At 43.6% G+C, this 72,089-nt stretch overlaps 2 protein-coding genes across 2 annotated transcripts; both read left to right on the top strand.

The window, feature by feature from the left end:
* Positions 1-13,238: 13,238 nt before the first annotated feature.
* On the top strand, positions 13,239-22,983 carry LOC105059898 (ent-kaur-16-ene synthase, chloroplastic). Its single transcript, XM_073244145.1, has 14 exons — positions 13,239-13,384; positions 16,695-16,747; positions 16,827-17,112; positions 17,202-17,382; positions 18,515-18,732; positions 18,828-18,948; positions 19,035-19,132; positions 19,235-19,452; positions 19,573-19,685; positions 19,764-19,862; positions 19,954-20,169; positions 20,267-20,408; positions 20,487-20,732; positions 22,550-22,983. Exons 1-14 carry the CDS (start codon positions 13,258-13,260, stop codon positions 22,871-22,873), a joined length of 2,442 nt encoding a protein of 813 aa, XP_073100246.1. The 5' UTR covers positions 13,239-13,257; the 3' UTR covers positions 22,874-22,983.
* Positions 22,984-54,857: 31,874 nt separating this feature from the next.
* Positions 54,858-64,515, top strand: LOC140852068 (ent-kaur-16-ene synthase, chloroplastic-like). The gene is made up of 14 exons (XM_073244801.1): positions 54,858-55,008; positions 58,280-58,332; positions 58,412-58,697; positions 58,785-58,965; positions 60,098-60,315; positions 60,411-60,531; positions 60,618-60,715; positions 60,818-61,035; positions 61,156-61,268; positions 61,347-61,445; positions 61,537-61,752; positions 61,850-61,991; positions 62,070-62,315; positions 64,131-64,515. Exons 1-14 carry the CDS (start codon positions 54,882-54,884, stop codon positions 64,452-64,454), a joined length of 2,442 nt encoding a protein of 813 aa, XP_073100902.1. The 5' UTR covers positions 54,858-54,881; the 3' UTR covers positions 64,455-64,515.
* The last annotated feature ends 7,574 nt before the right edge of the window (positions 64,516-72,089 follow it).

Here is a 72,089-nt window from a genome sequence, read left to right as displayed (position 1 = left end):
CTTCAAGGCCTCCAACAATCAAGCCGAATACGAGGCACTCCTCGCGGGCTTGAGGATGGCGAAGGAGTTGGGCGTCGACAGCCTTCGGGCATTCTCCGACTCTCAGCTGATCGTGGGGCAGGTCAATGGCGACTTCGAGGCGCGAGATCCGACCATGATCAAGTATCTTCAGAAGGTAAAGGATCTCGTGGCCCGCCTCGAGTATTTCGAGATCTCCCACATCCCCAGGACGGAGAACGTCCGTGCCGATGCTCTCTCCAGATTGGCAACATCGGCCTATGATTCTTTGGGTCGGACGTTCGTCGAAAATCTCCAACAGCCGAGCATTGATCGGGTCGAAGAAATGCAGCAGCTAACGTCCGAACCAAGTTGGATGGACCCGATCGTCCGGTACCTGTCCGACGGGACCAGTCCCGAAGATCCCGCGGAGGCCAAGCGACTCCGATGGTCGGCGTCGCAATATGTGATCATGGACGGCCGACTCTACAAGAGGTCGTTCTCCCTCCCTCTGCTCAGGTGCTTGGGACCGACCGACGCTGACTACGCCCTCCGAGAGGTTCACGAAGGAATTTGTGGGAATCACTTGGGGGGCAAGTCCTTAGCCTTCAAGGTCTTGCGACAGGGCTACTACTGGCCGACCATGAGGAAGGATGCGGCAGAGTTGGTCCGAAGGTGCGAGCCATGCCAGAAGTATGCCAATATTCAACGCCAACCGGCCAGCCAAATCGCTCCCATTGTCGCTCCATGGCCCTTCGCTCAGTGGGGAGTCGATATTCTCGGCCCCTTCCCACCGGCGTCGGGCCAAAGGAAGTTCATCGTTGTCGCCATCGACTACTTCACGAAGTGGGTCGAGGACGAGCCCTTGGCGCAGATCACCGAGCGGAAGATGGAGGACTTTGTCCAAAAGTCCATCATCTTCAGGTTCGGATTGCCGCACACCATCATCACCGACAACGGACGGCAATTCGACAACCAAGACTTCAAGGACTTCTGCGCCAGGTTCCACATCCGTCATCGACTAACTTTAGTCGGGCACCCACAATCCAACGGCGAGGTTGAGGTGACGAACCGAACCTTGCTCCATGGACTCAAGACCCGACTGAACGAAGCCAAAGGCCTCTGGGTCGACGAGCTGGGCTCCGTCCTGTGGGCTTACCGAACGACCCCCCGCGTCCCGACCCGGTAGGAGGCGAAGCCCGACTCGAGCATCTCCTCCTTGTACCGGTCGGAGGCCCGGAAGTCTTCAACCGCACGATCGGCCGACTCCCTCGCCGACCGTACTTCATCCTCAGTATGGGCCAGCTCCTCCCTCGCCAACTCCGCCTCGGCCCTGGCAATTTCGGCGTCGATTTGGGCGATGGACAAGTCCTCTTCGGTTTCCGCGAGCTTCCCCAGGCTGGCCCGAAGTTGCTCGCGCTCCCCTTGGAGTTCGGAGGTGGCACCGTCCCGTTCGCGCCGAAGACGACGCACGACCCGACCTTTGTGCTTGGCCTCCTTCTTGGCCGACTTTAGTTCGGCCATGAGCCGGGAGACCTCGTCCGTCAACTTGGCCTCCCGATCGACCGACTCCTGCAGTTGGTCGACCAGTCTCCCTCTCTCGGCCTCGGCCGCTGCCGACCTTTCCTTGAAGGCTGCCCGAACGTCGCCGAACCTTCGGTATCCGGCCTCCAGCTCGGACATGGTGAAGATCAACTGCCGACAGAAAGAAGCCTTGTCAGAATTATGTGGCAAACGAAAATTCTTCTAAGGTAAAAGGTGACGCGAAGCTTACCTCCACCATCGACGGGTAGAACCGCGACAACATTTCGGTCACTTGCCGAGACCGCAACGACTGAACGTCGGTAGGGAGGAGGATCCCCTGGCACAACCTCCTCGCAAGGTTGTGGTCGGCCAAGGCCGACGCACCCTCAGGGTAGTATGCGCTGGGGGGCATTGATCTCTCCTCCTCCGAGGGCTCCATCGGGGCTTTCCCCCGATCAGCTGCCCCGACCGACGGGGCTGGCAGCGATGGGACGCTGGAGTTCGACCCGGCGCCCCCCGTTGCGCCAGCGGACGCCTCCGGACGATGTTCGGCTTCCCGAACGACATCCGGCTCCACCCGCGGCGGCGAAACCGCCGACACCCCTTCGGCCACTTCCTCGGTCGGCCTCTCCTCGACTCGGACGGTCGGAGCCGCAAGGGCTATGATTGGCTCCGACCCCTCGGTCGCCGACGCTTCCACGGTCGGCTGAACTGGAGCTGGTCTCTTGGAAGGATGCGAAGGGCCAGCCCCCGACGCTGGCCTCTTCCTCGCGGCGGCAAAATGACGAATTTCGGCGTCGGTCGGCCTCATCCTCGGCGGTGTCCCTGCAAAACCTACCAATGTCAGAGGCCGGACCAGAACTACCCTAAAGCCGAATAAAAAGAAAAAGCTGGGGAATCGGACGATACCTATTCGGGGGACCAGACTCAGGCCAGCATCATAGAGAGCTTGCTCGGTAACAAGCTCCCTCTGCTTCGGGACCGACATATCTTTGAGTCGGTGGAAGTCCTCCCGGTCGTCCACGTCGACCCGACTGTTGTCGTTGGCCTCAGTTCGGGGTACACCCCAGCGAGAAGGAAAGCCCCAAGAGGAGGAAGAGGAAACAAAGAAAAACTGATTCTTCCATCCATGAATGGACGATGGAAGACCGGTTATGAAAGCAAGACCCTTCCGGGGATTGAAGAGCCACCACCCTCGGGCTTTAGGGTGGGGTCGGAGCACAAAGAAGGCCCGGAAGAGGGAAACGCGAGGGTTGGTCGGCAAGAGCTGACACAACAGCGCGAAAGAAATGATTAGCCGGATAGAGTTCGGCGCCAGTTGCGCCGGACAGAGTTCGTAGTAATCAAGCAGATTCCGGACGAACTCCGGAATCGGAAGTCGAAGACCCGCACGAAGGTCCTCAACATACAGCGCCAGGTCGCCGGGCGGAGGGTTGTTGACCCGACCGCCGGCCCCTGGAGCATAGAGCCGAAACTGCTCCGGGATGCGATAGTGCTCCCGAAGCTGATCGACGTTCGGCCCCGAAAGCGAGGAGGCCTCATCTTCCGGAGCCGATCGGGTGTCGTCGGTCGGGTTCCCCGACCGAGCTCCCTGAGTCGGTTTCCTGGTCATTGTGCAGGAACCGAAAGAAGAGAAAGAAGAGAAGAAAGCAAGAAGGGGAAGGAGGACCACGAACCCGATGGACCCTCCGGAGGTAGAGAAGAGCTCTGCCCGCGACGACCGAGAAATCGCCCGGACAGAGTTTCCCCAGCAAATGGCAAATGTGGGTCAGGGTCCGGGAGGTCCTATATATATATAGGGCCGACCGACGGCCGAGATGCTCCCGCGCCGACCAAAGTCCTCCAGATGCGCGACGCGTGGCGCCCGCCGATTGGCTAAAGATTCGGCGCGCTTCGCCCCGGGACGCCCGCACCGCCCGCATTAAATGCCGGAGCGGGCGCCGGCCAACCACCTTGACACGCGGCGCGCAGGGGTTGGCTCCGCAGTCGGCCGCCCGCGCCGGTCCGCGTTCCCGATGGGACGCCTCACCCAATATCGGCGCCGAATAATCCGATCGACTGACGCCGTATCGTCCGGCACCCGATCTTCTGACACCGACGTGACGGCTGGCGACGACAAGACGCGGCGTCCGGCACCGGACGCCGGCGCGACTTCTGGCATCGACTAGACGTTCGGATCTCTCGGGGTTCGTGAGGTGTCAGACAACGGATCAGCCGACGGTACGGTCGGATCTGCACATGCGACAAATCCACTCCCAGTCGTCCGGTCTTGCTACCCGAATGAAGGCACCGGCCAGCTCTCCACCCGACTTAGGAGTGGAGGGGGGCAACTGTTGGGGGATACCCACCGACCGACCGACCGACTATCGGAGGGCCCGACCTCGGGGCCCCGACCGACCGACCGACCGACTATCGGAGGGCCCGACCGGCTAGCGGCCCGACCGACTAACCGACGGCCCGACGAACGACTCTGACTGGCCGATCGTAAGTCGGGCGGCAGGCCAACGGACGCCATCAGCGGCTAACCACGGCCATTCCACGGTCTATTCCCGACCGACTGAACCCAGAGGTCCGGTAGCCGACCCACTTGAAGCTCGCCGACCGACGGAGGAGCCCGACGCCACTCTGTTGGCCACCGACCTTGGGTCGGCCGACTCCACCAACCGCCGTACGGCCGCCAGACGTTGTCAGCTCTGACACGGACATGCGGCACAGTTACCTAGGGGTATTGTCCCGCCGAGAGCCGGGTCAACCCTGGTGATTAGACGGCTACACGGCGACATGATGTTTTCACGGCGGCTCTGACAGCCTACAGTGAGTTGACAGTTCCTCACTTGTCCGCGCCATTAATGACGGCGCCATACCGTGCTCCACTATATATACCGGGGAAGGCAACAGTGCAAGGGGTCGATCCGCCCGTCTCTCCCACATACGCAGGCTCGCTCCTCTCTCTTTCTCCCTCTCAGAGCTCTCTGTCTGCATTTCACTGTTGCCCAGTCACCTCTCTGACTTGACCGTCGGAGGGTCCCCGCCGGAGCCGCCTCCGGTCAGTGCGGACTTCCTTTTGCAGGTGCACGCTTCCCGGCGATCGGACGACGAGGCGATTGGCCGCAACAGATTGGCGCGCCAGGTAGGGGACAGCATGACAAAGACAAGAGCTCAACGATCGAGAATCACTGGGTCGGCAAGGCGTTCTTCCCGCCGGGAAGAGGCCTCTCCACCATCACCGGCGGCGGAGCCTAGCTCTCCGCGCCCTGCAGTGACTACGGAGGCGCAGATTGCGGCCATTGTACGACAGATGACCGTACTGACCGACGCAGTCAAAAGCCTCCAGCAACAACCGGCGGCCCGACCTATGCCTTCCAGGAGCAGCCGCCGACGGTCGCGCCGACCCCTGCCGCCTCCAGGCGAGCACTCCCAACAGCGCTCCCACGGGGAGGAGGAGGGTCGACCTCGGCGCGACGACCGACGGTCCCAGCGGCCCTCTCCTTCCCCGTTGGAACGGGCGAGGAAGGAAAAGCGGCCGCGCACACCGTCGGCCTCTCCTTCAGAGTCTTCCGGAGGCTCCACTCCTGGGGTCTCCCAGCATCGACGAGCGGACGACTACGAGCGACGGTTCGAGGAGATCGACCGCCGGCTCGCCCAACTGCAAATGGACGGCCAGAAGTCTTCGAACGACGTCGACTTCCAGACCGCCCAGCCTCTCTCTCGACTGGTCCTCGATGAGCCGATTCCCAGTCGGTTCAAAATGCCGAACGTAGAGCCATACGACGGCTCCGCCGACCCAGTCGACCACCTCGAGAGCTACAAAGCTCTCATGACGATTCAAGGGGCAACCGACGCTCTGTTTTGCATCGGCTTCCCCGCCACACTTCGCAAGGCTGCCAGGGCTTGGTACTCCGGTCTTCGATCGGGCAGTATCCATTCCTTCGCGCAGCTCGAGCACTCGTTCGTGGCCCATTTCAGCACTAGCCGAAAGCCGCCGCGAATGTCGGATAGCCTTTTCTCCCTCAAGCAGGGGGAAAACGAGGCGCTCCGGCACTTCGTGGCGCGATTCAACGCGGCCACGCTCAAGGTCCGGGACCTCAACGAAGACATGGCGGTTTCAGCCATGAAGCGGGGCCTGAGGTCGTCCCGATTTACTTATTCTCTGGACAAGACCCTCCCCCGAACATACGCCGAGCTACTGGAGCGCGCATACAAGTATATGCGCGCGGACGAAGGAGCGTCCGACCGACGCCTGGTCGAGCCCAGGGGTCCGAAGGAGAAGCGAAGAAAAGGTCGGGAGCCCGCCGAACCAAGCAGGCCCCCGGTCGGTAGTCGGCTTTCTCCACCCCGACAAATTCAAAAATCACCCCGCCGACAGACTCCGAGGTCGGTGCGTCCCAGGTATGACTCCTACACTCCTCTCTCCGCTCCCCGTGCGCAGATCTTGATGGAGATCGAAGGGAAAGAATACCTGCGACGGCCTCCGCCTCTGAAGGCAAAGGGCCTCGACCATCGGAAGTACTGCCGGTTCCATCGGAGCCACGGCCACGACACCGAGCGATGCATCCAGTTGAAGGATGAGATCGAAAATCTCATCCGCCGAGGGTATCTCGGCAAGTTTCGAAAGGGTCCGCCGACCCGACCGACTGCCGATCGACGCCCCCAGCCGACTGAAGAGGCACCGACTAACCAGCCGACGGCTGGAGTCATCAACATGATCTCCAAGCGGCTGGGCCCGGGGACGTCTGCAGGAGGAGAGCCGACGAAAAAGCCGCGCCCGGACGACGTGATTACCTTCTCGAAAGACGACGTTCAGGGCATCCAGACTCCCCACGACGACGCTGTTGTTGTGTCGGCGACAATAGCCAATTATGATGTAAAACGAATTTTTGTTGATAATGGAAGTTCGACAAATGTTTTGTTTTACTCGACCTTCTCCCGAATGCGACTACCGACTGATCGACTCAGTAGGGTTTCCACGCCCTTGATCGGCTTTGCCGGAGACACCGTCACGACAGAAGGAGAAATCACCCTGCCCGTGACGGTCGGTACCGAACCACGGCAAAGAACGGCCTCCCTCATTTTCGCGGTCGTCCAAGTTCCTTCGGCCTACAACGCCATACTCGGGCGACCCGGACTGAACGCCTTCGGGGCGATCGTCTCGACGTACCATCTCCTTGTTCGATTCCCGACTAAAAACGGAGTCGGGGAGATGCGCGGAGATCAACAGCTCGCCCGACGATGCTTTCAAATCTCCGCCCAAAGCGACGAGACAAAGGATCCCCTGACAATTGACAAACTGGATCAACGGGAGGAGGAAGAGCGGGGTTCGCCGGCCGAGCGGCTCGAGGCGATCCCGGTGGAAGAAAATCCCGACAGAAAAGTTTGGATCGGGTCTCAATTGCCCGACGCCGAACGCCACCGACTGGCGGAGCTGCTGACGGCCAACGCCGACGTATTCGCATGGTCGGCAGCAGATATGTCGGGCATCCCTCCGGAAACAATGACTCACCGACTCAACATCGACCCGACAATGAAGCCGGTGAGGCAGAAGAAAAGGTCCTTCGCCCCAGAGAGGCAGAAGGCCATTGACGAAGAAGTGGACAAACTGCTCGAGGCGGGCTTCATTCGGGAATCCACGTATCCCGATTGGCTCGCCAATGTCGTCATGGTCAAGAAAGCCAACGGGAAATGGAGGATCTGCATCGATTATACCGACCTCAACCGAGCATGCCCGAAGGATAGCTTTCCACTCCCGAAGATCGACCAGCTGGTGGATGCGACGTCCGGATTTCGACTGCTCAGCTTCATGGACGCCTTCGTCGGGTACAATCAGATCCGGATGGCGCCTGAAGACGAGGAGCACACCGCGTTCGTGACCCCCAAGGGCCTCTACTGCTATCGGGTGATGCCCTTTGGATTGAAGAACGCCGGCGCCATCTACCAGCGACTCGTCAACAAGGTCTTCAAAGACCAGATCGGGCGTAACATGGAGGTATACGTGGACGACATGCTGGTAAAGAGCACGCGGATCCCGGACCATGTTCAGGATCTCGAGGAGACCTTCCGCACCCTTCGGCGACACCGAATGAAGCTCAACCCGACCAAATGCGCCTTCGGGGTGACCTCGGGGAGGTTCCTCGGATTCCTCGTTTCTCAGAGAGGGATCGAGGCAAACCCTGAGAAGATAAAGGCGATCCTCGACATGCGTCATCCGAACACCAAGAAGGAGGTCCAACAACTGAACGGGAGAATCGTCGCTCTTAGCCGATTCATTTCCCGATCAGCTGAAAGGTGCCTCCCATTCTTCAAAACCCTGCGCCAGGCGAACGGTTTCTCTTGGTCAGATGAATGCGAACAGGCCTTTGAAGACCTGAAGAGGTACTTGGCTTCCCCGCCGCTGCTCGTAAAGCCGCAGATCGGGGAGACCTTGTATCTCTACTTGGCCACATCTTCTGAGGCGATCAGTTCGGTGCTCGTTCGGGAAAACGAGTGCCGAACCCATCAGCCCATCTACTACATCAGCGAAGTGCTCCACGGCGCCGAAGCCAGATACTCGGAGATGGAAAAGATGGTCTTCGCCCTGACCGTATCCGCGCAACGGCTCCGACCATACTTCCAGGCCCACGCCATCGTGGTACTCACCAACCAGCCCCTGAGGGCCGTACTGCGCCGACCCGACACATCCGGACGGCTCGCTAAGTGGGCAATGAAGCTTAGCGAGTTCGACATTCAGTACCGACCGAGGCCTGCCTTGAAGGCTCAGGTCTTGGCCGACTTCATCGCCGAATGCCCGACGACCGACCAGAGGTCGGGAGCTGAAGGCCCGGGACGAGATTCGGTCTCTGAGCCGGACCCGATCTCCACCTGGGTACTTCACATCGACGGAGCCTCCAACGCTCAGGGAAGCGGGGCCGGGCTCCTGCTCACGAATTCGGATGGGGTAGTCACCGAATACGCCCTCCGGTTCGACTTCAAGGCCTCCAACAATCAAGCCGAATACGAGGCACTCCTCGCGGGCTTGAGGATGGCGAAGGAGTTGGGCGTCGACAGCCTTCGGGCATTCTCCGACTCTCAGCTGATCGTGGGGCAGGTCAATGGCGACTTCGAGGCGCGAGATCCGACCATGATCAAGTATCTTCAGAAGGTAAAGGATCTCGTGGCCCGCCTCGAGTATTTCGAGATCTCCCACATCCCCAGGACGGAGAACGTCCGTGCCGATGCTCTCTCCAGATTGGCAACATCGGCCTATGATTCTTTGGGTCGGACGTTCGTCGAAAATCTCCAACAGCCGAGCATTGATCGGGTCGAAGAAATGCAGCAGCTAACGTCCGAACCAAGTTGGATGGACCCGATCGTCCGGTACCTGTCCGACGGGACCAGTCCCGAAGATCCCGCAGAGGCCAAGCGACTCCGATGGTCGGCGTCGCAATATGTGATCATGGACGGCCGACTCTACAAGAGGTCGTTCTCCCTCCCTCTGCTCAGGTGCTTGGGACCGACCGACGCTGACTACGCCCTCCGAGAGGTTCACGAAGGAATTTGTGGGAATCACTTGGGGGGCAAGTCCTTAGCCTTCAAGGTCTTGCGACAGGGCTACTACTGGCCGACCATGAGGAAGGATGCGGCAGAGTTGGTCCGAAGGTGCGAGCCATGCCAGAAGTATGCCAATATTCAACGCCAACCGGCCAGCCAAATCGCTCCCATTGTCGCTCCATGGCCCTTCGCTCAGTGGGGAGTCGATATTCTCGGCCCCTTCCCACCGGCGTCGGGCCAAAGGAAGTTCATCGTTGTCGCCATCGACTACTTCACGAAGTGGGTCGAGGCCGAGCCCTTGGCGCAGATCACCGAGCGGAAGATGGAGGACTTTGTCCAAAAGTCCATCATCTTCAGGTTCGGATTGCCGCACACCATCATCACCGACAACGGACGGCAATTCGACAACCAAGACTTCAAGGACTTCTGCGCCAGGTTCCACATCCGTCATCGACTAACTTTAGTCGGGCACCCACAATCCAACGGCGAGGTTGAGGTGACGAACCGAACCTTGCTCCATGGACTCAAGACCCGACTGAACGAAGCCAAAGGCCTCTGGGTCGACGAGCTGGGCTCCGTCCTGTGGGCTTACCGAACGACCCCCCGCGTCCCGACCCGGTAGGAGGCGAAGCCCGACTCGAGCATCTCCTCCTTGTACCGGTCGGAGGCCCGGAAGTCTTCAACCGCACGATCGGCCGACTCCCTCGCCGACCGTACTTCATCCTCAGTATGGGCCAGCTCCTCCCTCGCCAACTCCGCCTCGGCCCTGGCAATTTCGGCGTCGATTTGGGCGATGGACAAGTCCTCTTCGGTTTCCGCGAGCTTCCCCAGGCTGGCCCGAAGTTGCTCGCGCTCCCCTTGGAGTTCGGAGGTGGCACCATCCCGTTCGCGCCGAAGACGACGCACGACCCGACCTTTGTGCTTGGCCTCCTTCTTGGCCGACTTTAGTTCGGCCATGAGCCGGGAGACCTCGTCCGTCAACTTGGCCTCCCGATCGACCGACTCCTGCAGTTGGTCGACCAGTCTCCCTCTCTCGGCCTCGGCCGCTGCCGACCTTTCCTTGAAGGCTGCCCGAACGTCGCCGAACCTTCGGTATCCGGCCTCCAGCTCGGACATGGTGAAGATCAACTGCCGACAGAAAGAAGCCTTGTCAGAATTATGTGGCAAACGAAAATTCTTCTAAGGTAAAAGGTGACGCGAAGCTTACCTCCACCATCGACGGGTAGAACCGCGACAACATTTCGGTCACTTGCCGAGACCGCAACGACTGAACGTCGGTAGGGAGGAGGATCCCCTGGCACAACCTCCTCGCAAGGTTGTGGTCGGCCAAGGCCGACGCACCCTCAGGGTAGTATGCGCTGGGGGGCATTGATCTCTCCTCCTCCGAGGGCTCCATCGGGGCTTTCCCCCGATCAGCTGCCCCGACCGACGGGGCTGGCAGCGATGGGACACTGGAGTTCGACCCGGCGCCCCCCGTTGCGCCAGCGGACGCCTCCGGACGATGTTCGGCTTCCCGAACGACATCCGGCTCCACCCGCGGCGGCGAAACCGCCGACACCCCTTCGGCCACTTCCTCGGTCGGCCTCTCCTCGACTCGGACGGTCGGAGCCGCAAGGGCTATGATTGGCTCCGACCCCTCGGTCGCCGACGCTTCCACGGTCGGCTGAACTGGAGCTGGTCTCTTGGAAGGATGCGAAGGGCCAGCCCCCGACGCTGGCCTCTTCCTCGCGGCGGCAAAATGACGAATTTCGGCGTCGGTCGGCCTCATCCTCGGCGGTGTCCCTGCAAAACCTACCAATGTCAGAGGCCGGACCAGAACTACCCTAAAGCCGAATAAAAAGAAAAAGCTGGGGAATCGGACGATACCTATTCGGGGGACCAGACTCAGGCCAGCATCATAGAGAGCTTGCTCGGTAACAAGCTCCCTCTGCTTCGGGACCGACATATCTTTGAGTCGGTGGAAGTCCTCCCGGTCGTCCACGTCGACCCGACTGTTGTCGTTGGCCTCAGTTCGGGGTACACCCCAGCGAGAAGGAAAGCCCCAAGAGGAGGAAGAGGAAACAAAGAAAAACTGATTCTTCCATCCATGAATGGACGATGGAAGACCGGTTATGAAAGCAAGACCCTTCCGGAGATTGAAGAGCCACCACCCTCGGGCTTTAGGGTGGGGTCGGAGCACAAAGAAGGCCCGGAAGAGGGAAACGCGAGGGTTGGTCGGCAAGAGCTGACACAACAGCGCGAAAGAAATGATTAGCCGGATAGAGTTCGGCGCCAGTTGCGCCGGACAGAGTTCGTAGTAATCAAGCAGATTCCGGACGAACTCCGGAATCGGAAGTCGAAGACCCGCACGAAGGTCCTCAACATACAGCGCCAGGTCGCCGGGCGGAGGGTTGTTGACCCGACCGCCGGCCCCTGGAGCATAGAGCCGAAACTGCTCCGGGATGCGATAGTGCTCCCGAAGCTGATCGACGTTCGGCCCCGAAAGCGAGGAGGCCTCATCTTCCGGAGCCGATCGGGTGTCGTCGGTCGGGTTCCCCGACCGAGCTCCCTGAGTCGGTTTCCTGGTCATTGTGCAGGAACCGAAAGAAGAGAAAGAAGAGAAGAAAGCAAGAAGGGGAAGGAGGACCACGAACCCGATGGACCCTCCGGAGGTAGAGAAGAGCTCTGCCCGCGACGACCGAGAAATCGCCCGGACAGAGTTTCCCCAGCAAATGGCAAATGTGGGTCAGGGTCCGGGAGGTCCTATATATATATAGGGCCGACCGACGGCCGAGATGCTCCCGCGCCGACCAAAGTCCTCCAGATGCGCGACGCGTGGCGCCCGCCGATTGGCTAAAGATTCGGCGCGCTTCGCCCCGGGACGCCCGCACCGCCCGCATTAAATGCCGGAGCGGGCGCCGGCCAACCACCTTGACACGCGGCGCGCAGGGGTTGGCTCCGCAGTCGGCCGCCCGCGCCGGTCCGCGTTCCCGATGGGACGCCTCACCCAATATCGGCGCCGAATAATCCGATCGACTGACGCCGTATCGTCCGGCACCCGATCTTCTGACACCGACGTGACGGCTGGCGACGACAAGACGCGGCGTCCGGCACCGGACGCCGGCGCGACTTCTGGCATCGACTAGACGTTCGGATCTCTCGGGGTTCGTGAGGTGTCAGACAACGGATCAGCCGACGGTACGGTCGGATCTGCACATGCGACAAATCCACTCCCAGTCGTCCGGTCTTGCTACCCGAATGAAGGCACCGGCCAGCTCTCCACCCGACTTAGGAGTGGAGGGGGGCAACTGTTGGGGGATACCCACCGACCGACCGACCGACTATCGGAGGGCCCGACCTCGGGGCCCCGACCGACCGACCGACCGACTATCGGAGGGCCCGACCGGCTAGCGGCCCGACCGACTAACCGACGGCCCGACGAACGACTCTGACTGGCCGATCGTAAGTCGGGCGGCAGGCCAACGGACGCCATCAGCGGCTAACCACGGCCATTCCACGGTCTATTCCCGACCGACTGAACCCAGAGGTCCGGTAGCCGACCCACTTGAAGCTCGCCGACCGACGGAGGAGCCCGACGCCACTCTGTTGGCCACCGACCTTGGGTCGGCCGACTCCACCAACCGCCGTACGGCCGCCAGACGTTGTCAGCTCTGACACGGACACGCGGCACAGTTACCTAGGGGTATTGTCCCGCCGAGAGCCGGGTCAACCCTGGTGATTAGACGGCTACACGGCGACATGATGTTTTCACGGCGGCTCTGACAGCCTACAGTGAGTTGACAGTTCCTCACTTGTCCGCGCCATTAATGACGGCGCCATACCGTGCTCCACTATATATACCGGGGAAGGCAACAGTGCAAGGGGTCGATCCGCCCGTCTCTCCCACATACGCAGGCTCGCTCCTCTCTCTTTCTCCCTCTCAGAGCTCTCTGTCTGCATTTCACTGTTGCCCAGTCACCTCTCTGACTTGACCGTCGGAGGGTCCCCGCCGGAGCCGCCTCCGGTCAGTGCGGACTTCCTTTTGCAGGTGCACGCTTCCCGACGATCGGACGACGAGGCGATTGGCCGCAACATATCTAAATCATTACTCACAGCTTATGCTTTGTTTCTCCTCCTTTTTTTGTTCCACTTTTCTCCCATTTATTTTTATCTTTTGATTTTTCTTGTCATGTCTCTCCCTCTTCACAGTCACACATCCCAAACTATAGCTAAATGGCGATGCAGTTTCCGTCTCTTTTTGTCCGTAGTTCCATTTGTGGCATTGGATATCCAAATATTTATATGCCTAGTTTGAGGACCACACATTCCACAAGAGCAGTTTCCAGTAAAGGTCTTGCAGGTACGAAAAGTTCCAAGCAGCTTCTTTATTTCCACTTAGTCAAATAAAATGATATGTACAAGGCCTTGGTTCCATTAGTTCTATTTTTAAAAGATCAGCAAGCTTATGATTCTATGTTTCATGCTATGTTTTTCGGGGTAAGTATCTTCCAAGTAATATTTAGATAAAAAAATAATTTAATCATATTCTTTTATACATTGAAAATAGTTTGAAATTTTGTTATCTATATATTTTTTTTGTATTACTAGTTTTTTTGAAAAATTACTAAAATCTATTCATATTTTTCATAATTTTTTTATTATATAATATTATTATATATAATAGTATAATATGATAGATCATATTATAATATTATGATAATATAATATAATATAATATATTATTATAATATATTTATATAATATATTATTTTATATTATAATAATATAATATATTTTATATACTAATATATACTAATATAATATCATATATTATATTATATTATTATATAACAATATATATTATGTTATATTAATATAAGATATTAATATTATATTATATTATATTATGTTATTATATGTTATGATACATTAATATATAATATTATTATATTATATTATTATTATTATATATTATAGTATAAGATAATATAATATATTATATTACATTAATATCTTATATTAATATAATATAATATAATTATAATATATTATTATTATTGTAAGATTAAGGGTATATTAGAAATGAATCGAAAATATTATTTTTTTGGTTGATGAAAAAATGATTTAGCCATCCTCTATGTGGATAAGATTTTTTTTCATTTGATGGATAAATGCTATCTATAAAAAAGTAACTTATCTATCTTAAAAAGTGTGAGAATATGGGTAAGTTGTTCAATGAAAAGTTGATCAATTTTCTCATCATATTTATCCACAAAAGAATAGGCCTTTAGTTCTTATTGTAACTTTTTATTCGACAAATTATAGTGTTATATGTCATGCCCCAAATCCGGAACTTAATACGGTCATGCTATCGAGAGGTACCATCCTCGATAACACGAAGCCTATCAATCATAATTAGCTAAAATCCATCGTAAATAAAATATAATAAGAGGTTTAATTCTATTATTCATTAAGTAAATAAATCAAGATTGGTTCAGAGCATCTAAATCCAAAATCATATGTCAAACCTATATCTCAAAAATTCATCAATAGTTGATTATAAGTCTATAATTATCTCAAAAATTAAGATTCGGCTATAAAATCTTTAAGCTTATTAGTGTAGACCCCCGAGCCTCAATCATCCTTCATTCCTAACCATATTCATCTGGATGCAAAAAAAGAAAAAGATATGCGCTACACTAACTCAATAAGTAGAATCTATACTTTCTTATCGGATCAAATATAAATTTTTTATAATAATATAATATTTAAAAAATAATAAATATTATAAAATAAAAATTTTATAAATATATAATAAAATAAATCATAAATCAATCATACATGCATAAATTATGAATATTTTATAAATATGATTCGTAAATTATTCTTATCAGCTATTCGTGTCATGTTTTAAAATATTACTTATAGATATTCATAATATGATCACTTTATATCCATGATAGAGCCGTCATCGCAATCGATAAGTTTCATAATTCGTATTCATTATCAACTTTATACCCATTAGTAGAGGGCCATTTGTTGATTGACCTCACTTTCGTAAGTCTGTTATAGCTATTTAAAAGTCTTTAAAATTTTATATTTTTTTCTTAAAATATGTATATACATAGATGACAAAATAATAAAATTTATGTTTCATAAATATGCTATTTTCATAAAATATATTTATGAAATCAATGATCATAATAAAATATATCTTTTTATATCTCATATGCTGGTTTTTATTTTATAAAAAAAATATAATTTCATCAACCACAAATCATTTACATGAAAAATAGTATAATTTAAAAATAAATAAGGTGCATGAGGTCTATTTATCTCATTCACTCTAAATCTTCAGACTTCATTAGATGAATTAAGTAATCCTATTTAAAATATTAAGTTATTATTAATCTTTTTTAATTAATTAAATAATAATAAAAGAAGATGGCTAATCAAGTGATTGCGATAGATCACTCGGACTCTAAATCGATTCGGGATCATTTTGTCAAAGTAACAAGGATCCCTAGAATATGAAAATGAAATTCTATCATAAGATGCATCCTTTTTTAGAGAGATAAAATAGAAAGAATTTTTGTATCTCTCAAAAAAAAAATCTATGATCAAGATAATCAATCAATAGAATTCATCAATAGTAAATTTTAAATATCTAGACATGATCGAGGCGGGGTTGGCATGGATATCAAAGCAAGTCAAGATCTTTTGAAAGGAACACCTTAGATTCATACTGGGGGCCCGGATCAAATAGGGAGAAATTGAGCGGATGGAGCGAGACCAACACCTGAGAGAAGAGGAGAGAGGGACCAGAGAGAAAATTCTCTCTCTGTTTTTCTTCTTTTTTTCTTTTCTTTTCTTTTCTTTTCTTCTTCTTTCTTTCTTTTTGTTCTGCCTTTATCTTTGGCCGAACGGGGGAGAGTGGTGGCTACTGGCTCATGCTCCGGCGAGGTGTGGCGGCACGGCCGGAGGACCGTCAGTCACGGTCGACGATGGGCAGCAGTGGGTGGCCGGCGGCGAGGGCCGAATGGCGGCAAAATCAATGAAAAAAGGTCAAAAACTGGGGACTTCTTTATGGCGGATTTCTGGCTAAGCCGGCGGCCGACGGTGAGGTCTGGGGCCATGGGGAGAAAGGGGAGAGGGAAGGGAAGAAGGGAGAGGCTTACCTCGAGCTCCAACGACGACTTCACTTCGATTTCCAGCGAGCACAAGCAAGGGAGGCTGCGGCATTTATGACTCCTGGCAATGCAGAACAAATTACACATAGAAAGAAAAAAATGAACGAAAAGACTAACCACTTGTATTTCTTAAAATTTTATTAAGATAAAAAATGAAAAAAGAGGTGAAGAGTAAAGAAAAGAGAGACGGGGAGGAAACACCAGTCATGATTGATTAACAACTCAGACACATCAATCGTAATAAAAAAGAAAAAAGGGTAGCATACTTCTTTGATTGCTTGATAAAAGCAACAAGTGTTATACCATACACTGTTAATTGTTTATGCTAATATTTTGTTTGCAAGGCAGCTCTATCAGTAATTATATCTTTTCATTTTTCTCTTTCTCCCCCAGTGATTCAGTTCTATTCATTTTGACCTTTGATTTCTTATTTTCTAACTGATTTCCATATTCTTCTTGATTTTTGTTTTACTTTGGCAGCAAATTTGGGTCATGGATTGAAGAAGAGTAGAAATGTCAATATTCCAATTCTGGTATGATGCCAATTCTGTGTTCTTGTAAATCTGATAAATGCATTTGTGCATGAATTAAAACTTTCAAATCAAATCATAGGGCGCTGAAGTATTAAAGGAAAGAATCAGGGAACAGCTACCTAATGTTGATCTTTCAGCTTCTTCATATGACACTGCATGGGTAGCTATGGTCCCCCTGCCAGAATTTCCTCAGTTTCCATGCTTCCCAGAATGTCTTGCTTGGATAATAGAGAATCAACATTCTGATGGCTCTTGGGGAATTCATGGTCACCATCCCTCTCTTGTCAAGGATGCTCTCTCTACCACACTAGCCTGTGTGCTTGCACTAAAGCGATGGAATATTGGTGAAGAACATGTCAGAAGGGGTATCTTCAAAGCACACAAGATCGTATGCTTTTTTTTTTTTTTTTTTATTGCATGCACATTAAAACAGAACATTATGCCTCAAATGCAGGGCTCCACTTCGTTGGATCCAATTTTTCCTCTGCCATGGATGAGAAGTTGCATTCTCCTATTGGCTTCGAGATCATATTTCCTGGACTGCTTGGTTATGCCATTGAAATGGGTTTGGATCTTCCTATCAGCCAAAACGACATAGATTTTATGTTTCACATAAGAGATTCAGAACTACAAAGGTTTGTCGTTCCCTTGCTCATCTATATCTTAGGATTCTCTTGATGTTTTCCTATTTTTTCTAACCAATCTTCTCATGAGAAAACATGTATACTATAGCATACTACATTCCAATTTGGTAATCTCATTGTTCATCATGTTGCTCTAGAATCCTGTGTCTCTGTGAAGTCGCTGTTGCTATGCATATGCTATGTGCATGTGTCCTGTAAGTATTTAAACAATATAACTGGACAAGATATATGCATATTCATATTTGTAGATTTCTTCTAATATATTATAACAGTTTGAGGCATGACAATTTTAATTCATAATCACATCAAAGGAAGTCTTAGCTACATAGATTGCTTGGTTTCAAGACTTTTGCAAAGAATTGGATAGGTTGGATAATTGCATCATGGAAATTGCAAAATGTAGAATTAGATATTAAGTGAGGACACTAGCAAATAAAAGGTAGAAAAGATGAGGATGAAGATTGAGAGTCAATGAGAATTGCCAAGTATCAAGGGTCTTTAGGTGGTAACCAATAAAATATTTTAAAAAAATTCTTTGAGAAAGAATAAACTTGGAACCATGTTCGTCCAATGAACCAAAACAAGACAAAATGCTGGTTGGAGATTTAGGTTGAGGAAGACATAATCAAATAACTTTTTAGTTTTTTGGGTACTTACTGGCAAGGTCTACAAAGCTATACCAGTGCATTACCGGTTTGGTATGCACCTCATACCAAGATAGGCTCTCAATATTTTTCTCATTCCAAGTCATGCAACTTCCAAAACCAGGCAATATGGGTTGGTACTGAGGAGTAAGAGCAGTTCCACTTGGTTCGGACTGGTACCCACAGTTATGAGTAGCCATAAACTACTTCATATCTCGTGCAGCTTTCTAGATTTTATTCCCAATGAAGAATCACATGGAAAATCCTGATAACCTTTGTATAATACATACAGTTTAATTAATTCATTGCATCGAACGGTCTTTAGAAAGTAGCATAACATTCTACTGGAGTATCACCATAGCCTGATTTCTTAATTATGCTATGAAATTCTTAGTACTTATATCATCTACATCTTTTTGATTATCACATGTTTGTCTTCTGTAGTTGCTAAATAGTAAAATTCATGTATTTTTGTTCAGGGTGTCTGAAAACAGTTCTGAGGGAACGAAAGCCTATCTGGCGTATGTTGCAGAAGGATTGGGCAAGTCACAAGATTGGCATCAGGTTATGAAATACCAGGGGGAAAATGGATCACTGTTCAATTCACCTTCCACAACAGCTGCTGCACTGACCCACATATACAATGCTAAAGCCCTTGAGTACCTGCGTTCGCTTCTACAGAAGTTTGGCAGTTCAGGTAAATGCCACTGTTTTATTATTTTGAAAACATTATTTTGTTAATATTTCAGACTTTTGAAAGGCTGAAACTTTTTTGCCGTTGATTCCATACAGTTCCCACTTCATATCCTAGCGATATCCATACCATTCTTTGTGTGGTTGACAAAATTGAGAGACTTGGAATCGCTCGACACTTTAGTTATGAGATAAAGAACATTTTGGACAGAATATATAGGTAGGGAGCTTAAAAAGTGCCCTGAAATTAAAACATCTTATAGCACCACCATTCTCATTACAAATCTGACTTCACCTATAATTCAGATGCTGGTTAAAGAATGATGAAGAGATCGATGCAGACATGGCTACATGTGCCTTGGCATTTCGTCTGCTGCGTATGAATGGATTTGATGTATCATCAGGTACTTTCCATTTTTAAGCCATAGGGTTTTGGATTGTGGCTACTATGGTGTATCCATCTATCTTTAGTGTTGGTTTAATATATATGCTGACATGTGATGCAGACGCCTTAACTCGATTTGGTGATGCAAGCCCTTTCTTCAATTCAATCCAAGGACATCTGAAAGATATGAAAACACTTCTAGAGTTATACAGGGCATCACAAACCAAAATCTTACCAAATGAGCTGGTTCTTGATAAACTAGGCTCTTGGTCAAGTAATTTTCTGAGAGAGGAATTATCGACCAATTCAGAGCATGGACTCCAAGTTTTTTCTCAGGAGGCAAGTTTTTGATTTGAGCTGATAAAAATTCAATATATACTTGCATGTTCAGAATAGAATATTTGTATACATCTGGAAATAGCAATGAAAGTTTCCAAACTCAAATTCTTATCATCTCAGGTGGATTATGCACTTCAGTTTCCCTTTTATTCGAACATGGATCGCCTAGAGCACAGGAATTATATCGAGAACTTTAAAGTTGAAAACTTTCAGGTTCTCAAAACATCGTATATGTAAGTAATTATTTTGTCTGGAAAGAAATTCTTGTCTTGCATTTGCACTTATGATTCATGTATCAAACCATTTATCAGGTCTTCTGGCATTGATGACAAGGATCTGTTAGAACTGGCACTGGAAGATTTCAATTTATGTCAGTCTATATACCGCGAAGAACTCCAGCATCTTGAGGGGTACATAACACCCCCTCTCCTCTTTTTTAAGTGAAACACAAGCCTATTCCTTTTCTTAGTTCTGTGTATGCTGATAATTTTAATTGAACAGTTGGGCCAAAGAAAACAGATTGGATCATCTAGAATTTGCTCGGCAGAAAGAAGCATATTGCTATTTCTCTGCTGCAGCTACGTTATTCTCACCTGAAAGTTCTGATGCTCGTATGTCATGGGCCAAAAATAGTGTGCTAGCCACCGTCGTCGATGACTTTTTTGACCGTGGAGGATCCATAGAGGAATTGGAAAATCTGATATCATTGACGGAGAAGTATGACTTTCTTTTGCCCCATTGGTCTTACTTTAGTGCTTGATCTAAGTTATTAGGTGTATAGATGATCCTGCTCTTTTCCTCAAATCTCTAACAGGTGGGATGGAACTCATGAAAAAGAGTTTTGCTCCGAACAAGTCAAAATTATCTATTCTGCTATCTACAGTACAATTAACGAACTCGGAGCTAAGGCATCTGCATTGCAAAAGCGTAGCGTCACCAACCATTTAATTGAGCTTGTGAGATCTTATGTCACAATTCTATTTTCAGCTAAGTATATTTGAGGGGGTTGTAACATTTGGCCTTATAATTGGCAGTGGCTTACTTTGATGAGAGCAATGATGAAAGAGGCAGAGTGGGCGAGGACCAAGGCAGTGCCCACTGTGGATGAATACATGGCAACTGGATACATAACATTTGCTTTAGGACCCATTATTCTCCCGGCACTCTATTTTGTTGGACCAGAGCTTTCAGATGATGTCATTGGTGATCCCGAGTATCATAATCTATTCAAACTAGTCAGCATCTGTGGGCGTCTCCTTAATGACGTGCAAAGTTTTGAGGTAATATTTTTGTTTTTCTCTTCTATGTTCACTATATACTTCATTGAATGAAATATCATGGTCTGATTGCCAAAGAGCTATTCCCGCGTGGACATCATACAGGATCTTCAAAGATGACAAATCTAGGGAGTCAAACTGGTTATGCTTCGTTCAGCATGTCTTCTTAACTTGCATGCATGAGCATTCTTATGTGCATAATGCACTTGAGATAATCAAGCCTTCGAGCTTGTTCCCTTGTACATTTTATTGGATTCATCCTTCCTATTTATCTATTATCTCCCATCCATGTTTAAGTTCTTTGACACAGATTTCATTGTCACATTTCATCACAACACCTCCATTTAAAATTTTCTGGTTTCCTTTCTCAATTCCCCCGCATGCCGAAAGAAAATGTCTGTGTATGTACATGTGAGTGCACACAAACAAATAATAATCAATAAGATGTATGCTATCAGACGACATGCATTATTCTGTTTATCATTATGATTTATGGACATGGAAGCATAGGTTTATGGTCAACCAATAGATGTCTCTGATTTTCGATTTCAAGGAGTTATTTCAGTACGGTATGCCCATACTATCCAGCATATATCAGTACGTAAAATGCTGCTGCAGATAGATGCTCAAAGATACAAAATAAAAAATGGTTCCTGTTAAAGATTATATTTGATGATTTTCTATTAATGAAAAAAACTAGTTTTGATCATTTAAAATATATATTCTTTTTTCATATTTTGGATGTGCATTTTGTTTAACTGTGCACTGTAAAAGTACACATTCTACACCACAATGACAGTTCTAGGCTCCAACAATCAACAATAATATCATTTATGAAGCAAATTTTTGCAAAATTAACTTTTTAAATATTTTGGATATGTAAAGCATCATAACATTTATGTGAAAAGATACAAATTAATACTGATGATTCTTCAATCACCCATCTTCCTGAGATTTGTTGACATCTTGCTTGTGAGGCCTCAAAAAGGATTTGTATAAATAATGCTATTTATTTTTTTTAAAATTTGCACTTTGTTTTGATATAGAACTTTCTCCATTGGACTACATGGCTCTTAATATTCCATCACCAAATTCCTTGAGTGTATCTAGCTTGTTTCTATCAATAAGATCATTTAACATAAGGCATATTTGCTGATTGTTTTAGATGCCACTTTCACACATTAATGCCTCTAAAAGCTTGTCTCATCATCTACATCCGTAAATTCGTAACCTGTGGATGTTGCTCCATTTATTTCAATGCTCTTCAATGTTATGGACAAATATTGGAAGAAAAAACATGTGTACTTACTATTTAGTATAGGGATGAACTTGATGAGAAGGCGAAATGATCAAGCAACTGTTGAAATATTGAGAAAGTAAGGAGATGAGATGAACATAATAATGAACAAAATTTTTGAACAACACTATTTATATTTTACTTATAAATAACCTCTCCTTAAAGCCTCAATTGTTAGTTTGTCCTGCCCCATAGTGATCACTTATGTTTCATATTACCAAATAAATACCTCCTCCCTTAAAGAGCAAGATATCTCAGCAAATTTGATGGTGTTTTTTCTTTTGATAACAAGGACAAGCCAAATAGCTCAGGTAAAATGCAATAAAGTCAGATTTCCTCCTAGGAGTAAGACTAACCTCAAACTTACCATATTGTCCACTTGGTAGTTTTCTAGTTCTATGTAATGTATTGCTTAGGGTGATTGTAGCTTAACATATTAGTGGAGATTAATATCCTTGCTATGAAGCTCTACCTATAGTTGTGGATTGATAATTTGTTTTGAAACTAATGAGCATATTGGCAGAGGGAAGGCAAAGAAGGAAAATTGAATAGTGTGTTGCTTCGTATTGTTCATGGTTGTGGTTCCACTTCTGAAGAAGAGGCTGTTAGGGAGATTCAAAGCATAATTGACTCTAGCAGAGAAGAATTGCTGAGACTAGTGTTGCAGAATGAGAGAAGTGTGGTGCCAAGAGCGTGCAAGGAACTATTTTGGAAGATGAGCAGAACGGTGCATCGTTTTTATATAAAAAATGACGGACACTCATCACCAACGGAAATGATTAATCCAGTGAATGCAGTGATTTATAAACCGATTAAAGTTGGTCACAAATTTTCAGTTGTTAATTGATAAAAAGATTTATCTACATGTATTCTATAATATAAAGGCAAAAGAAATTTTGTTTTTAGACATAATTCATATCTCTTTATTGAATAGAGTGATCCACTGAAGATTCAATTTGACCTTCGATAGAATACGGTGGCGTCATATTATTATTTTATTATGTCATGATGTTGGAATATATATCTGAGCTTGAATATTCAATAAGCCGCTCACCACAAACTGTTAGTATGCATTATATCTTATATTTATATTTTATTTATAATATATAAATATAAGATGTAACGCATACTAATATTATTAGTCTTCATTCTTCTTTCTTTTTTTTTTTACTTTTTTTTGGGAGCCGCTTTGGAATCCATACGGCAAATGAGGTTATCACAAATATATTATAAATAAAATATTAATATATTTATAATTCATAGATTTTATAAAAGTATATTTATTAATCCTATAAATTATTAATTTTATAAAAATATATTAATAGTCATTATATAATTAATATTTTAATTTATACTTATAATGTATGTTTTATTGATACAAATATTTATTTTGATTAGAAAGAAATAAGAAAAATAGAAGTAGTATATTACAGCCCTGTTTCCCCTTTTCCCAGGAATTCCAGAGAAATAGGAATAAATAAGTGAAGGAGGAGGGCTTAGCCGGTGGTTTCGGAGGGAAAAAAAAGGAGAGAGTGCATGAGGAAGAGATGAGCCGGTGGACGAGAAAAAAAAGGAGGAGGTGGGAGGTGGGGCGTTGGGACGAAGGTGAGACGAAGGAGAAGATGTGGAAGAGGAATAGGGAAGAAGGGAGGCGGCGCACAGCTTTGGCGTGGGCGGAAATCTGCGAGAGAGCAAGGAGAAGAATGGAGGGGGTGGGGTTCGGTTTCCGAGAAGGGAGCAGTGGCGGCCATTGCCAATTTTGGCTTAGTTGGGCTTGGCTTTGAAGAGTAGTGGAAATTTCGAAATTTCCACTTGCCAGCTTTCATCATTTTGTCATTGATAGGAATTTGGCCATTGGTTTGGAATGAATGGACGTCCAATTTGAAAAATAGAATGATCGATGTCCATAAGACCTATCCATTCTTTTCCACTCCGTGTAGTTATAATCTACCGCCTGGTGTCTCTGTTCTTTGACCGTAACGAAGGAGGAGACCAATCAGTATGCACGTTTCTTTGACGAGCTGCTTCAATGATGTGAGAAGAGACTCGGCAGTCAGGTAAGGCTTTTCCATTTGGGGAAAAAACGAAGGCAGGCTTTGAAGTCACGATCGGGTAGCGTGCTTGCTGAAGCATTGTTGACTTTGTTGCATTTGGAATTGGCAACATGCACGTCAGTCCGAACTCGGAACTTTGAAGCATACATGTCTACTGTTTTATTCAATTTTTGGAAAGTAGGTGGCACCTGCTTGAGCTGATTTTGAGAATTCCAAAATCAGTATGCTAAATTGAAGCTAGACTAATGTTACCCACCGAAACCGTGGTATATGAGAGTGAGCTAAGACAAAATAGATCCTACAGTTACTTAGAAGGACCGCATAGTTGTTAAGAATTTAGACCAAATAGATCCTCTAGTGCCGGGTCATAGTGGCTGTTAGAGTTTCCATATAAAATATTACTAGAAAAAATATATCAATGATGCGGAGAGCCTTGTCGTAGGCAAGAATATGACACTGTAGATAGCTCGGTTATAGATAATAATGTGATGCTGTGGATAGCCTTATCTTGGGTGGAAAGAAGCATGCTACTATAGTTTGTCAAGTACGGGCTAGAGTGTGATTATGACTGATCTAAAATCATAAAAAATAATTAAAATTTTTTGATGTACTAACTTGAAAATATTAATTTGTTGATAATAAAATATTTATTTAGCACTATGAAGAGTAAATATTATCAATGACACATGATTGATACATCGAATTCATTGATATATGCAACCACAATAGCAGAGTGAGATATAGCTTTGGATGAACAGCCCGAGCTGGATTGATTATCTTTATTTTGATCAGATTTTGGAGGTTTGGTGGGACAATTTGGAAGGATATTGCCAAGCTTATGGTAGTATTGTCACTCAATGATAGGGCAATTTGCAAAATAATGACCACATTTATTATAGTTTTTGCAGCATTTCTACCCAGAACTTTTGTGTTGTTAAGGATGAGAAGGACTGGCAAGAACAACATCTTTAACCAAATCAAGTCAGTTTAGATCTAGGGCATTTGATGGCTCTTAAAATGAAAGTGCTAGCAGCTACATCGATTGGATGGTTGATTTTGGTGAAATGATATGATGGCTCTATTTGGTGGAGTGATGCATGCAGTGATAGCACATGTAGCATCGGATGGAAAAGTAGCAGAAATCCCCATTATTAATAGAGACTATACAAATGGTTGGAGAGGTGAATCTAAGATAGACTTCTTCAGAGGCTAAAGAAAAAATCCTAAGAGAAATCGATTGTGTGAGATGTCGAAAATGCAAGCTTGAGAGGGATCAGACAAAGATAAAACAAAATAATTGATGGGCGGATGACATCTCATAAGAAAGGAGATGGCTCTAATACCTTACTAGTAGAAAGAAACAATAGAGACAGGAAGAGGGAGAAAAAGGAATTTGAATTTCTATTATATCATATTCAGTTCGATATATAGATTCTATACAAAAAAAAAATAATACATACCGATACAAAATCAGGCTAACACACACACACACACACACACACACACACACACATATATATATATATATTATAGACTGATATAGGTTGATATGTGATCTCTAAAACTACTCTAATAAAATCTTGCTAACACAGGAATATAATATAAGCTGAAATAGGATCGCACTAATAAAGGAAAATATCATAGACTGATATGGTTGTAATGTGATCCTTAAAATCACTCTAAAAAAAAGGAAAACATACCTTAACATGCTATAGCACATATGCCATATTAGCATTGCATTAAAAAAAAATAATAAAATCAATGTTGGTGTAGTGGATGAAGTGTTACTTGCTGCTAAACTGAGCCGATATACTCTTAATATAGTGCTAATCGTTGTCAATTCAGTACTATGACAAACATAGATCAGCAAACACTTTCATGTGCCATAGGTTAACTGCAAATGTAGACCAATATCTTGATGATTTAAGTGACACATTACAAAGCTTAAAATCTTTGCCACCCAAGCTCTAGCAAGTAATTGCTACTTAAAAGTGATTTAATTACCAAAAAAGCTCTAAATATTTTATGAATAATTTCAAAAAATAAAAGGATTTCACCATACATGTTGTTCAGTCTATTTCATTTTTCTCCTTGGATTTTGAAACAATTAGGAAACTAAAGCAATACCACATTTGGATCTTAATCTTTTTTTTGGGTAGGAAAAAGGGAAGAGATTTAACCATCCTTACAAACTGATAACCCAGTACATCAGAGTATACAATATTATTAAGATCAAGATGAAAATTAGAGCTCCTAAGAAAGTCTGATTCCAGTATATCAGAGTATACAATATTATTAAGATCAAGATGAAAATTAGAGCTCCTAAGAAAATCCGATTCTATCTCCATTAAATGCCTCACCAGCCAATTCGAAGCACATGTAGTTTCCTTTGTGATAGGTATGAGGCACTTTTTTTTTGGTAAAGAAAAAGGAGTGAGCGGGGGGGGGGGTGCGACTGGCATAGTAACCTCCTCCGTACTGACCATAAGGGTCCCCACTCTATTGGAGAATATTCGATTCGGGCGAGAAACCACACCTCCTCACCATGCATGTGACCAGGACCACATGTCGGGTGAGTACATGGCATTTGAAGAGTAAAACCTATATAATAAAAGCTCCATATATATATCTCTAATAGGCAAGGACCCTAATAAAATCAATGGTGTAAGGCACTCAATCTAGGTCTTGATTCTACACTTTAGATGGGTGCATGTGAGCATGCATACCTCTCTATTAGCACCATTTTTTTTCTTTTTCGATTGTTGGTAGGCTTCATAAGTTTTGTTCTACGAATAATTGCTGTTACAACAGATCGATCCACTGGGCGAGACTTGTTGACCTAGAATACTTTTCTTTGGATCTTATCCTAAGAGCCTGTTCTTTTATGGATAAATATCGTGAAAAAATTAGTCAACTTTTTCATTGACCAAGTTACCTATATTCTTATGTTTTTTAATATAGATAAGTTATTTTTTCATGAATAGCATTTACTCATCAAATGAAAAAAAAATTTACCTATCTAGGGAGTAGCTAAATTATTTTTTCATTAATCAAAAAAATAATCTTTTTAATTTATTTCTAATATATCCTTAATTTTATAATAATAATATAACATAATATAATATAACAATATATTATAATATAGTATATCATAGTAATACTATAATATAATATAACATAATATAATATATAATAATATTTATATAGTCTATTATAATATAATATAATATAATATATTTTAATATAGTATAATATAATATAATATAGAATATTATATTATAAAAATTATTATGATATAATATAATATACTATATTATTGTAATAAATTATGATAATATAATACTTTAAATATAGTAATATAATAATATTATATTATATTATGATTATAATAATATTTATTCGATACTATGATAAAAATATAATAATATAATATATTTTATATATAATAATATATACTAATATAATATAATATACTATAATATTATATATAATCATATTATATAATATATATAATATTATATTTATATTATAGTAATATAATAATATAATTATTAATATATTGTAATATATTATAATATAATAATATGATAATAATATAATATAATGATATAATAATATAATATATTATATTATATTATTATATATAATAATATTTATATAATAAAAAGTATTATAAAAAATATGGATAGATCTTAGCAACTTATCCAGAAAACTAGTAATATAAAAAAATATGGATAATGGATTTATACAAACATAGTTTCCCAATGCATAGCATAAACAAATTTATAAATTATGTTAACTTTATAAATCAAGATAAAAATCATCTATTATTTTGTCATATCATAATTTTTAATAATTTTCTCAGACTAAATGCTAAGGTCACTTTATATTCGCAATAGAGCTATAATTGTTAAAATACCAACTACCATTATCTGTTAGTAGGTTTGTTGTAATGTGCCTTGGAGTGGGGAGAGAGAGATTTATAGGGAATTTTCTAAGATTTTTGGCAGCCCTATGAGATCGATTTCAAGTTAGATTCGATGAGGAAGAAAATTTTTATTGGGTGTCTTTGTTCCTTTGTTTCTTTTTTTCTTTTTTTTTTTCTTTTTCGGAGCCACTTTGAGATTCATGCGGTAAATCAAGTTATCACAAATATCTTATAAATAAAATATTAATATATTTATAATTAATAAATTGTACAAAAATATATTTATTAGTCTTATAAATTATTAATTTTATAAAAAATATATTAATAGTCATTATATAATTAATATTTTTATTTATACTTATAATATATTTTTTATTGATACAAATATTTATTTTGATTAGAAAGAAAATAAAAAAAATAGAAGTAATATATTAAAGCCCTGGTTCCCTTTTCCCAAGAATTCCAGAGAAATAGGAATAAATAAGTGAAGGAAGAGGGCTTAGCCGGTGGTTTTGGAGGGAAAAAAAAGGAGAGAGTGCATGAGGAAGAGATGAGCTGGTGGACGAGAAAAAAGAGGAGGAGATGGGAGGTGGGGCGTTGGGACGAAGGTGAGACGAAGGAGAAGACGTGGAAGAGGAATAGGGAAGAAGGGAGGGGGCGCACAGCTTTGGCGTGGGCGGAAATCTGCGAGAGAGCAAGGAGAAGAATGGAGGGGGTGGGGTTCGGTTTCCGGGAAGGGAGCAGTGGCGGCCATTGCCAATTTTGGCTTAGTTGGGCTTGGCTTTGAAGAGTAGTGGAAATTTCGAAATTTCCACTTGCCAGCTTTCATCATTTTGTCATTGATAGGAATTTGGCCATTAGTTTGGAATGAATGGACGTCCAATTTGAGAAATAGAATGATCGATGTCCATAAGACCTATCCATTCTTTTCAACTCCTTGTAGTTATAATCTACCGCCTGGTGTCTCTGTTCTTTGACTGTAACGAAGGAGGAGACAAATCAGTATGCACGTTTCTTTGACGAGCTGGTTCAATGATGTGAGAAGAGACTTGGCAGTCAGGTAAGGCTTTTCCATTTTGGGGAAAAAACGAAGGGAAGTCACCATCGGGTAGCGTGCTTGCTGAAGCATTGTTGACTTTGTTGCATTTGGAATTGGCAACATGCACGCCGGTCTGAACTCGAAACTTTGAAGCATATATGTCTATTGTGTTAGAAAATATACCTCGAGATTCGATCTATATTGAGCTTACAGTAAGGTTCAGGATGAAAAATGGAGTCCAACGAGCTCAACAATAGTCCAAACGGCGTTCAGACGGAGGAGATACACGCGAAAGAAGGATGGCACGGTGCACAAGGCGGCGGCAGCCGGCGGAGCGCCATCAGGCTCGGTGAAGACGCGCGCGGCCTGGTGCCCAAGCAGGCCCAGTGCTGGGGGCATGCGGGTCGGCCCAATGTACGCAGATGCCCAGGCCAACATCCCCATGCGGTCCACCGTGGATCGCAGGGTGCTGGCAGTCCATCGGAGCCGCGTGAACCGAAGTCGCGGTCCATGCGCAGTCCAGGGCCATTTTTGCGCGCTCAGAGGGTTTAGATCGCAACCGATCACGATCGGACAGCTTAGGATGAATCCGGCCTTGATCAAGCATGATCAGAGGGTGTTTTATGTGATCGGACAGCTCTAGTGCGAGCCGGTCACGATTGGACGGCTATAGATGATTCTAGACTTGATTGGGGCTCCATTTCCTACTGAAACAATATTTTTATGATTTTGGAGCCTATATAGCTCCGATTGACAAACTGTTTGTTACGTTGGGAAGCTAGTGATATCTTGGAGGTGTAGAAAGGATTCAACAGAGGTTTTAGAGAGCTTTTGTGAGGATTTTGAAACTTTTTTATGAGAGACTCTTGTACAAGGGTTGAGTGGTGAGTTCCTCCTGTATTGATTTTGTTTTATTCTCTCATAGTGAAGCTTGCATGCCTCGTGAAAGTAGGCTTGAGGTCGATCTATGTATTTATATTGTGTTCTTATTTTATTTCTTTTTTCTTCCTGCTGCATCTTGTGGTACCGGATCCTGGTGCCGCAACAATTGGTATTAAAGCAAAGTGGTGCCAGAGCATAGGTTGCAATAGTGGTGATCGAGATAGAAGATGGAGAAGACAAGCACAATCAAGATAGAGATCAATAGGTTTAATGAAAAGAGTAATTTCTCCTTGTGACAAGCGAGGATGAAAGACGTGCTCACCAGCAAGGATTGATCGATGCTCTCTTGTGCGAAGAGAAGTCGACCGCCATAGAGGTGCACGATTGGAGGTGGCTCCAGATGCAGATGGTGAGTACAATCCACTTGTACCTAATGGATGAGGTGGTGATCCATGTGCTTGGCGAGACTTCTCCGACGATGCTATGGTTGAAGCTCGAGGAGTTGTAGATGGTGAAGTCTCTCACCAATACTTTCTTCCTCTGGAGTAGTTCTACTAGCTGTGGATGACTGAAGAACAGAGTGTGCAGAAGCATCTTAGCCACTTCCAGAAGATCATCACCAACCTCCTCAGAGTTGGTGAGAAAGTTAAAGAGAAGACCAGGGTACTGATCTTGCTAACGTCGCTTCCCCCTTCGTATGAGTCCTTAGTGACTGCTCTTCTAGTGGGGAAGAGCACCATCAAGATGGACGAGGTCATCGCGGTCATTCTTCAGAACGAGGTTCTCAAGAAGGAGAACCCAGCTTCGAGCTCAGACGATAGCTCAGCTTTGGTGGTTTCTGGAGGAGCAAAAGATGGTAGACAGAGCGACAGGAGATCGCGGTGAAGGCGGTCCAGGTCCAGAATGAGAGATCTAAGCAAGACCAAATATTATCGATGTGATAAGTTGGGGCATCTAGCCAAAGATTTTTCTCAACTCAGGGATCGGATGATGGCTACTATAGTGACGGTCAGTAGTGACTCAAAGGATGATGCCCTAGAGATATCTGACGAGGTATCTACTTCTTTTCAGTAATGAATTTTAGATTTTGCATGCACCTATCATGTATATTGTAGAGAGGAGCAGTTTGACTCTCTGGAGAGCAGTAAGGGTACTGTTTATCTGTCAGATGGATCGAATTGTGCGATCAGAGACATCGGGATGGTCAGTTGGAGGACACATAATAGTGCAGTGAGGAGATTGGGAGAGGTTCGATAGATATCCGATTTCAGACAGAATCTTATCTCTCTGAGCAAACTGGATTCGAGAGGCTATAGGACGGTAGCTGATGGAGGAATCCTGAAGGTATTGCATGGTGATAGGATTATTCTGGAGGGAAAGAAGAAGACGAGAGGACATTACTGCCTGACAGAAAGTCCAGTGCGAGGTGGTGCTTCAGGAGTTAGGAGGAGTCCAGAACAAGATGGAGCTTCAAGTGGAGGTGGATCAAGCACGAGACGGGAGACTTGGGAGAACGAAAGATGACATCGCAGGGAGAGATTTTTATTGCTGCAGGATGATACCCCGAGCAGGTCTTTAGTCAGAGTGGACTAGCCCATGACGGAGGTGAGATTGAGTGACCTGGCTCGACTCCCACGTTTGTCCATCCATGAGACAGCAGGCATGCGCCAAGGCATGGGGGTGAGACAGATCACAGGCTCTCAAAGATAGGTAGAGGCCGAATATTGAGTCGAGATGAAGATTGTTAGAAAACATGTCTTGAGATTCGATCCATATTGAGCCCACAATGAGGTTTAGGATGAAAAATAGAGTCCAACGAGCTTAAGAACAGCCCAAATGGAGTCTAGATGGAGGAGATATGCGTGAAAGAAAGATGGTATGGTGCACGAGGTGGCGGCGACCGGCGGCGGGCCGATGGAGCATCGTTGGGCCCGACGGAGATGCGCGCATGTGCAGGCGCGTGCAGCCTAGCGCCCGGACGGGCCCATTGCTGGTGCGCGTGCGGGCCAGCCCAGTGTGTGCGGGTTCCTAGGCCAGTGTCCCCGTGCGGTCCACCATGGACTGTGGGGCGCTGGCGGTCCATGGGAGCCGCATGGACCGAAGTCGTGGTCCACGCATAGTCCAGGGTCATTTTTGCATGATCGGAGGGTCTAGATCGCAGCTGATCCTGATCGGACGGCTGAGGATGAATCTGGGCCTAATCAAGCATGATTAGAGTGTTTTGCATGATCGGATGGCTCTGGTGCGAGCCAGTCACAATCAGATGGCTACAGATGATTCTAGGCTTGATTGAGACTCTATTTCTTATTGAAATAATATTTTTATGATTTTGAAGCCCATGTAGCTCCAATTGATGAACTGTTTGTTGCGTTGGAAAGCTAGTGACATCCTTGAGGTATAGAAAGGCTTAAATAGAGATTTCAGAGAACTTTTGTAAAGATTTTAGAGCTTTTTTATGAGAAACTCTTGTACAAGGATTGAGTGGTGAGTTTCTCTTGTATTGATTTTATTTTATTCTAGTGAAGCTTGCATGCCTCGTGGAGGTAGGCTTGAGGCCGATCCACGTATTTGTATTATTTTTTTTATTTTATTTCTTCTTTCTTCCTACTGCACCTTGTGGTATCGGATCCTGGTGCAACATATTGTTTTATTCAATTTTTGGAAAGTAGGTGGTTGATAACTGCTTGAGCTGATTTTGAGAAGTCCAAAATCAGTATGCTAAATTGAAGCTAGACTAATGTTACCCTCCAAAACCATGGTATATGAGAGTGAGCTTAGACAAAATAGATCCTACAGTTACTTAGAAGGATCGCATAGTTGTTAAGAGTTTAGATCAAATAGATCCTCTAGTGCCGGATCACCGGGGCTGTTAGAGTTTTCGTATAAAATATTACTAGAAAAAATATATCAATGATGCAAAAAGCCTCATCGTAGGCAAGAATATGACAATGTGGATAGCTTAGTTATAGATAAAAATATGATGCTGTGGATAGCCTTATCTTGGGCGGAAGCATGCTACTATAGTTTATCGATCATGGGTTAGAGCGTGATTATGACTGGTCTAAAATCATAAAAAATAATTAGAAGTTTTTGATGTACTAACTTGGAAATGTTAATTTGTTGATAATAAAATATTTATTTAGCACTATGAAGAGTAAATATTATCAAGGACACATGATTGATACTTCAAGTTCATTGATATATATATATGCAACCACAATAGCAGAGTGAGATATAGCTTTGGATGAACAGTCTGAGCTTGATTGATTATCTTTATTCCAATCAGACTTTGGAGGTTTGGTGGGACAATTTGGAAGGATATTGCCAAGCTTATGGTAGTATTGTCACTCAATGATAGGGCAATTTGCAAAATAATGACCATATTTATTATAGTTTTTGCAGCATTTCTACACAGAACTTTTGTGTTGTTAAGGATGAGAAGTACTGGCAAGAACAACATCTTTAACCAAATCAAGTCGGTTTAGATCTAGGCATTTGACAGCTCTTAGAACGAAAGTGCTAGTAGCTACATCGATTGGATGGTTGATTTTGGTGAAATGATATGATGGCTCTATTTGGTGGAGTGATGCATGTAGTGATAGCACATGTAGCATCAGATGGAAAAGTAGTAGAAATCCCTATGGTTAAAGACTATACAAATGGTTGGAGAGGTGAATCTAAGATAGACTTCTTTAAAGGCTAAAGAAAAAAAATCTTAAGAGAAATCGATTGTATGAGATGTCAAAAATGCTAGCTTGAGAGGGATTAGACAAAGGTAAAACAAAATAATTGATGGGTGGATGACATGTCATAAGAAAGGAGATGGCTCTAATACTTTATTAGTAGAAAGAAACAATAGAGACAGAAAGAGAGAGAAAAAGAAATTTAAATTTCTATTATATCATATTCAGTTCATTATATAGATTTTATACAAAAAATAATAATACATACCTGTTGGGGTAAACCGACCGACCCCGACTTTGATCTCCATAACTCCGACTATGCATCGATCGGACAGATAGCTTTGATTCTTCATTGATCAACTGAACTAATTGCGTCGATCTGCTGTCAGCTGACCAATTAAGATCGATCAACCGACTGATATTCAACTATCGATCAACGATAGGCGACTTGATCGTTGGCATAATAGAGTTAATAGGCGATGGTCGCTCACAGATTCTATCGACATATGGTCGGCCAGTCAACTCAGATATACCATAACCATCACGAACAGTTACCGGCCGCATATCACAGCACGATCAGTGGAAATTAATAATTCACTATACGATTATGGCCTGATGATTTAGCGTCATAAAATATGAGACCACGTCCGATAGTTACGAAAATCTCATCTATAAAAGGGGGTAAGAGAAATAGAGCTGGTAAGCAAACTTTGGGCCAAAACTTTGCTATTGCTTACATTCAACTCTTGTTCACCAACTTTTCTCTCCAACTTAGGCATCGGAGGGTCTCCGCCAGACACAAATCCGATCTGCATGGATGCTTTTTTGTAGGTGTTCGTTCTCGATGACAGACGACAGACAGTTGGCTGCAACAGATTGATGCGTCAGGTAGGGGGAACTTTATCGTATTCATTATGGCGAAAGTCAGGGTCCAGCATTCTACTGCAACCAGGTCGGTGAGACACACTTCTCGTCGGAAAGAGGTTCCTCCCCCTCCTCCAGTAGCAATGCCTAGTTCTTCACGTCTTGTGATCACCACAGACGTCCAGATCGCTGCACTCGTACAGCAGGTGAATGTTCTCACGGAGGCAGTCAAAAGCCTCAAACAGCAACAAACCCAGCAGCAACAGCCACCAACGGAGCAACCGATGGCACAATCGATGTCGTCCAGGCATAGCCACCGTCATCCACGATGATCAGTGTCTCCTTCTCTGGAGCGACCATCTCGACTTTCCTATCGAGATGAACAATGACATTCTCGACACTCTCGACGTGCCACTCATCGTTCCCAGTGTTTCCCCTCTCCTTCCCATCTCAATAGTATTAGGAAGGGAAAACGACCACGAACACCCTCCATGTCTCCTTCAAACTCGTCAGGTGGTTCCGCCCTCAGAGTTTTTCAATAGCGATTCGATGATTATGAATGTAAATTCTAAGAGATCAATAGCCAACTCGCTCAGCTTCAAGTGAAAGATCGAAAGTCCTCCAATGACTAGGACTTCTACACCGTCCAGCTGCTTTCTCGACACGTCTTGGACCAACCGATCTCATCTTGATTCAAGATACCTCAAGTGGAGCCATATGATGGATCCATTGATCCGATCGCCCACCTTGAGCTACAAGGCTCTTATGACGATTCAGGGGGCGACCGATGCCCTCTTATGCATCGACTTTCCAACAATTCTTCGAAAAGCTGCTCGAGCTTGGTACTCTGGACTTCAGTCGGAAAGCATATATTCTTTCGGACAGCTAGAATATTCTTTCATGGCTCACTTCAGTACCAGTCGAAGGCCACCACGAACTTCTAATAGTCTCTTTTCGATTAAGCAAGGAGAGACTAAAATACTTCGGAACTTCGTGGCTCGTTTTAATATGGCCACGCTTGAGGTCAAAGACCTCAATGAAAATATGGCTATCTCGGCCATGCAAAGAGGTTTGAGGGGATCTCGATTCACATATTCTTTAGATAAAACTCTTCCTCGGACTTATGCTGAATTTCTGGAGCATGCATACAAATATATGCATGCAGATGAAAGAGCTTCTGACCGACGTCAGATAGAAGGCAAAAGTCAGAAGAAGAAGAAACAGAAGAAGGGAGGAGCTCCGACCGAATCAAGTCGGCCACCATCCAATAAGCGAGCTTCACCCTGACGACGGAGTTCAAGATCGGGTTACGACAGGTATGACTCCTATACTCCTCTTTTCGCTCCTCATGCACAGATTCTTATGGAGATCGAAGGAGTGGAATATCTACGATACCCCCCACCGATGAAAGTGTTACCAAAGAACCACGATCGGAGAAAATATTATCGGTTCCATCGTGATCACGGTCATGATATCGAATAATGCATCTAGCTCAGGGATGAGATAGAAGTTCTGATTTGATGAGGCTACCTCAAAAAATACTGGAGAGATCCACCGACTCAACCTCCTGCTGATTGACGACCTCAACTACAAACTGAGGAAGCTATAAATAATCAACCGACTACAGAGGTGATCAACATGATCTTCAGACGACTGGACGGGGTTAACTTCCGAAGGTGAGTCGGCAAAGCGACGATGACTCGATAATATAATAACTTTTTTGAAAGATGATATTCGGAGAATTTAGACTCCCCATGATGATGCTGTTGTTGTTTCGACGATAATAACGAACTATGATGTAAAAAAAATTATTGTAGATAATAAAAATTTAACTGATATTTTATTTTATTCGATTTTCTTTCGAATGCGACTGCCGACTGACCGACTCAAAAGAGTCTCGACGCAACTGATCGGCTTCACAGGAGATGCTATCACAGTGGAGGAAGAAATTTCTCTCCCCTTAATCGCTAGGACCGAACCACAATAGAGTACTATTTTCATAACGTTCACAATGGTTCGAGTACCTTCGGCTTATAATGCCATACTCGGATGATCTGGGCTTAACGCTTTGAGAGCAGTGGTTTTGACATACTATTTGTTAGTCTGATTTTCATCAAGATATGGAGTCAGAGAGATGCGTAGAGATCAACAACTCGTTTGATGTTGCTTCTTTGTCTCCATCAAAAATAATAAATTTGAAGACTCTTTGCCTGTTGATAAATTAGATCAAAAAGAAAATCAGGAGAGGGGTGAACCAGCTGAACAACTGATTTCTATCTCATTAAAAGAAGAAGATCCCGAGAAAATAGTCCGAATTAGATCACAATTATCCGATTCAGAGCGGCAACAACTACTAAAATTGTTCAGAGCCAACATCGATATTTTTGCTTGACCGACCATCGATATGCCTGAGATTCCTTCAGAAATAATAACTCAACCGACTTAACATCAACTCAAATATTAAGTCGGTGAGATAGAAGAAGTGACCTTTTGCTCCTGAAAGATAAAAGATCATTGATGAAGAAGTCGACAAACTCCTCGCAGCAGGCTTCATCAGAGAAGCTACATATCTCGACTAGCTTGCTAATGTGGTAATGGTAAGAAAAGCCAGTAAAAAGTGAAGGATCTGTATCGATTATACCGATCTGAATATAGCTTATCCGAAGGATAGTTTTTCGTTGTCGAAGATTGACCAATTGGTTAATGCGACTTCTGGCCACCGACTTTTGAGTTTCATGGATGCCTTCATTGGATATAATCAAATCCACATGGCACCAAAAGATGAAGAGCACACAGCTTTTGTGACCGACAAAGGCATATACTGCTACAAACTAACGCCTTTCGGTCTGAAAAATATCGATGCTACCTATCAATGGCTCGTCAATAAGATCTTCAAGACACAGATCAGACGAAACATGAAAGTATATGTGGATGACATACTGGTGAAGAGCCTCCAAACTTCAGATCATATTCGAAACTTGAAGGAAGCTTTCGACACACTCCAATGGCATCAGATGAAATTAAACCTAACTAAGTGTGCGTTTGGGGTAACCTTCAAAAAATTCTTCAGATTTCTTATTTTATAATGAAGAATCGAGGTTAATCCTAAAAAAATCAAAGTTCTTATCAACATGAAGCACCCGAGTTCAAAGAAAGAGATACAACAACTCAACAGAAGGATTGCCGCACTCAATCGATTTATTTCTAGGTCGGTCGAGAGATGCTTGCCATTCTTCAAAACTTTATGACAGATGAAGGATTTCTCATGGTCGGATGAATGCCGACAATCCTTCAAAGAATTGAAACAATACTTGGCTTCTCCATCTTTGCTCATATAATCTAGGGTCGGAGAGACATTGTATATCTACTTGGCAACTTCAGCAGAAGCAGTTAGTTCGGTGCTCGTCCAGGAAAATAAAAATTGAATCCATCAATCAATCTACTATACTAGCAAAGTACTTCACAATGTCGAAGTCCAATACTCAAGGACGGAGAAAATGATCTATGCCCTAATCATATCGGCACAATAACTTCATCCATACTTTCAAGCCCATCCGATTGTAGTTGTGATAGATCAGCCGCTGAAGGTAATCTTATATTGACCTGACACGTCAGGTCGGATGGCAAAGTGGGCAGTGAAGCTTAGCGAGTTCGACATTCAATATCATCCACGATCATTCATGAAGGCATAAGTCCTAGTCGATTTTGTCGCCGAATATACTATATTCGATAATAAGCCAAAAGATACAGATGACAACATAATAAAAGAAGCTACGACTCCCAAACCCGACTTAAAGTCGACCTGAGTGCTGCACATTGATGAAGCATCTAATGCACAAGGTAGTGGAGTTGGCCTTATACTCACGAATTTTGAAGGGATAGTCATCGAGTACGCCCTTCGGTTCAACTTTAAAGCCTCAAATAATCAAGTCGAATATGAAGCACTTTTGGCTAGCTTGAAAATAGCCAAGGAGCTTGAGATTTACAGTTTGAAAGTCTTCACCGACTCACAACTGATCACTGGACAGGTCAAGGATGAATTTGAGGCTCGCAACCCCATTATGATGAAGTACTTTCAGAAGGTGAAAGATTTTATAGCAAGCTTGAAATATTTCAGAATCTTTCACATTCTCAGAATCGAAAATGCTCGAGCCGACATACTTTCACAACTGGCTACTATCGCTTTCAACTCACTGGGTCGGACATTTGTTGAATACCTCAAACAGTCGAGTATTAATAAAGTCGAGAAGGTATTATAGCTTACTATCGAACTAAGTTGGATGGATCCGATCGTTCAATACTTGATCGATGGGACCCTTTCTACAGACTCCTCAGAGGCTAAACGACTCCGATGAAGTGTTTAGGACCTACAGATGCCGACTATGTACTTAGAGAAGTGCACGAAGATATTTGTAGAAATCACTTGGGGGGCAAGTCTCTAGCTTATAAAATTCTACAATAAGGATATTATGAGCCCACCATGAAAAAAGATGCAGCTGAACTTGTCCGAAGGTGTGAACCACGTCAAAAGTATGCAAATATACAACATCAATCGGCTAGTCAGCTGACGTCGATTGTAGCACCATGGGCCTACATGCAATGGAGGATTGACATACTTGGTCTTTTTCTCCTGATATTTGATCAGAAAAAATTCATAGTGATTGCCATCGACTACTTTACCAAATGGATAGAAGTCGAACCTCTAATGCAAATCACTGAAAGCAAGATAGAAGATTTCATTCAGAAATTCATCATCTACAGATTCGGTTTGCCACACACCATCATCATTGTCAATGGCCGATAATTTGATAATCAAAATTTTAGAGAGTTTTGTGCGAAGTTTCATATTACGCACAAACTCATGTCGGTCAGCCATCCACACTCAAATGACGAGGTGGAAGTAACCAACCAGATAATCCTACACGGGCTAAAAATCTGACTGAATGAAGTCAAAGGCCTCTGGGTAGAAGAATTATATCCGATCTTATGGACGTATCGAATGACTCCCCGCATACTGACTGGAGAATCTCCCTTCAACTTAGCTTATGGGACAGAAGCAATGATACCGCTTGAGATCGGATTGCCGTCAACAAGAGTAGAGAAATATAGTGAGCCAAGCAACTCCGAACATCGGAGAGCAGACTTAGATCTCCTTCCAGAACTCCGACAGCAAGCTCAAGTTTGGATGGCTGCATATCGACAAAGGATAGTCTGGTATTACAACGCAAGAGTTAAGTCGAAGATCTTTCGACCAGGAGATTTGGTCTTAAGAAAAGCGGAAGTCTTAAAACACTTGGATCAAAAAAAAATATTCCTAAACAGGGAAAGACCTTACAAAATATCCAAAACTCTTAGACCGGATGCATATCAGCTAAAAACTCTCGAAGGGTCGACGATCCTCAGAACATGGAATGCCGACAATCTGAAGATGTATTATCAATAAAATCATCGACATGTACATTATTTAAAATATAACTAGAATTTCAGAATCGCAAGCCTTTGATAAGTTTTATCAACTACTGACTATATGTCGGCTTCCATTGCCAAAGCTGAGCTATCTACTGTACTTTGACATGAAGTTTATCTCAGCCTTCACTATAAAAATCAAAGAATCAACTACTTCGATGATGACTGTATTTTGATTCTCATGTAAAAATCGATATACCGACTGCAATCTCAACCGACATCGACTACACAGACTTTCACCGCAAAAATCAAATCATCGATTATACTTCGGTTCTCAATGTTGGCTCTCCATTGTAAAAGCTGACTACTGTCGAAAGACTAATATGCCGACTTAGTCCCAACTAAGCAGAACGAAAAATGATAAAATGACTAAGATCGAATTGAAATTATACCGACTAGGCTACGATCAATCGAGGGATATTCGGTTTGTCATCGATTATCAGATAATTCGACGTACAAGCCCGACCAAATATCGGGATGGGATATTCGACCTACAATTGTTATCCTAATTTTTATTAAGTACGTCAAAATGACTATGTGACTGATGGATTTCTACAAGTCCTACCGAATGATCGGGTCACCGATTAATGTTTGGTGGTTATTCTACATTGCAAGCATTGTGAACAAGTAAAACAAGAGCCTAAACTTAGAAGGACAATACTTTCATTCACTGTCAAAAAAGGAGTTATAAAATTAGACCGAAGTCCGACTTCAAGTATCATATTACAGAAATAAAAAAAAAAGAAATACACCGACTAAGCTTCATCATCGTTCCTGTTCCTTTGCTCGGGTGTAGCATCGTCGACTTGAACGATTTCAGACCTGGTCGGTGCTTCTTCTTAAGTCGGGGCAGCTTCTTCTTCAGCAACTTCGTCTTCTGATCTTGGAGGGATGATGCTGCTCAAGTCGAGGCTCGGATATAATTTTTCGACCATATCTCGACCATCTTCATATCCGACGCAGTACAAAGCGAAGCCACTTTCGAGGATCTCTTCCTTGAATTCTTCCAAACTTTAGAAATCTTCGACTGCCCAACCCAGTACTTCTCTTACCGACTTTGCTTCTGCCTTGGCCAAATCAGCATCAGCTTGAGCAGAGGATAATTCTTCTTCGGCCAGTGCCAACCTTTTCAGGCTGGCCCGATGACGTCCACATTTGGCTTCGAGTTCTTCGATGCATCCGTGTCGCTCTCATCAAAGTCGGTGGATAGAATGCTTCTTGCTCTTGACCTGTAACTCAAGAGCCGAAATAGCCCCGTGAGCCGACTTAAGTTCAGCTCCCAAGGATGCCAAGTCATCAGTTAGTCGAAAAATCTCCTCCTGAAGTTTGGCTTCCCGCTCTGTCGCTGACTTAAGTTGTTCAAGTGCAGCTGCTTTCTCAGCATCGACGGCTGCCACCTTATTCTTCCACGCACTACGAATGTCGGCAAACTTCATGTAGTTGGCCTCTAGGTCAGAGATGTCATGGATCAACTGCAGACAGAGGATAAGTTGGGTTAAAAAAAAAAAGTTTACCAAAGAGACTTACCCCGTTGATTGTCAGATAAAAGGATGAAAATATCTCGACCATCGATCGTTTCCTCTGACGCTCCTGATCAGTCAGAAGAAGAGTCGCTTGGCACAGTCGCTTGGCCAGTACAGAATTAACCCGGGCCGATTCATTGATGGGCACTTGGAGGTCGAAGTGCACTGCATGACCCTCCGATGCTGCATCATCCGTCGACACCACCGAAGCTTTCTCCCAGTCTGTTGTTAGTGGCTCCATGTTTGAAATTGAGGGAAAGCTTGAGCTTGACTATGCCCCAATTGAAGGAGCAACTGGCGCAACCGCAGATTGTTCGGGCTCTCTTACCTCAGCCCGAACCTCCTCAGGTGGTGGGACTATCGATGTTGTTTCGGTAGTTCTCCTCACCGCCCTTTCCTCAGATGATGCAGCAGGGAGCACTGTCGGAGCTGACAGTGCCAAGATTGGTTCAAGAACCGATGTCGATGGGGCATCAGGTTCTACGATCGATATTGAAACACTGACTGGAGTTGGTGCTTGATGCCTTTTCGACGGTCACAAAGGCCCGGCCTCAGTTGCTGCCCTCTTCTTGGTAGCATGCTGACGAATGTCGGCATTCGACACTCGCACCCTTTGCTGCATGGCTGCAATTACAACGGAGGTCAGTACAATTCAGCAAGTAAAAAGAAAGTCAAAAATAATCGATCAATTATACTATATCTAGACGGGAAATTGAACTAAGACCGACATCATAAAGGGCCTGATCGATTATAAGCTCTTTCTATTTTGGGACTGACATGTCTTTCAGTCGGTGAAAGTCCTCCTGGTCGTCGATCTCTACTCGGCTGTTGTCGTTGGGATCGGTTTGTGGATCGCCCCAATGAGAAGAAAAATCTTAAGGAAGAGAAGAAGAAGCAAAGAAAAACTGATTCTTTCATCCATGAATGGACGATGGAAGATCGGTAATAAAGGAAAGATCTTTTCGAAGGTTGAAGAACCACCATCCTCAGACCTTTGGATGAGGTCGAAGGATGAAGAAAGCCCGTAAAAGAGAAGGGCGGGGCATGGTCGGCAACATTCGACACAATAAAGCAAAGCTAATTATCAGCCGGACCAAGTTCGGTGCTAGCTGAGCCGGACAAAGTTCATAATAATCCAAAATATTTCGGATAAATTCTGAAATTGAAAATTAAAGACCCATCCGAAGATCTTTGATGTAGAAGGCCACCTGGCTCGAAGGTGGGTTATTCATCCGACCATCGACCCTAGGGGCAAAAAGTTGAAACTGCTTCGGGATACAAAACTACTCTCGGAGCCATTCAATATTCGATTTTGAAAGTGAAGAGGCCTCCACATCCAGACTCGACTGGGATTCATTAGTCGGATTCTCTGACCAAGCTTCTCATGAAGGAGAAGCCCTAGCCATGGAACGACTTTGAAGAAAATAGAGACTTTAGAGGAAAGGACTCAAAAGAAAGACGAAGTTGACCTAAAAGTTGAGAGCGATAACTTTAGACGTTGGGGCAACAATCCGACAGAGTTCCAGTACCAAAAATAGTGAAAAATAAAAATTTGGCTGAGAGCGACTCTCCTTATATAGGATCCCTCAACGATCGAGATGAAGATGGTCAAATCGAAGATCTACCAGATGACGATACATGACAACATCTGAACCGACCATTGAACCGATGGTTCGACGCATCTGTCCTAGATTGAGCCACGTCACCCCTATCTGCATGAATAATTCCAACCCAATAATATTCAGACACGTGGAACAAATCTACTTGTCAGAATCATATCATCTGACGTCGAATCGACTTCTCAAAATGATGCCTGATATTGACAACTGATACCAAATCATCTGATCAGTGTGACAGACAACTGTACCTGCCAACATGATAAAATAGCCGATTACTCATATCTCGAAGAAAATGGCACCAAAATCGAGGCTCAATGTGACAGAACTCTCTTCGTCCAACATGATAAACCACGTGACAGTTTACACATCAAATTACTTTAGACTTGAGAGTGGGGGGCAACTATTGGGGTAAACCGACCGACTCCGATTTTGGTCTCCATGACTTCGACTATGCATCGATCGAATAGATAGCTCCGATTCTTCATTGACCGACCGAACTAATTACGTCGATCTACTATCGATCGACCAATTAAGATCGATCGATCGACTGATATTCAACTACCGACTACCGATCAACGACAGATGATTTGACCGTCGGCATAACATAACTAATAGCCGATGGTCGCTCACAGATTCTACCGATATATGGTCAGCCAGTCAACTCAGGTATCCATAACCGTCATGAACGGTTACCGACCGCATATCACGGCGTGATTAGTGAAAATTAATGATTCACTACGTGATTATGGTTCGATAATTTAGCGCCATAAAATACGGAACCACATCCAACGGTTACGAAAATCTCCTCTATAAAAGGAGGTAAGAGAAATAGGACTGGTAAGCGAACTCTGGGCCAAAATTCTGCTATTGCTTACATTCAACTCCTGTTCACCAACTTTCTTCTCTGACTTAGACATCGGAGGATCTTCGTCGGACACAAATTCGATCTGCATGGATGCTGTTTTATAGGTATTCATTTTCGACGACAGACGATGGAGAGTTGGCCGCAACAATACCGATACAAAATCAAGCTAACAAATATATATATATATATATATATATATATATATATATATATATATATATATATATGTGTGTGTGTGTGTGTGTGTGTGTGTGTGTGTGTGTATTATAGACTGATATAGGTTGATATGTGATCTCTAATACTACTCTAACAAAATCACGCTAACAAAGGAATATAATATAAGCTGATTGCACTAATATATATATATATATATATATATATATATATATATATATATATATATATATATATATATATATATATATATATATTATAGACTGATATAGGTTGATATGTGATCTCTAAAACTACTCTAATAAAATCATGCTAACAAAAGAATATAATATAAGCTGACATTGGATCGCACTAATAAAGGAAAATATCATAGACTGATATGGTTGTAATGTGATCCCTACAATCACTCTGAAAATGGAAAACATACCTTTAACATGCTATAGCACATATGCCATGTTAGCATTGCATTAAAAAAAATAATAAAATCAATGCTGGTGTAGTGGATGAAGTGTTACTTGCTGCTAAACTGAGCCGATATACTCTTAATATAGTGCTAATCGATGTCAATTCAGTACTATGACAAACATAGATCAGCAAACACTTTCATGTGCCATAGGTTAACTGCAAATGGAGACCTATATCTCGGTGATTTAAGTGACATATTACAAAGCTTAAAATCTTTGCCACCCAAGTTCTAGCAAGTAATTGCTACTTAAAAGTGATTTAATTACCAAAAAAGATCTAAATATTTTATGAATAATTTTAAAAAATAAAAGGATTTCACCATACACATTGTTCATCTATTTTATTTTTCTCCTTGGATTTTGAAACAAATAGGAAATGAAAGCAATACCACATTTGGATCTTAATCTTTTTTTAAGGGTAGGAAAAAGGAAAGAGATTTAATCCTCCTTACAAACTGATAACCCAGTACATAGAGTATACAATGTTATTAAGATCAAGATGAAAATTAGAGCTCCTAAGAAAGTCTGATTCTGTATCCATTAAATGCCTCACCAGCCAATTCGAAGCACATGCAGTTTCCTTTGTGATAGGTATGCGGCATTTTTTTTTTGGGGAAAGAAAAAGGAGTGAGGGGGGTGATTGGCATAGTAACTCTCTCTGGGCATGATCATAAGGGCCTTCACTCTACTGAAGAATGTTTGATTCGGATGAGAAACCACACCTCCCCGCCGTGCATGTGGCCAAGGCCACATGTCGGGTGAGTACGTGGCATTTGAAGAGTAAAATCTGTATAATAAAAGCTCCATATATCTCTAATAGGCAAGGAATCCTAATAAAATCAATGGTGTAAGGCACTCAACCCAAGTCTTGATTCTACACTTCAGATGGGTGCATGTGAGCATGCATACCTCTCTATTAGCACTATTTTTTTTTCTTTCTCGATTGTTGGTAGGCTTCACATGTTTTATTTTACCAATAATTGCTGTTACAATAGTTCGATCCACTGGACAAGACTTATTGATCTGGATTATTTTTTTTTTTTGGATCTTATCCTAAGGGCCTATTCTTTCGTGGATAAATATCGTGAGAAAGTTGGTCAGTTTTTTTATTGACTAAATTATCTATATTCTCATGCTTTTCAAGATGGATAAGATATTTTTTCATGAATAGCATTTACGCATTAAATAAAAAAAAAATTTACCTATCTAGGAGGTGGCTAAATTATTTTTTCATTAATCAAAAAATAATCTTTTTAATTCATTTCTAATGTACCCTTAACCTTATAATAATAATATAACATAATATAATATAACAATATATTATAATATAGTATATCATAATAATATCATATTATAATATAGCATAATATAATATATAATAATATTTATATAGCCTATTATAATATATTATTATATTTTAATATAGTATAATATAATATAATATAATATAGAATATTATATTATAAAAATTATTATGATATAATATAATATACTATTTTATTGTAATAAATTATAATAATATAATACTTTAATATATAGTAATATAATACATTATTATATATTAATGTATTATAATATATTGTAATATAATAATATTATATTATATTATGATTATAATAATATTTATACAATACTATGATAATAATATAATAATATAATATATTTTTATATAATAATATATACTAATATAATATATTATACTATAATATTATATATAGTAATATTGTATAATATATATTATATTATATTTATATTATAATAATATAATAATATAATTATTAATTATTATAATATATTATAACATAATAATATGATAATAATATAATATAATGATATAATAATATAATATAATATATTATTCTATTATATATAATAATATTTATATAATAAAAGATATAATGAAAAATATGAATAGATCTTAGCAACTTATCCAGGAAACTAATAATGTAAAAAAAATATGGGTAATAGATTTTTGAGCCATTTTTTAATATAAAAAGTATATGAATAAATTATTTTTTTATCTAGATATTACTAGAAAAGTATTTATCTAGAAAAATATAAATTTTTAAGCAATTTTTTTATTCTAAAAAAAATGGGCCCTGAAGGCAAGCGAAATTTTGCTAACGTACGGCCATGTAGATGGTAGATTCACAAACTGAGAATCATATGAAGGGTGTTGTCTGGGATATTATGTGTATACCTGATGTCCATTGTTAGAATTTGATGCCTCGAGATTCAGCCCACATTGAGCCCACAGTGAGGTTCGCGGCGAAAAATGGAGTCCAACGAGACCAAGATCACCTGAAACGGAGCTCGGATGGAAGAGATACGAGCTTTTGAAGTCGACACGAGAATCGAGGTGGTGGAGGACCGCCGCCGACCGGCGGCGGGCGGCAGCGGCGCGTGGGACGCGCATCCCAGGCCCGCGCGGGACGCGGGACCCAGGCCCACGCGGGATGCGCGACCCAGGCCCAGGTCCGCGCGGGACGCGCGACCCAGGCCTGCTGGCCCCTTGCCCCGGTCCACCGTGGACCGGGTGGTCCACGGCACGGTCTGTGGACCGCGTGGGCGTTTCCCACGCGTTTCTCGCGGTCCACGGCTCTATTCCGTGGACCGGAGCACGATCTAAGGGCCCAGAAGGCTCCCGGTCTTGATCCGACGGTCCAGGAGATTTTTTGGCTTTGTTTAGGACTCATAATCCCTCTCTAATCACGTTTTAAGCTCTGTTTAAGGTCTTTAAAAAGCCTGAGATGAACAGAGAAGAAGTGGGGCTCGGGTTTCTTGCCGTACAGCCGTACGAACCCGATTGAAGAGAGAGAGAGGGGCTAGGGCGCTGTGAGAGAAGGAGCAGGAGGCTCCTGGACAGCGGTCGTCAGGCACTTCAGGGGTTCAGGGGGTCTCCAAGAGAGAGAGAGCTTTTGCGAGGGAAACTTCATGTGAGAGAGAATTGGGTGTACAAGGGTTGAGGGTGAGGTCTCCTCTTGTAAAATTTTCTTTTCATAGTGAAGTTTGCATGCCCCGTGGAGGCGAGCCCTTTTGTGGCTGATCCACGTATTTTGATTGTTTTTTCTTTTGTTTTGTTTCTTCTTTCTTCCTGCTGCATCGTGTGGTACTGGAAAGATCTTGGGAGATGATGTTTTGGCCAGACATCCACCCAACAAGTGGTATCAGAGCAAGGCGGTACAAGGACGCAGATTGCAGTGGTGGTGAGCAAGACTGAAGATGGAGAAAACAGGAACAATCAAATGGAGATCAACAAGTTCGATGGTAAGAGCAATTTCTCCTTGTGGCAGGCAAGGGTGAAAGACGTGCTCATCCAACAGGGGTTGATCGATGCTCTCTTGTGCGATGAGAAGCCGACCACCATGGAGGTGCGGGATTGAAAACGGCTACAGATGCAGGCGGTGAGTACCATCCGCATGTACCTGACGGATGAGGTGGTGATCCATGTGCTGAGTGAGACTTCTCCGACGGTGCTGTGGTCGAAGCTCGAGGAGTTGTACATGGCGAAGTCTCTCACCAACACTCTTTTCCTCTGGAGGCAGTTTTACCAACTGCGGATGACTGAGGGACAGAGCGTGCAGGAGCATTTGTGCCACTTCCAGAAGATCCTCACCGACCTTCTCAGCGTTGGCGAGAACGTTGAGGAGAAGACCAGGGCGCTGGTTTTGCTGGCGTCGCTTCCCCCTTCATACGAGTCCTTGGTGACTGCTTTTCTAGTGGGGAAGAGCACTATCAAGATGGACGAGGTCACCGCGGCGATACTTCAGAACGAGGTTCTCAGGAGGGAGAACCCAGCTTCGAGCTCAGGTGGCAGTAGCTCAGCTTTGGTGGCTTCTGGAGGAGCAGGAGGCGGTAGACGGAGAGACAGGAGATCGCAATGAGGGCGGTCTAAGTCCAGGAGGGATTTGAGCAAAATCAGGTGTTACCGGTGTGAGGAGTTGGGGCATCTAGCGAGAGATTGCCCTTAACTGAAAAATCGGATGGTGGCTGCTGTAGCGACGGCCGGCAGTGATTTAGATGGAGATGTCTTTGAGATATCTGACGAGGTATCTACTTCTTCCCAGCAGTGGATATTAGATTCTGCATGCCCCTATCATGTGTGTTGCAGAGAGGAGCAGTTTGACTCCCTGGAGAATAGTGAGGGCACTGTATATCTGCCGGATGGATCGAGCTGTGCGATCAGAGGCATTGGGACGGTCAGCTGGAGGACACATGATGGTGCAGTGAGGAGATTGGGGGAGGTCCGATACATACCCGATTTCAGGCGGAATCTTATCTCACTTAGCAGACTGGATTCGAGAGGCTATAGGACGGTAGCTGGTGGAGGAATCCTGAGGGTGCTACGCGGCGATAGGATTGTGCTGGAGGGGAAGAAGGGGAGCAGAGGATATTATTACCTGGCAGGGAGCCCAGTGCGAGGTGGAGCATCGGGAGCCAGGTGGAGCCCAGAGCGAGGTGGAGCTCCAGGAGGTGGATCGGGCACGAGACAAGAGACTCGGGAGGACGAGAGGCGACGTCGCAAGGTAAGATTCCTATTGCCGCAGGATGATGCCCCGAGCAGGTCTCAGGTCAGGAGGAGCACAGCATACGACGGAGATGGGATCGAGCAGCCTGGCTCGACTCCCATGTTTGCCCATCCATGATCAGCAGGCGATTGCCCCAGGGCATGGGGGCGAGGAGATCCAGAAGCTCTCAGAGTTTGGAGGAGGCCGAATATCGAGTCGAGGTGGAGATTGTTAGGATTTGATGCCTCGAGATTTAGCCCACATTGAGCCCACAGCGAGGTTCACGGCGAAAAACGGAGTCCAACGAGACTAAGATCACCTGAAACGGAGCTCGGATGGAGGAGATACGAGCTTTTGAAGTCGGCACGAGAATCGAGGTGGTGGAGGACCGCCGGCGACCGGCGGCGGGCGGCAGCGGCGCGGCCTCAGGCGGCGGCGCGTGGGACGCGCGTCCCAGGCCCGCGCGGGACGCGGGACCCAGGCCCACGCGGGATGCGCGACCCAAGCCCAGGTCCGCACGGGATGCGCGACCCAGGCCTGCTGGCCCCTTGCCCCGGTCCACCGTGGACCGGGTGGTCCACGACACGGTCTGTGGACCGCGTGGGCGTTTCCCACGTGTTTCTCGCGGTCCACGGCTCTATTCCGTAGATCGGAGCGCGATCTAAGGGCCCAGAAGGCTCCCGGTCTTGATCCGACGGTCCAGAGGATTTTTTGGCTTTGTTTAGGACTCCTAATCCCTCTCTAATCACGTTTTAAGCTCCGTTTAAGGTCTTTAAAAAGCCTAAGACGAACAGAGAAGAAGTGGGGCTCGGGTTTCTCGCCGTACAGCCGTACGAACCCGATTGAAGAGAGAGAGAGGGGCTAGGGCGCTGTGAGAGAAGGAGCAGGAGGCTCCTGGACAGCGGTCGTCAGGCACTTCAGGGGTTCAGGGGGTCTCCAAGAGAGAGAGAGCTTTTGCGAGGGAAACTTCATGTGAGAGAGAATTGGATGTACAAGGGTTGAGGGTGAGGTCTCCTCTTGTAAAATTTTCTTTTCATAGTGAAGTTTGCATGCCCCGTGGAGGCGAGCCCTTTTGTGGCTGATCCACGTATTTTGATTGTTTTTTCTTTTGTTTTGTTTCTTCTTTCTTCCTGCTGCATCGCGTGGTACTGGAAAGATCTTGGAAGGTGGTGTTTTGGCCAGACATCCACCCAACAAGTGGTATCAGAGCAAGGCGGTACAAGGACGCAGATTGCAGTGGTGGTGAGCAAGACTGAAGATGGAGAAAACAGGAACAATCAAATGGAGATCAACAAGTTCGATGGTAAGAGCAATTTCTCCTTGTGGCAGGCAAGGGTGAAAGACGTGCTCATTCAACAGGGGTTGATCGATGCTCTCTTGTGCGATGAGAAGCCGACCACCATGGAGGTGCGGGATTGGAAACGGCTACAGATGCAGGCGGTGAGTACCATCCGCATGTACCTGACGGATGAGGTGGTGATCCATGTGCTGAGTGAGACTTCCCCGACGGTGCTGTGGTCGAAGCTCGAGGAGTTGTACATGGCGAAGTCTCTCACCAACACTCTTTTCCTCTGGAGGCAGTTTTACCAACTGCGGATGACTGAGGGACAGAGCGTGCAGGAGCATTTGAGCCACTTCCAGAAGATCCTCACCGACCTTCTCAGCGTTGGCGAGAACGTTGAGGAGAAGATCAGGGCGCTGGTTTTGCTGGCGTTGCTTCCCCCTTCATACGAGTCCTTGGTGACTGCTCTTCTAGTGGGGAAGAGCACTATCAAGATGGACGAGGTCACCGTGGCGATACTCCAGAACGAGGTTCTCAGGAGGGAGAACCCAGCTTCGAGCTCAGGTGGCAGTAGCTCAGCTTTGGTGGCTTCTGGAGGAGCAGGAGGCGGTAGACGGAGCGACAGGAGATCGCAACGAGGGCGGTATAAGTCCAGGAGGGATTTGAGCAAAATCAGGTGTTACCGGTGTGAGGAGTTGGGGCATCTAGCGAGAGATTGCCCTCAACTGAAAAATCAGATGGTGGCTGCTGTAGCGACGGTCGGCAGTGATTTAGATGGAGATGTCTTTGAGATATCTGACGAGGTATCTACTTCTTCCCAGCAGTGGATATTAGATTCTGCATGCCCCTATCATGTGTGTTGCAGAGAGGAGCATTTTGACTCCTTGGAGAACAGTGAGGGCACTGTATATCTGCCGGATGGATCGAGCTGTGCGATCAGAGGCATTGGGACGGTCAGCTGGAGGACACATGACGGTGCAGTGAGGAGATTGGGGGAGGTCCGATACATACCCGATTTCAGGCGGAATCTTATCTCACTTAGCAGACTGGATTCGAGAGGCTATAGGACGGTAGCTGGTGGAGGAATCCTGAGGGTGCTACGCGGCGATAGGATTGTGCTGGAGGGGAAGAAGGGGAGCAGAGGACATTATTACCTGGCAGGGAGCCCAGTGCGAGGTGGAGCATCGGGAGCCAGGTGGAGCCCAGAGCGAGGTGGAGCTCCAGGAGGTGGATCGGGCACGAGACAGGAGACTCGGGAGGACGAGAGGCGACGTCGCAAGGTAAGATTCCTATTGCCGCAGGATGATGCCCCGAGCAGGTCTCAGGTCAGGAGGAGCACAGCATATGACGGAGATGGGATCGAGCAGCCTGGCTCGACTCCCATGTTTGCCCATCCATGATCAGCAGGCGATTGCCCCAGGGCATGGGGGTGAGGAGATCCAGAAGCTCTCAGAGTTTGGAGGAGGCCGAATATCGAGTCGAGGTGGAGATTGTTAGGATTTGATGCCTCGAGATTTAGCCCACATTGAGCCCACAGCGAGGTTCGCGGCGAAAAACGGAGTCCAACGAGACCAAGATCACCTGAAACGGAGCTCGGATGGAGGAGATACGAGCTTTTGAAGTCGGCACGAGAATCGAGGCAGTGGAGGACCGCCGGCGACCGGCGGCGGGCGGCAGCGGCGCGGCCGCAGGCGGCGGCGCGTGGGACGCGCGTCCCAGGCCCGCGCGGGATGCGGGACGAGCGTCCCAGGCCCGCGCGGGATGCGGGACGCGCGACCCAGGCCCAGGCCCGCGCGGGACGCGCGACCCATGCCTGCTGGCCCCTTGCCCCGGTCCACCGTGGACCGGGTGGTCCGCGGCACGGTCTGTGGACCGCATGGGCATTTCTCACGCATTTCTCGCGGTCCACGGCTCTATTCTGTGGACCGGAGTGCGATCTAAGGGCCCAGAAGGCTCCCGGTCTTGATCCGACGGTCCAGGGGATTTTTTGGCTTTGTTTAGGACTCCTAATCCCTCTCTAATCACGTTTTAAGCTCTGTTTAAGATCTTTAAAAAGTCTGAGACGAACAGAGAAGAAGTAGGGCTCGGGTTTCTCGCCGTACAGCCGTACGAACCCGATTGAAGAGAGAGAGAGGCTAGGGCGCTGTGAGAGAAGGAGCAAGAGGCTCCTGGACAGCGGTCGCCAGGCACTTCAGGGGTTCAGGGGGTCTCCAAGAGAGAGAGAGCTTTTGTGAGGGAAACTTCATGTGAGAGAGAATTGGGTGTACAAGGGTTGAGGGTGAGGTCTCCTCTTGTAAAATTTTCTTTTCATAGTGAAGTTTGCATGCCCCGTGGAGGCGAGTCATTTTGTAGCTGATCCACGTATTTTGATTATTTTTTCTTTTGTTTTGTTTCTTCTTTCTTCCTACTGCATCGCGTGGTACTGAAAAGATTTTGAGAAGTGGTGTTTTAACCAGACATCCACCCAACATCCATGGAGAAGAATCAAGTGGAGCCATACTGAATATATTACTACCGACAGCAATTCTACATTATTATGCTTAAAAGGTACCGTCACCATCGATGCAGAGGATATCGGATATTTTCTAGTTTACAGTAAAAAATATCAACTAGCGGACTTTTTCTAGTTTACTGTGATAGAATTAAATAAGCTGCCACAGTAGATTACAATGTCAAATGGTCTTTGCTCAAATATTATTTAGTAAATCTCCCAAGCATTCAAAAGTATCCATACAGTAATTTTCTTGCTATTCTCGCAAAGAAAAGAAAACCACCATCCGTCTTACATAAATTAATTAATATTACTATTTCTGTTTTTTCCATCCAAAGTCACTGCCGGCTTTCTGTCTTATCAAGGAAGAGATCGTTTCCAAAGATCAACAAAGCTCGTGGTTTGACTCGTGGTTCTTTGCACTGTTAAGACCGCAGCATCTCCATCTATTTATCCGGCCGGCTTCTCCCCATCATTCTTCAACGAGACGTATTGCCGCCCCCGTGAGAAGTTGGTAATGTTTCTCTTTCATTTTTGTCCCCTCTCTCTTGAAATGTTTGATTGTTAACTGGATTTTATGCCTAATTAGTAGTCGATCTTTGATTGAGTAAAGGAGAGGGGGGGTGAATGTATGGATATAAAATGCTTTCGGTATGCTTTATGAATATGTTCCTTCGCATTACCATTGTCAAATTGAAGTGGTCCATATCTTGTGATACACAAGGTATTGCAACTGACATGCATGCATAGAGTTGGCACCTTGTCGGTGCACGACATCATAGCATGACTGTCATGATTGTCATTTGAATCCCTGCTAAAGCAAGCTTAGGTTGTCATATGAGGGCATGCAAGCAGCAAGTTTCGAGCTTTCAAGCAGGTATGTATAGTTTCTCAGCTTTTAAGATAGTTTCTCCTCTTTTGAGGTTGATTAAGCCAATGAGACACACAAACACACAAATATGTGTCTAGAGAGTATTGAGCCAAGAGGTGCTATTGTGGCTTCAATCCTACCGGTGCAAAGTTCATGACAGACATGGTGTCCGTTGGTCATGTTTGATCTACAACATTTGAAATAACTAGAGGCGAGAGAGCATCTATGTTGGATGTCCCTTATATTTATACCAAGTGGAACAACTTTAATAGCATGATTAGGGGCAACGCCAGGATTTACATTATATGAGGTGCCAGGGGGAAGAATTTTCAACGATAATAAATTGACGTAACAAAAATATTTATTTAGTTTAATTGATAATAAATTTATAAAAGATTAATGTTAGACATCGTGAAGGAGGTTAAAAGATATAAGGGAGTTAACAATAAGAGCATAATATGAGTATGAATAACAATGTGAGGTTGACAGAGAGACGTGCTTCTCTGTGGCATCTAGTATCATAGCAACGGTAGATTATATTGAAAAACAAAGAAGACTCCTTATCAAAAGAAACAAATCACAAAGAAAACAAAGAGGAATCATGAGAGAAAAAAAAGCAGGGCCTCACTAGGATGATGCACATGAAAATATACACATACATACATATATGTAGGAACAGGGAGATGAGGGGTTACTTCTACCATGAGTTTTGGGAAGATAGAAAACGAATACCTCCTTTTTATCTTTACGTGCAATATTCTCTCACACTTAGGAGAATATATGAATGTTTTAGTATATTACCATTTGAAGCAACATATTTTTTGAATGATAGTCCAGTTTTGAAAAAAGTCATATATGATTAATTTCCAAAATAATATTGTGTAAAATATGATGCATGACGAACCAACGCTGATATTTGGCGGTAAAGACCCTTTATTTCATTATGATTGAAGTAGTCGGTCTTCCTTTGATCGGATTGACACGATTCTCCATATTTGTATTACTATCTAAATCATTACTCACAGCTTATGTTTTGTTTCTCCTCCTTTTTTGTTCCACTTTTCTCCCATTTATTTTTATCTTTTGATTTTTCTTGTCATGTCTCTCCCTCTTCACAGTCACACATCCCAAACTATAGCTAAATGGCGATGCAGTTTCCGTCTCTTTTTGTCCGTAGTTCCATTTGTGGCATTGGATATCCAAATATTTATATGCCTAGTTTGAGGACCACACATTCCACAAGAGCAGTTTCCAGTAAAGGTCTTGCAGGTACGAAAAGTTCCAAGCAGCTTCTTTATTTCCACTTAGTCAAATAAAATGATATGTACAAGGCCTTGGTTCCATTAGTTCTATTTTTAAAAGATCAGCAAGCTTATGATTCTATGTTTCATGCTATGTTTTTCGGGGTAAGTATCTTCCAAGTAATATTTAGATAAAAAAATAATTTAATCATATTCTTTTATACATTGAAAATAGTTTGAAATTTTGTTATCTATATGTTTTTTTTGTATTACTAGTTTTTTTGAAAAATTGCTAAAATCTATTCATATTTTTCATAATTTTTTTATTATATAATATTATTATATATAATAGTATAATATGATAGATCATATTATAATATTATGATAATATAATATAATATAATGTATTATTATAATATATTTATATATTATATTATTATATATTATTATATATTATAATAATATAATATATTTTATATACTAATATATACTAATATAATATCATATATTATATTATATTATTATATAACAATATATATTATGTTATATTAATATAAGATATTAATATTATATTATATTATATTATGTTATTATATGTTATGATACATTAATATATAATATTATTATATTATATTATTATTATTATATATTATAGTATAAGATAATATAATATATTATATTATATTAATATTTTATATTAATATAATATAATATAATTATAATATATTATTATTATTGTAAGATTAAGGGTATATTAGAAATGAATCGAAAATATTATTTTTTTGGTTGATGAAAAAATGATTTAGCTATCCTCTATGTAGATAAGATTTTTTTCCATTTGATGGATAAATGCTATCTATAAAAAAGTAACTTATCTATCTTAAAAAGTGTGAGAATATGGGTAAGTTGTTCAATAAAAAGTTGATCAACTTTCTCATCATATTTATCCACAAAAGAACAAGCTTTTAGTTCTTATTGTAACTTTTTATTCGATAAATTATAGTGTTATATGTCATGCCCCAAATTCGGAACTTAATACGGTCATGCTATCGAGAGGTACCATCCTCGATAACACGAAGCCTATCAATCATAATTAGCTAAAATCCATCGTAAATAAAATACAATAAGAGGTTTAATTCTATTATTCATTAAGTAAATAAATCAAGATTGGTTCAGAGCATCTAAATCCAAAATCATATGTCAAACCTATATCTCAAAAATTCATCAATAGTTGATTATAAGTCTATAATTATCTCATAAATTAAGATTCGGCTATAAAATCTTTAAGCTTATTAGTGTAGACCCTCAAGCCTCAATCATCCTTCATTCCTAACCATATTCATCTGGATGCAAAAAAAGAAAAAGATATGCGCTACACTAACTCAATAAGTAGAATCTATACTTTCTTATCGGATCAAATATAAATTTTTTATAATAATATAATATTTAAAAAATAATAAATATTATAAAATAAAAATTTTATAAATATATAATAAAATAAATCATAAATCAATCATGCATGCATAAATTATGAATATTTTATAAATATGATTCGTAAATTATTCTTATCAGCTATTCGTGTCATGTTTTAAAATATTACTTATAGATATTCATAATATGATCACTTTATATCCATGATAGAGCCGTCATCGCAATCGATAAGTTTCATAATTCGTATTCATTATCAACTTTATACCCATTAGTAGAGGGCCATTTGTTGATTGACCTCACTTTCGTAAGACTGTTATAGCTATTTAAAAGTCTTTAAAATTTTATATTTTTTCTTAAAATATGTATATACATAGATGACAAAATAATAAAATTTATGTTTCATAAATATGTTATTTTCATAAAATATATTTATGAAATCAATGATCATAATAAAATATATCTTTTTATATCTCATATGCTGGTTTTTATTTTATAAAAAAAATATGATTTCATCAACCACAGATCATTTACATGAAAAATAATATAATTTAAAAATAAATAAGGTGCATGAGGTCTATTTATCTCATTCACTCTAAATCTTCAGACTTCATTAGATGAATTAAGTAATCCTATTTAAAATATTAAGTTATTATTAATCTTTTTTAATTAATTAAATAATAATAAAAGAAGATGGCTAATCAAGTGATTGCGATAGATCACTCGGACTCTAAATCGATTCGGGATCATTTTGTCAAAGTAACAAGGATCCCTAGAATATGAAAATGAAATTCTATCATAAGATGCATCTTTTTTTAGAGAGATAAAATAGAAAGAATTTTTGTATCTCTCAAAAAAAAAATCTATGATCAAGATAATCAATCAATAGAATTCATCAATAGTAAATTTTAAATATCTAGACATGATCGAGGCGGGGTTGGCATGGATATCAAAGCAAGTCAAGATCTTTTGAAAGGAACACCTTAGATTCATACTGGGGGCCCGGATCAAATAGGGAGAAATTGAGCGGATGGAGCGAGACCAACACCTGAGAGAAGAGGAGAGAGGGACCAGAGAGAAAATTCTCTCTCTGTTTTTCTTCTTTTTTTCTTTTCTTTTCTTTTCTTTTCTTCTTCTTTCTTTCTTTTTGTTCTGCCTTTATCTTTGGCCGAACGGGGGAGAGTGGTGGCTACTGGCTCATGCTCCGGCGAGGTGTGGCGGCACGGCCGGAGGACCGTCAGTCACGGTCGACGATGGGCAGCAGTGGGTGGCCGGCGGCGAGGGCCGAATGGCGGCAAAATCAATGAAAAAAGGTCAAAAACTGGGGACTTCTTTATGGCGGATTTCTGGCTAAGCCGGCGGCCGACGGTGAGGTCTGGGGCCATGGGGAGAAAGGGGAGAGGGAAGGGAAGAAGGGAGAGGCTTACCTCGAGCTCCAACGACGACTTCACTTCGATTTCCAGCGAGCACAAGCAAGGGAGGCTGCGGCATTTATGACTCCTGGCAACCACTTGTATTTCTTAAAATTTTATTAAGATAAAAAATGAAAAAAGAGGTGAAGAGTAAAGAAAAGAGAGACGGGGAGGAAACACCAGTCATGATTGATTAACAACTCAGACACATCAATCGTAATAAAAAAGAAAAAAGGGTAGCATACTTCTTTGATTGCTTGATAAAAGCAACAAGTGTTATACCATACACTGTTAATTGTTTATGCTAATATTTTGTTTGCAAGGCAGCTCTATCAGTAATTATATCTTTTCATTTTTCTCTTTCTCCCCCAGTGATTCAGTTCTATTCATTTTGACCTTTGATTTCTTATTTTCTAACTGATTTCCATATTCTTCTTGATTTTTGTTTTACTTTGGCAGCAAATTTGGGTCATGGATTGAAGAAGAGTAGAAATGTCAATATTCCAATTCTGGTATGATGCCAATTCTGTGTTCTTGTAAATCTGATAAATGCATTTGTGCATGAATTAAAACTTTCAAATCAAATCATAGGGCGCTGAAGTATTAAAGGAAAGAATCAGGGAACAGCTACCTAATGTTGATCTTTCAGCTTCTTCATATGACACTGCATGGGTAGCTATGGTCCCCCTGCCAGAATTTCCTCAGTTTCCATGCTTCCCAGAATGTCTTGCTTGGATAATAGAGAATCAACATTCTGATGGCTCTTGGGGAATTCATGGTCACCATCCCTCTCTTGTCAAGGATGCTCTCTCTACCACACTAGCCTGTGTGCTTGCACTAAAGCGATGGAATATTGGTGAAGAACATGTCAGAAGGGGTATCTTCAAAGCACACAAGATCGTATGCTCTTTTTTTTTTTTTTATTGCATGCACATTAAAACAGAACATTATGCCTCAAACGCAGGGCTCCACTTCGTTGGATCTAATTTTTCCTCTGCCATGGATGAGAAGTTGCATTCTCCTATTGGCTTCGAGATCATATTTCCTGGACTGCTTGGTTATGCCATTGAAATGGGTTTGGATCTTCCTATCAGCCAAAACGACATAGATTTTATGTTTCACATAAGAGATTCAGAACTACAAAGGTTTGTCGTTCCCTTGCTCATCTATATCTTAGGATTCTCTTGATGTTTTCCTATTTTTTCTAACCAATCTTCTCATGAGAAAACATGTATACTATAGCATACTACATTCCAATTTGGTAATCTCATTGTTCATCATGTTGCTCTAGAATCCTGTGTCTCTGTGAAGTCGCTGTTGCTATGCATATGCTATGTGCATGTGTCCTGTAAGTATTTAAACAATATAACTGGACAAGATATATGCATATTCATATTTGTAGATTTCTTCTAATATATTATAACAGTTTGAGGCATGACAATTTTAATTCATAATCACATCAAAGGAAGTCTTAGCTACATAGATTGCTTGGTTTCAAGACTTTTGCAAAGAATTGGATAGGTTGGATAATTGCATCATGGAAATTGCAAAATGTAGAATTAGATATTAAGTGAGGACACTAGCAAATAAAAGGTAGAAAAGATGAGGATGAAGATTGAGAGTCAATGAGAATTGCCAAGTATCAAGGGTCTTTAGGTGGTAACCAATAAAATATTTTAAAAAAATTCTTTGAGAAAGAATAAACTTGGAACCATGTTCGTCCAATGAACCAAAACAAGACAAAATGCTGGTTGGAGATTTAGGTTGAGGAAGACATAATCAAATAACTTTTTAGTTTTTTGGGTACTTACTGGCACGGTCTACAAAGCTATACCAGTGCATTACCGGTTTGGTATGCACCTCATACCAAGATAGGCTCTCAATATTTTTCTCATTCCAAGTCATGCAACTTCCAAAACCAGGCAATATGGGTTGGTACTGAGGAGTAAGAGCAGTTCCACTTGGTTCGGACTGGTACCCACAGTTATGAGTAGCCATAAACTACTTCATATCTCGTGCAGCTTTCTAGATTTTATTCCCAATGAAGAATCACATGGAAAATCCTGATAACCTTTGTATAATACATACAGTTTAATTAATTCATTGCATCGAACGGTCTTTAGAAAGTAGCATAACATTCTATTGGAGTATCACCATAGCCTGATTTCTTAATTATGCTATGAAATTCTTAGTACTTATATCATCTACATCTTTTTGATTATCACATGTTTGTCTTCTGTAGTTGCTAAATAGTAAAATTCATGTATTTTTGTTCAGGGTGTCTGAAAACAGTTCTGAGGGAACGAAAGCCTATCTGGCGTATGTTGCAGAAGGATTGGGCAAGTCACAAGATTGGCATCAGGTTATGAAATACCAGGGGGAAAATGGATCACTGTTCAATTCACCTTCCACAACAGCTGCTGCACTGACGCACATATACAATGCTAAAGCCCTTGAGTACCTGCGTTCGCTTCTACAGAAGTTTGGCAGTTCAGGTAAATGCCACTGTTTTATTATTTTGAAAACATTATTTTGTTAATATTTCAGACTTTTGAAAGGCTGAAACTTTTTTGCCGTTGATTCCATACAGTTCCCACTTCATATCCTAGCGATATCCATACCATTCTTTGTGTGGTTGACAAAATTGAGAGACTTGGAATCGCTCGACACTTTAGTTATGAGATAAAGAACATTTTGGACAGAATATATAGGTAGGGAGCTTAAAAAGTGCCCTGAAATTAAAACATCTTATAGCACCACCATTCTCATTACAAATCTGACTTCACCTATAATTCAGATGCTGGTTAAAGAATGATGAAGAGATCGATGCAGACATGGCTACATGTGCCTTGGCATTTCGTCTGCTGCGTATGAATGGATTTGATGTATCATCAGGTACTTTCCATTTTTAAGCCATAGGGTTTTGGATTGTGGCTACTATGGTGTATCCATCTATCTTTAGTGTTGGTTTAATATATATGCTGACATGTGATGCAGACGCCTTAACTCGATTTGGTGATGCAAGCCCTTTCTTCAATTCAATCCAAGGACATCTGAAAGATATGAAAACAGTTCTAGAGTTATACAGGGCATCACAAACCAAAATCTTACCAAATGAGCTGGTTCTTGATAAACTAGGCTCTTGGTCAAGTAATTTTCTGAGAGAGGAATTATCGACCAATTCAGAGCATGGACTCCAAGTTTTTTCTCAGGAGGCAAGTTTTTGATTTGAGCCGATAAAAATTCAATATATACTTGCATGTTCAGAATAGAATATTTGTATACATCTGGAAATAGCAATGAAAGTTTCCAAACTCAAATTCTTATCATCTCAGGTGGATTATGCACTTCAGTTTCCCTTTTATTCGAACATGGATCGCCTAGAGCACAGGAATTATATCGAGAACTTTAAAGTTGAAAACTTTCAGGTTCTCAAAACATCGTATATGTAAGTAATTATTTTGTCTGGAAAGAAATTCTTGTCTTGCATTTGCACTTATGATTCATGTATCAAACCATTTATCAGGTCTTCTGGCATTGATGACAAGGATCTGTTAGAACTGGCACTGGAAGATTTCAATTTATGTCAGTCTATATACCGCGAAGAACTCCAGCATCTTGAGGGGTACATAACACCCCCTCTCCTCTTTTTTAAGTGAAACACAAGCCTATTCCTTTTCTTAGTTCCGTGTATGCTGATAATTTTAATTGAACAGTTGGGCCAAAGAAAACAGATTGGATCATCTAGAATTTGCTCGGCAGAAAGAAGCATATTGCTATTTCTCTGCTGCAGCTACGTTATTCTCACCTGAAAGTTCTGATGCTCGTATGTCATGGGCCAAAAATAGTGTGCTAGCCACCGTCGTCGATGACTTTTTTGACCGTGGAGGATCCATAGAGGAATTGGAAAATCAGATATCATTGACGGAGAAGTATGACTTTCTTTTGCCCCATTGGTCTTACTTTAGTGCTTGATCTAAGTTATTAGGTGTATAGATGATCCTGCTCTTTTCCTCAAATCTCTAACAGGTGGGATGGAACTCATGAAAAAGAGTTTTGCTCCGAACAAGTCAAAATTATCTATTCTGCTATCTACAGTACAATTAACGAACTCGGAGCTAAGGCATCTGCATTGCAAAAGCGTAGCGTCACCAACCATTTAATTGAGCTTGTGAGATCTTATGTCACAATTCTATTTTCAGCTAAGTATATTTGAGGGGGTTGTAACATTTGGCCTTATAATTGGCAGTGGCTTACTTTGATGAGAGCAATGATGAAAGAGGCAGAGTGGGCGAGGACCAAGGCAGTGCCCACTGTGGATGAATACATGGCAACTGGATACATAACATTTGCTTTAGGACCCATTATTCTCCCGGCACTCTATTTTGTTGGACCAGAGCTTTCAGATGATGTCATTGGTGATCCCGAGTATCATAATCTATTCAAACTAGTCAGCATCTGTGGGCGTCTCCTTAATGACGTGCAAAGTTTTGAGGTAATATTTTTGTTTTTCTCTTCTATGTTCACTATATACTTCATTGAATGAAATATCATGGTCTGATTGCCAAAGAGCTATTCCCGCGTGGACATCATACAGGATCTTCAAAGATGACAAATCTAGGGAGTCAAACTGGTTATGCTTCGTTCAGCATGTCTTCTTAACTTGCATGCATGAGCATTCTTATGTGCATAATGCACTTGAGATAATCAAGCCTTCGAGCTTGTTCCCTTGTACATTTTATTGGATTCATCCTTCCTATTTATCTATTATCTCCCATCCATGTTTAAGTTCTTTGACACAGATTTCATTGTCACATTTCATCACAACACCTCCATTTAAAATTTTCTGGTTTCCTTTCTCAATTCCCCCGCATGCCGAAAGAAAATGTCTGTGTATGTACATGTGAGTGCACACAAACAAATAATAATCAATAAGATGTATGCTATCAGACGACATGCATTATTCTGTTTATCATTATGATTTATGGACATGGAAGCATAGGTTTATGGTCAACCAATAGATGTCTCTGATTTTCTATTTCAAGGAGTTATTTCAGTACGGTATGCCCATACTATCCAGCATATATCAGTACGTAAAATGCTGCTGCAGATAGATGCTCAAAGATACAAAATAAAAAATGGTTCTTGTTAAAGATTATATTTGATGATTTTCTATTAATGAAAAAAACTAGTTTTGATCATTTAAAATATATATTCTTTTTTCATATTTTGGATGTGCATTTTGTTTAACTGTGCACTGTAAAAGTACACATTCTACACCACAATGACAGTTCTAGGCTCCAACAATCAACAATAATATCATTTATGAAGCAAATTTTTGCAAAATTAACTTTTTAAATATTTTGGATATGTAAAGCATCATAACATTTATGTGAAAAGATACAAATTAATACTGATGATTCTTCAATCACCCATCTTCCTGAGATTTGTTGACATCTTGCTTGTGAGGCCTCAAAAAGGATTTGTATAAATAATGCTATTTATTTTTTTTAAAATTTGCACTTTGTTTTGATATAGAACTTTCTCCATTGGACTACATGGCTCTTAATATTCCATCACCAAATTCCTTGAGTGTATCTAGCTTGTTTCTATCAATAAGATCATTTAACATAAGGCATATTTGCTGATTGTTTTAGATGCCACTTTCACACATTAATGCCTCTAAAAGCTTGTCTCATCATCTACATCCGTAAATTCGTAACCTGTGGATGTTGCTCCATTTATTTCAATGCTCTTCAATGTTATGGACAAATATTGGAAGAAAAAACATGTGTACTTACTATTTAGTATAGGGATGAACTTGATGAAGGCGAAATGATCAAGCAACTGTTGAAATATTGAGAAAGTAAGGAGATGAGATGAACATAATAATGAACAAAATTTTTGAACAACACTATTTATATTTTACTTATAAATAACCTCTCCTTATAGCCTCAATTGTTAGTTTGTCCTGCCCAACAGTGATCACTTATGTTTCATATTACCAAATAAATACCTCCTCCCTTAAAGAGCAAGATATCTCAGCAAATTTGATGGTGTTTTTTCTTTTGATAACAAGGACAAGCCAAATAGCTCAGGTAAAATGCAATAAAGTCAGATTTCCTCCTGGGAGTAAGACTAACCTCAAACTTACCATATTGTCCACTTAGTAGTTTTCTAGTTCTATGTAATGTATTGCTTAGGGTGATTGTAGCTTAACATATTAGTGGAGATTAATATCCTTGCTATGAAGCTCTACCTATAGTTGTGGATTGATAATTTGTTTTGAAACTAATGAGCATATTGGCAGAGGGAAGGCAAAGAAGGAAAATTGAATAGTGTGTTGCTTCGTATTGTTCATGGTTGTGGTTCCACTTCTGAAGAAGAGGCTGTTAGGGAGATTCAAAGCATAATTGACTCTAGCAGAGAAGAATTGCTGAGACTAGTGTTGCAGAATGAGAAAAGTGTGGTGCCAAGAGCGTGCAAGGAACTATTTTGGAAGATGAGCAGAACGGTGCACCGTTTTTATATAAAAAATGACGGACACTCATCACCAACGGAAATGATTAGTCCAGTGAATGCAGTGATTTATAAACCGATTAAAGTTGGTCATAATTTTTCAGTTGTTAATTGATAAAAAGATTTATCTACATTTATAGATCTATAATGTAAAGGCAAAAGAAATTTTGTGTTTAGACATACTTCAGTTCTCTTTATTGAATGGAGTGATCCGGTGAAGATTCAATTTGACCTTCGATAGAATGTGGTGGCGTCATATTATCTTTTTATTATGTCATGATGCTGGAATATATATCTGAGCTTGAATATTCAATAAGCCGCTCACCACAAACTGTTAGTATGCATTATATCTTATATTTATATTTTATTTATAATATATAAATATAAGATGTAATGCATACTAATATTATTAGTCTTCATTCTTCTTTCTTTTTTTTTTACTTTTCTTTGGGAGCCGCTTTGGACTCCATACGGCAAATGAGGTTATCACAAATATATTATAAATAAAATATTAATATATTTATAATTCATAGATTTTATAAAATTATATTTATTAATCTTATAAATTATTAATTTTATAAAAATATATTAATAGTCATTATATAATTAATATTTTTATTTATACTTATAATATATTTTTTATTGATACAAATATTTATTTTGATTGGAAAGAAAATAAGAAAAATAGAAGTAGTATATTAAAGCCCTGGTTCCCCTTTTCCCAGGAATTCCAGAGAAATAGGAATAAATAAGTGAAGGAAGAGGGCTTAGCCGGTGGTTTCGGAGGGAAAAAGGGGAGAGTGCACGAGCAAGAGATGAGCCGGTGGATGAGAAAAAAAAAGAGGAGATGGGAGGTGGGGCGTTGGGACGAAGGTGAGACGAACGAGAAGACGTGGAAGAGGGATAGGGAAGAAGGGAGGCGGCGCACCGCTTTGGCGTGGGCGGAAATCTGCGAGACAGCAAGGAGAAGAATGGAGGGGGTGGGGTTCGATTTCTGAGAAGGGAGCAGTGGCGGCCATTGCCAATTTTGACTTAGTTGGGCTATGCTTTGAAGAGTAGTGGAAACTTCGAAATTTCCACTTGCCAGCTTTCATCATTTTGTCATTGATAGGAATTTGGCCATTAGTTTGGAATGAATGGACGTCCAATTGGAAAAATAGAATGATCGATGACCATAAGACCTATCCATTCTTTTCAACTCCGTGTAGTTATAATCTACCGCCTGGTGTCCGTAACGAAGGAGGAGACCAATCAGTATGCACGTTTCTTTGACGAGCTGCTTCAATGATGTGAGAAGAGACTCGGCAGTCAAGTAAGGCTTTTCCATTTGGGGAAAAAACGAAGGCAGGCTTTGAAGTCACGATCAGGTAGCGTGCTTGCTGAAGCATTGTTGACTTTGTTGCATTTGGAATTGGCAACATGCACGTCAGTCCGAACTCGGAACTTTGAAGCATACATGTCTACTGTTTTATTCAATTTTTGGAAAGTAGGTGGCACCTGCTTGAGCTGATTTTGAGAATTTCAAAATCAGTATGCTAAATTGAAGCTAGACTAATGTTACCCACCGAAACCGTGGTATATGAGAGTGAGCTCAGACAAAATAGATCCTACAGTTACTTAGAAGGACTGCATGGTTGTTAAGAATTTAGACCACATAGATCCTCTAGTGCCGGGTCATAGTGGCTGTTAGAGTTTCCATATAAAATATTACTAGAAAAAATATATCAGTGATGCGGAGAGCCTCATTGTAGGCAAGAATATGACAATGTGGATAGCTCGGTTATAGATAACAACGTGATGCTGTGGATAGCCTTATATCTTGGGCGGAAGCATGCTACTATAGTTTATCAATCACGGACTAGAGTGTGATTATGACTGGTCTAAAATTATAATAAATAATTAGAAATTTTTGATGTACTAACTTGAAAATATTAATTTGTTGATAATAAAATATTTATTTAACACTATTAAGAGTAAATATTATCCATAACACATGATTGATACATCGAGTTCATTGATATATGCAACCACAATAGCAGAGTGAGATATAACTTTGGATGAACAACCCAAGCTTGATTGATTATCTTTATTTTGATCAGACTTTAGAGGTTTGGTGGGACAATTTGGAAGGATATTGCCAAGCTTATGGTAATATTGTCACTCAATGATAGGGCAATTTGCAAAATAATGACCATATTTATTATAGTTTTTGCAGCATTTTTGCCCAGAACTTTTGTGTTGTTAAGGATGAGAAGCACCGGCAAGAACAACATCTTTAACCAAATCAAGTCAGTTTAGATCCAGGGCATTTGATGGCTCTTAAAATGAAAGTGCTAGCAGCTACATCGATTGGATGGTTGATTTTGGTGAAATGATATGACGGTCTATTTGGTGGAGTGATGCATGCAGTGATAGCACACGTAGCATCGGATGGAAAAGTAGTAGAAATCCCCATTGTTAATAGAGACTATACAAATGGTTGGAGAGGTGAATCTAAGATAGACTTCTTCAAAGGCTAAAGAAAAAATCCTAAGAGAAATCGATTGTGTGAGATGTCGAAAATGCAAGCTTGAGAGGGATCAGACAGATAAAACAAAATAATTGATGGGCGGATGACATCTCATAAGAAAGGAGATGGCTCTAATACCTTACTAGTAGAAAGAAACAATAGAGACAGGAAGAGGGAGAAAAAGGAATTTGAATTTCTATTATATCATATTCAATTCGGTATATAGATTCTATACCAAAAAAAATAATACATACTGATACAAAATCAGGATAACAAATATATATAAAGTTGAATAATTTAAGTTATTAGAAAATCTAATGTAAGTAGAACTTGTATTAAGTGCTTATTTGATTTTGAATAGGAATCAAACTTTATGCCTATTTAAAGGGACCTCTCCTAAGGTCCCTAGACATAAAAAATCAGCAGCCCTACGCCCATCAAGGAGAGCCCCACGCCCTCTCTTCTCCCTTGGACGTCCAAACGCCCCATCAATTTGGGCGTCCCTTCTTCCTCCACGTCCCAAGGCTTTGGGCATCCCCTTTTGTGTTGGTTTCTGGTCCATGATAGCAGCATAATCAAGAGAAGAAAAGCAAGAGAAAAAGAGAAGAAGAAAATAAAGGAAAGGATCAAAAAGTTGATTGCGATCCAGGTTTTGTTCAGATTCGCAGGCTGAATTTTTTTGAAGAAAAAAAATCAATTTTAAGAAGGCTATTCCAGACTGATCCTGAATGGATATCTGTAGAGGTCGGGTGTTGGTGCAAAAATCCGCCTGCGTCGGAGAAGCTGGAGTCGAGGGAGTCGCGGTCGCCGCCGGGACCTGCAAGAGAGTCTAAACCGGAGGTGGGGTTGCTCCGGCAAGACCCTCCGACGCTCAAGTCAGTTCTCTGCCTCAACAAGAATGGAGTGCTCGAACGAAAATTTAAGCAGAATTTCTAGGTAAAAATGAGAGCTTAGAGAATAACGTATCTGGGGTCACCCCTTTTATAGACGGAGGGAGCAACAGACTGATAGCAATGTTTGTAACCGTCCGGCAGTGGGCTGCCCACGGTTAGGAGGAGTTTGTTGCGAAGAGTAGTGGAGTGGAATTGTGGCTATCACCGGGACATGCCACGTGGAGTCTGTCGTGGGGGGTGGAGCGGCGTCCGTTGTCGCGACTTGCCAGAGGATGGAGGAATCGCATGGTATCCATCGCAGGAAGTGGAGCAGGATCGTGGCCATTATTGCGGTCTGCCAGGGAGTGATGGAGCCGCGCGAAATCCGTCGCAGGAAGTGGTGCAGAGTCGTGGCCGTTACTGTGGCCTGCTAGAGGGTCCAGGCCTGTCGGTCGAAGTCTGGCTGGAGTGTCTGGCGGAGAGGGGTGGCTAGTTGCCCGTCTGAGAGGAGATCGGAGTCCGGCTCTCGTGGGAGTTCGGACGAAGTCTTCCTTCAGTTGAAGTCGGGGATGAGGTCCGGCTCCCACGGGAGTCCGGACGGAGTCTTCCCGCAGCTGGAGTCAGAGACGAGATCTGGCTCCCGTAGGAGCCCGGGCGAAGTCTACCTGCAATCAAAGTCAGGGGCGAAGTCCGGCTCCCTTAGGAGTCCGGACGAAGTTTACCAACAGTCGGGGTCGAGGATGGAGCCCGGCTCCCGTAGGAGTCCGGGCGAAGCCTTCCAGCAGTCGAGGTCGGGGATGAAGTCCGGACAGAGCCTTCCTTCGGCAGGAGTCGGAGACGAGATCCGGCTCCCGTGGGAGTTCGGACTGGGTCTTCCTGCAATGGGAGTTGTGGGTGAAGTCCGGCTCCCGTAGGAGTCTGGACGAAGTTTACCAGCAGTCGGGGTCGAGGACGGAGCCCGGCTCCCATAGGAGTCCGGGCGAAGCCTTCCTGCAGTCGAGGTCGGGGATGAAGTCCGGACGGAGTCTTCCTTCGGTCGGAGTCAGAGACGAGATCCGGCTCCCGTAGGAGTCCGGGCTGAGTCTTCCTGCAATTGGAGTTGTGGGTGAAATCCGGCTCCCATAGGAGTCCGGACGAAATTTACCTGTAAGCGGAGTCGAGGGCGGAGCTCGGCTCCCGTAGGAGTCCGGGCGAAGTCCGTCTGCAGCTGGAGTCGGGAACGAGGTCCGGCTCCCGTAGGAGTCCGGACGGAGTCTTCCCGCAGCCGGAGCTGGAGACGAGATCTGGCTTCCGTAGGAGCCCAGGTGAAGTCCACCTGCAATCAAAGTCAGGGGCGAAGTCCGGCTCCCTTAGGAGTCCGGACGAAGTTTACCAGCAGTCGGAGTCGAGGACGGAGCCCGGCTCCCGTAGGAGTCTGGGCGAAGCCTTCCTGCAGTCGAGGTCGGGGATGAAGTCCGGACGGAGTCTTCCTTCGGCCAGAGTCGGAGACGAGATCCAGCTCCCGTAGGAGTCCGGGCTGGGTCTTCCTGCAATGGGAGTTGTGGGTGAAGTCCGACTCCCATAGGAGTCCGGACGAAGTTTACCAGCAGTCGGGGTCCAGGACGGAGCCCGGCTCCCACAGGAGTCCGGACGAAACCTTCCAGCAGTCGAGGTCGGGGATGAAGTCCGGACGGAGTCTTCCTTCGACCGGAGTCGGAGACGAGATCCGGCTCCCGTAGGAGTCCGGGCTGAGTCTTCCTGCAATTGGAGTTGTGGGTGAAGTCCGGCTCCCGTAGGAGTTCGGACAAAGTTTACCTGTAAGCGGAGTCGAGGGCGGAGCTCGGCTCCCGTAGGAGTCCGGGCGAAGTCCACCTGCAGCCGGAGTCGGGAACGAGGTCCGGCTCCCATAGGAGTCCGGGCGGAGTCTTCCCGCAGCCGGAGCTGGAGACAAGATCTGGCTCCCGTAGGAGCTCGAGCGAAGTCCACCTGCAATCAAAGTCAGGGACGAAGTCTGGCTCCCTTAGGAGTCCGGACGAAGTTTACCAGCAGTCAGGGTCGAGGACGGAGCCCGGCTCCCGTAGGAGTCCGGGCTGAGTCTTCCTGCAATTGGAGTTGTGGGTGAAGTCCGGCTCCCGTAGGAGTCCGGACGAAGTTTACCTGTAAGTGGAGTCGAGGACGGAGCTCGGCTCCCATAGAAGTCCGGGTGGAATCTTCCCACAGCTGGAGCTGGAGACGAGATCTGGCTCCCGTAGGAGCCCGAGTGAAGTCCACCTGCAATCAAAGTTAGGGGCGAAGTTCGGCTCCCTTAGGAGTCCGGACGAAGTTTACCAGCAGTCGGGGTCGAGGATGGAGCCCGGCTCCCGTAGGAGTCCGGGCGAAGCCTTCTCGCAGTCGAGGTCGGGGACGAAGTCTGGACGGAGTCGGAGACGAGATCCGGCTCCCGTGGGAGTCCGGGCTGGATCTTCCTGCAATGGGAGTTGTGGGTGAAGTCCGGCTCCCGTAGGAGTCCGGACGAAGTTTACCAGCAGTCGAGGTCGAGGACGGAGCCCGGCTCCCGTAGGAGTCCGGGCAAAGCCTTCCAGCAGTCGAGGTCGGGGATGAAGTTCGGACGGAGTCTTCCTTCGGTCGGAGTCGGAGACGAGATCCGGCTCCCGTAGGAGTCTGGGCTGAGTCTTCCTGCAATTGGAGTTGTGGGTGAAGTCCGGCTCCCGTAGGAGTTCGGACGAAGTTTACCTGTAAGTGAAGTCATGGGCGGAGCCCGGCTCCCGTAGGAGTCCGGGCGAAGTCCGCCTGCAGCCGGAGTCGGGGACGAGGTCCGGCTCCCGTAAGAGTCCGGATGAAATCTGGTAGTTGTAGGAATCTACTGTTGGAGAAGTTCAGCTGTTGACGAAGTCCGGGGTAGTTCGGATTGGAGTTGAACCTGGCTGGAAGAAGTCTGGAAGAGATTCGAAAAATAGCTGATAGTCGTAGAAAGTCGGCTGGCGGCGGAGCTCAGTGAGCACTTGGGGCGGCTTAATAGATGACTGGGGGAACTCATGTTGAAGGAGCTCGGGTGGTGCAGTGGGAGTTCGTCCGTCGGGAGAATTCAGTCAGCACTGTGGGAATCCGGCTGTTGGAGAAGTCCGGAGAGATACCATCTGCGGTCGAAAGTCGGAGGAGTCCTGGGAGGGTCAATCCTGTCAAGAACTTCGGCTGAGGGTATTTTATACCCAACACCAGTCCCCCTACTTTCGAGTTCGAATTTCGAATGAAGCAAGTACAGAGAGATTGTCACAGCCGAAGTTGCTCCCTTGACGTCCGCGTGCAATCGTCCTCAGATATTTTGGCATCTAATGTGCATGCACTGGAGTCTTTTCAAATCGAGGAGATCCGAAAAGGCTCTTTTGGAACCTGCAGTGAAACGGTGCTCAAGGCGTGACGCAATAAAGGCTCTGTCAGCCGTTTGCCACTTTTTAACCGTCCGCTGCGGTGAGTGGGACATGCGACGAAAAGAGACCGGTTAGAGGGGATTCGCAATCGTCATTATGCCGGATCTTGGGGCCTATTTAAACCCGCACTCCTCCTCCAAGAGTCCCGCTCTATCCGACGGTCTCGTTCTGGCATCCTTCTTCTCCCTGAGAACTCCGATTTTTCTCAGCACCCTTTCCAGCCTTAAGCGTTCCTCGAGCCGTCCCCATTTCCGCACCTTCGCACCTCTCCGAATCGCTTAGGTTAGTCTCGAAACTCCTTCCTCTTTTTGTTCTTCCTTTTGCCGTTCGATCTTTCTTCCTCTTGCTCCGTACATCAGTCCCCCGAGACCTTGTCCGTGATTTTCTCTGATTTTTAGGGATTTCGCCTCTGTAAGTGGTCTTCATGTGATTCTAGATATCTTCCAGGGCTTTTTCTTCTAGCGGCTCTAGGAGTTCGTTTGTCTCGGTCTCCCAGAGTCCTCAGGCGGTAGATGAACCGGTAGCTAGAGCTGAACCTCGTCCAGTTTTTGCACCGGACGTCATTCCTTGTTCTCTGACTCCGGACGAACTCCAACTGATAAGAGTTCAGTATGGGGTTCCTCCGGAGTACGAACTGAAACTTCCTAGCCCGTTTGATCGGGCTAGTGCCCCTCCCCCCGACTGCTTCTGCCTGTACCAGGAGGCCTTACGTGCCGGACTTCGGCTTCCTCTTCCGCCTTTTATCATTGCTCTTTTTCGATTTCTGGACATTTCTCTAGCTTCGGTTGCACCGAACTCCTTTAGGTTTTTGATAGGGTTCCTCTCTCTTTGTCATATAGTCAAAGTCCAGCCCACCCTTTCTTTGTTTAGATACTTCTACACCTTCAAGCGTCATCCCATGGCAAAGGACTGGTGGTACTTTTCCCCACAGTTCGATAGAAAGGGGTTGCTGAAAGGTGCCC

The sequence above is a fragment of the Elaeis guineensis genome, chromosome 10, assembly GCF_000442705.2.
Source record: "Elaeis guineensis isolate ETL-2024a chromosome 10, EG11, whole genome shotgun sequence".
Lineage (NCBI taxonomy): Eukaryota > Viridiplantae > Streptophyta > Magnoliopsida > Arecales > Arecaceae > Elaeis > Elaeis guineensis.
The sequence above is the reverse complement of the archived record's forward strand: the minus strand, read 5'-3'. Positions and strand labels throughout refer to the sequence as shown.

Excerpts from the sequence above, each read along its gene's own strand:
- LOC105059898 (XM_073244145.1), top strand. The coding sequence starts at position 13,258 with ATGGCGATGCAGTTTCCGTCTCTTTTTGTCCGTAGTTCCATTTGTGGC. Across the intron at positions 19,453-19,572 it reads TCCAAGTTTTTTCTCAGGAG|GTGGATTATGCACTTCAGTT; the intron begins GCAAGTTTTTGA and ends TTATCATCTCAG. Across the intron at positions 20,409-20,486 it reads CCAACCATTTAATTGAGCTT|TGGCTTACTTTGATGAGAGC; the intron begins GTGAGATCTTAT and ends TATAATTGGCAG.
- LOC140852068 (XM_073244801.1), top strand. The coding sequence starts at position 54,882 with ATGGCGATGCAGTTTCCGTCTCTTTTTGTCCGTAGTTCCATTTGTGGC. Across the intron at positions 55,009-58,279 it reads TTCCAGTAAAGGTCTTGCAG|CAAATTTGGGTCATGGATTG; the intron begins GTACGAAAAGTT and ends TTACTTTGGCAG. Across the intron at positions 61,269-61,346 it reads GTTCTCAAAACATCGTATAT|GTCTTCTGGCATTGATGACA; the intron begins GTAAGTAATTAT and ends ACCATTTATCAG.